Source organism: Solanum dulcamara, chromosome 1 (genome assembly GCF_947179165.1).
Source record: "Solanum dulcamara chromosome 1, daSolDulc1.2, whole genome shotgun sequence".
Lineage (NCBI taxonomy): Eukaryota > Viridiplantae > Streptophyta > Magnoliopsida > Solanales > Solanaceae > Solanum > Solanum dulcamara.
Genome location: NC_077237.1, coordinates 73,285,006 through 73,357,094, shown reverse-complemented (window position 1 = coordinate 73,357,094; position 72,089 = coordinate 73,285,006). Strand labels below are relative to the sequence as shown.

Here is a 72,089-nt window from a genome sequence, read left to right as displayed (position 1 = left end):
AATAAGTCGATTGATTCTGAATCAAACAACTCTAAAACTATTTCTGATAAAACTTTTTCAAAAAGTTATTATTGCGGTAAATTAGGTCACATATCATATGATTGCAGGTTTCAAAATCATAAAACTTCAAAATGAATTTGGAGACCTAAGAACTATGATAACTCTAACCCCAAAGGACCCAAGAAAGCTTGGGTACCAAAAAAGAAAGTAATTATTTATGTATGCAGGAACTCCACAGAAAATCACAAGGAAAATGATACTTAGATAGCACATGTTTAAATCATATGATAGGAGACGAAAATCTATTTAAATATGTTGCTGATTATAAAGAAGGAATCATTCGATTCGGTGACAACTCAAAAATAATTGTTATTGGCATAGACACTATATCGTTTAATGAATCTTGTGGTATTAAAAATATTTATCTTGTGAAAGAACTCCTCGGGGAAAGAGGAAAAAAAAGGTGTGTGGGAAAAATAAAAGTATAATATCTTACACAGCAGTCACCTATGCGACTCAGATTTGGAAATAAGATTCGGAAAGACAGGATGTCTGATAGAGACCTCTATTGAAAAAAATCTTCTACAAGAAAGTAGAGAGAAAAATGCCTGTATTTTAGACTCTGTAAAGAATTCAAGAGAACATCTATGTCTGAAGATACTTGGATATGGCACAAGAAATTGGGACATGCAAGCATGAGATTAATAGAGAAATTGACAAAGAAAGAATTAATCATTCGTCTACCCAAGCTAGACTACACCAAAGATCATATATGTGATGCTTGTCAGACAGGAACACAAACAAGAAACTCTTTCCCTACTAAAGATGTTGTTATTACAAATAAGCCATTACAACTTCTACACATGAATCTTTTTGACCCCACCAGAACAACAAGCATTGGAGGTAAAAGATACGCTTTCGTTATTATTGATAATTATTCTCATTTTACTAGGGTTATGTTTTTTCTCACAAAGATGATACTTTCAAAAAAATTGAGTACTTTTGTGGAAAAAATCAAAGAGATAAAGGTTACTACATCACCTCAATAAAAAGTGATCGTGGAGGGAAATTTGAAAACAAACATTTTGAATACTTCTGCAATGAGAAAGGATTCTCTCATAACTTCTCTGCATCTCGCTATCCTCAGCAAAATAGAGTTGTTGAATAAAAAAATAGAACTCACCAAGATATGGCAAGAACAATGGTTGTTGAACACTCTCTTCCACATAAGTTTTGGACTGAAGTAGTAAGCACTGCTTTCCATATGCTAAATCGTTGTCTAATTCAATCAACTCTTAAGAAGACTCCTTATGAAGTATGAAATGGAAAGAAGTCAAATATTGAATACTTTCATCCATTTGAATGTAAGTGTTTCGTTCACAATATTGAAAAGGACAATATTGATAAGTTTGATGCTCGCAGTGATGAAGGTATATTTCTTGGCTATTCTAACTCTAGTAGATCAAATAGAATTTTCAATAAATGAACTTTGAATATTGAAAAATTTGTTCATATTGTGTTTGATGATATTAATAAATCTATTGAGAAAAGATTTAGTACAGATGATAATAATAGTCAAGGATGACAAAAGTTCACAAAGAAACAACTTCAAAAGATAATAACTCTAAGAAAGAATTGCCTACTGATCGAACAACTGAAGTTGTTTCAAATAAATGGAGAAGTGAACCAAATGATCCAAATAAATCTATCATTGAAAATCCAAATATAGGGATGAAGACTCGACCATCTAGGAGAAGTGAATTAAATATTTATTTTATCTCTCAATTTTAATCAAAGAAGATCGATGAAGCTCTTACTGATGATCATTGGATAAAGGCAATGAAAAAAGAGCTTGACCAGTTTGAGAAAATCAAGCATGGACTCTTGTTCCAAGACCTGAAGAGAAATCTATCATTGAAACAAAATGAGTTTTCAGAAATAAGCTGGATGAAAGCATAAAAGTGATTAGAAACAAAGCTCGACTAGTGGCACAAGATTACTCTCGACAAGAAGGGGTCGATTACGATGAAACTTTTGCACCAATATCAAGGTTAGAATCCATTAGATTTTTACTTGCTATGCTGCTCACAAAGGTTTAAACTTTTTCAAATGGATGTTAAAAGTGCTTTCTTAAATGGTTTTATTGAAGAAGTTTTTTGTTAAACAACCTCCTTGTTTTGAAGATACTAAATTTTCTTATCATGTTTTTAAATTTTCAAAAGGTTTATATGTCTCAAACAAGCACCCCGTGCTTGGTATGATCGACTAAGTACTTTTCTTATAAATCATAATTTTTCAGGAGGAAAAATTGATATTACCTTGTTTATTAATAATTCCGGCTCTGAAAATCTTATAATTCAAATTTATGTTGATAATATAATATTTGGTAGTACTAATATCTCCTTGTGTAAAGAATTTTCTGCTCTTATGCAAAGCGAATTTGAAATGAGTATGATGGGAGAATTAACCTTCTTCCTTGGACTGCAAATTAATCAATCAGATGTAGGTATATTTCTCTGTCGAAGTAAATATTTCAAGGAATTAATTCATAAATTTGGGATGTCAAATTCAAAGTCCCTGGAAACACCAATGAGCTCCACATGCTCATTAGATAAGGATAAAGGTGGTAAATATGTTGATGAAACCAAATATCGAGGTATGATTGGCTCTCTACTTTATCTAACTACAAGTTGATAAGATATTATGTTTAGTGTGTACCGGTGTGCAAGATTTCAGTCAGCTCCAAAAAAATCACATTTAACTATTGTAAAAAGAATTATTAGATACTTAGTTGGCACAAATTCTTTTGGCTTATGGTATCCAAAAGATAATAATTTTTCTCTTAAAGGTTTTTCAGATGCTGCTTATGCAGGTGACAAAGATGATAGAAAAAGCACCAGTGGAACTTGTCAAATTCTAAAAAATTATTTAATATCATGGAATAGAAAAAAATTGTATCCTTGTCCACTACTGAAGATGAATACATTGTTATAGGTCAATGTTGTGCTCAAAACCTATGGATGGTTCATCAACTCAGTGATTATGGATTAAATTTTAAACTTGTCAAACTTATGTGTGATAATTCTAGTGCTATTTGCCTATCTAAAAATTATATGCATCACTCTCGTGTTAAACATATTGATATTAAGCATCATTTTATTCGTGATCATATTTTAAATGGAGATATTAAAATTTCATTTATTAGTACTGATTTTCAACTTGATGATATTTTTACTAAACCTCTTTTGGAAGAAAGATTTTGTACTCTTAGAACTTCCTTAAATATTATTGAAAATCCCTTGAATATCTGAAAAGTCATTATTTGCATTAATTATTCCCTACTTCGAAGAGTTCATCTGTTGTGTCGAATATTGTGTATGTACTTAAATTTGTTTCTTGCCTTATTTGTGGTTGGTTTTTAGTCGTCTCTCTCTTCAAAAGAGGAGTCATCCTGACTTATAGTCATCGCTTCATTCATCGGTTCAATGCCCCTGTCTAAAACTCTTCACCTTATCCACTCCTCTAATTTATATCTTGCACTCCCCATTCTTCTTTTCATATTGCTTCTTGTGTACACGTTTTTTCTCATATTTAAATATTAGAAGCTATCCTCTTATGCGACCAGAAAAAGTACTCGAAACAAAGGAAAAGAGGAGGTCTCATTCTCTGTTTGTGTTGATTCCGATTTCTCTGATGAAATCATCCATCAGATGTCCTCTGCATCATTGCTAGGAAAGCTTTTGTGTGCCTGTAACACCCTAATTTTTTTTAAGTTAAGACCCAAGCCATTTTTCTTATGCATATAGGCCCAAACTCGATAACTCCTAATTATATATAAGTTTTAGGATCAATTCTTAAGTATTTGAAGTGTATTTTAGGTGAATTGGGGTCATGAGAAACCTCTAGTACTAAGTCGAGTTCAAAGATCCTTTACCGATTAAGTTTTCATATAAGATCTTATAAGGGTCAACTATAAATGACTATATCTCTCATGATATTTAAATTTAGGTGCCCCACTACCTATCCAATAAACGATCTATATGTCCTCTTTCCAACGCCACCTAGTTTGCCTCATTTGGAGTTTGGAGTAAAAAGTTATGACTATTTTATTGGAGATGCTACATCATGGCAGAAGTCCGCGATGCGGAGAGGATATGGACTCTACTTCCAAAGACAAACGATGCTCCTTTTATTTTTTTAAGGGTATTTTTGGCCTATAACCTTTGGGCATTATTTTAATATGCCTAAACATGTATAAATCAGTGTTTCCTCATTAAAACCCCTCTTATTCACTCCTAAACTTTAGTGCTCAAGAATTTTCAAGAAAGCATCAAGTTAGGGTTCTTTTTCAAGATTCTTCAACAAGGTAAGTCCTTCTTCATAGATTTCAAGCTTTCCAAACCAAAAATCTTCATCTATTCATGAATCGCTAAGAGAAATCTTAAATCCTAACCATAGGGTTTCCAAGAAAAGGAATTCAAAAATTTCAAGAAAGGATCTCTTGATTGTTCTTCTTCAAGTTAAGATTTTTCATCAAGATCTGAGGAGCTTTTAAGGTATGTAAAGCTAATCATAGTGTTGGATTGAGTTCGTTTATGCGCCCTACATCTAAATTCTACCATTAAATAGTTGAGTTGAGTTCTAGCCCTAGTTTCTTGAATTCTTTAATCAATTATAATCTCCAATGAGTTTTGCATATAACTTCCATTGTGTTCTTGTATATACTACAATATTTTTTGATGATTTCTTGATTTGAGTCTTGTTGAGAGTATGGATTCGTCTTTGCATTCATATTAACCCTAATTGAGATTTTATTTATATTTTATGCATTGATGGAGTTTTTTTTTTAGAATAATTTGTGAACATTTTATATTTATTATTTTATTCACTATTTTGAGTTTAAAGAATGACTATTTTCATCTTTGATTGAGAAAGAGTTTGAGCATGAGTTGAGTTTGAAAAGTCTCTTAATTATTATTTTGAGCATGAGTTTGAGAAATTCCTTAATTATTATCTTGAGAATGAGTATTTTTAAGAATATAAATGAGTTGAGCACTATTACATTAAAACATCTATTTTGAGATTGAGTTGAGAAGTTAAATTATATATCTATTTTAAATGCATTCACTAAGTTGAGATTACTCCTATTTTAAAGGGAAGAGATGAGTTCAAATCAGTTGAGCTTTGAGCTAAGTCCAAGAAAAAAGACTAAATGATGTATTTTGAGTATTTTCTCACTTGACGTATATAAGCATAATAGAATATTTTGCAAGTAGTATTGAGCACTGATATGGGGTGAGCCCATAAACGACGCAGCCAGCATAGGATGAAGGTCATGCCTTCTTACTCCAAAAATGATGGACTTTGAGTATTTTGGATCTAGTGAGTTTGAGCGTCCCTTACCTAGACAAGGTATTGGATGGCTGCGGCAACGACAGTTCTTAAACATTGTATTATCACTAGCTCATAAGTGATGGTTATCGGTTAGAGAAACTCCCCAAAAAAATATATTATATTAAGTTACATCTTCTACTGCATATTATTTAAAGCATTGTTTTATTTTACTTCATGCTTTATTGAGTTGAGTCATTTCAGAGTGAGTCCCTTAAGTTGAGTTGTATGAGGTTGAGTATTGGTCACTGTTTTCCTTTCCAGCTATTTTACATACTCGTATATTTCATGTACTGATACTATTTAGACAACATCAATTTATAATGTAGACACAAGTATTAGAGATCATCAACAGATGCAATGTTTGGGATCTACTTCTCCAATTTTTGTGAGACATTCTTCGTTCAGAGGACTTTGTTTTTATTTCTTTCATTCTTCATTCTTTTGATAGTCATTTGAGGTAGCCTTGGAATTTTCTTGGCACTTTCCTAGTATTGAGTTAGAGGCTTCATAGACAAAGTCGGAGTTGACTTAGAATGGTTCTTTCTGAGTCTACTAACTCAAAATTTCATTATTGAGTTTATGACATTGAGTTACATTATTCTTTGAGTATCTAAATCTATTATCTACTTATTGATGAAGATGTTTTTAAATGCTTACTTGAGTTAATTGCCTATTGAGTCGAGTCTTCCGCTAAGTGATTAAATGAGTGAGCAAGCCAAGTGATTCGCTTGGGACTAGCAATGGTCTTCGAGTGTTAACCACGCCTAGGGTATCCTCTCGGAGTGTGACAAACTTGGTATTAGAGCACTGAGTTCAAGTTTCCTAGGGCCCCACTTCTATAAATGAGGGACTATAGACATTTAAGAAAAGTTTCCCTTCTTTCAAATTCTACATCGTGCGATAGAGTTGCTCTCTAAGAAACTTATTAAGATTTGTGCATTTCTCAGATTCGTTCGACTACCACTCATACTCAAGGTGGTTGGAACAACAAAACTCAGATCCCTATTGATGAGTTACTCTCCAATAAAGTTTTTTGAAGTGTAAATAAACTGCACGAAGCTTGAGAGGAGCCTATTAGTGTACATAAGTTCATTGATTTGAAAGAATGCACTCTCATTCATATGAATCGTGCATTGATCTAGATCAAGATGTATTCCCATAGTCCATTCTCTAAAACCTTACTTTAGATGTTATCCTTGAGAGGAAAGTTATGTCTCTAAATGATTAGTGTCCCCATCAGATGGAATGTGATTTGAGGCATGGTAAGTTATGATTCATAGAATAATCCTAGAGCCAGAAAGATGGAGTTAGAGGAGTAGAAAACAACTACCGATAATGGTGGTTGATTGAGGCATGTAACTAGAGTTATGTATCTATAAAGTAAGTAATGGGGTTATAAGTCAAGTCCCTTTTATTTTGAATAAGATGTAGTAAGTACCTCCTAGCTTTTATGATAGAAGGTAGAGGAAGAGTTGTTGGTTAGAATGAGTTAGAGTATACTTTAACCTTGAGAGGAGTTTTATGTTGAGGTGTCATTATGTTAGTCAAGACCAAGTATAGGTTAAATAAAAGGGAGGAATAGTTATGAGTTGATAGATCTAAGCTAGGCTTATGATCTTAAAGGGAGAGCCCCAGAAAATTCATAGAGTTATGAGCCTAATTAGGCAAGGAGGTATAATGAGTGGTGGATAGTACTTGGGTTATGAAAGAAAAGATGATGATAGATTATAATTAGCCAGTTTATAAGGTAGAGAATAAGTACTTTTCATGAGGTCTTAGTGAGTGGGTGTTTCTTAATTTCACCTAGTAGTTGTAAGTGAATATAATATGCGAGCAGTGTGTGATGTACATGTTAGTACTGGACACTAAGCTTGAACTTTAGAAGAGTATTATGAAAAAGGGATAGCACTATGAGATTGATAGTGTTGATTTTGAGATTTGCTTTTGTAGGCTTGGCCTAGCGTATGTGAGAAATTAAGATATTGACATGTAAGAACTGTGATGCTATGAGTGTGGTGTATGTGACTCTTCGATGAAAATTGTGAAATGTAGCTAAGTCATTAGGTAAGAAAAGGTTTAAGATGTGTATTCGAGATAGTATATTGTTGTATGAGGCTCTAAGTTTATGAGTTGCTATTGGTTCCTAGTTAGTATTTGTTAGTTGCCAATGGGGAGAAGGTTGAGGTAAGAGTTATATCTTGTATAGTATCCATAAGAGTTGGGTTGAAAGGGTTAGATATATAAATGATGATGAGTCTCCTGTTATAGTTCAAGTTTTGTTCAACTAAGTTAGGAAAATGTGAACCTAGAAGATGAGTGTTAGCAGGCTAAAGAGAAGAGGTTAGATCATAAGTGTTAGAGAAAGTGGATGTGTACGCCAATAAAAGTAGCAAGTATAGAAAGATGTTTAAAAGATAGAAGGAAGTTAAGGGAAGTATCTTAGAATGATTCCCTAGTAGCAGTTTGGTATCTTCGGGTATAGTATAACCGAATAGTTTAAGTGTTCTTGTGAATAGTGATACTTGCCATGTGGAGCAGTGTGCTTATAGATAAATGTAGAGAATTAGTCTGCAGGCTCAAGGTAGTGACCTTTGAGCTAAGGGGGAGATGATAAGGTAATGAATCAAAGTGGGTCTTGAGTTTTAAGAAATGATAAGTTGAGCAGGATGAGACATCAGTGTGTTTCCATATCTCACATTCCTAATACTTCAGTCGATGTGATACTGTACTCCTTCCATGTGTATAGCACCATGCTATGTCCTAGACCCATGCACCCCCTATATTGATGCATATCCATGCTGAGTTTGAGGATGAGAATTGATAATTACATTCAGTAATCCTAATTTTGTCTCGTGAATCTAAGAGTTTTTAGCCCTATGTTACACAAGACATGACTTGAGTTTCACAATATGTACAGTTCCATGAACTCATGATAGGCCCTAAAAGACTAAAGAGATCATGTTAGTTATGTATGTCCCAAGATCAGACTTTCATGAATGAATCGTAATTATGACCTTTTGCTCTAAACTTTTTCAGTGATTCTTCTTTTTCAGTCTTGATTGCAATGTTGGTGATAGTAGATGAGTTGTGGAATATGAGAGAGAGTGGGTGTTCCTTATAGTGAGAGTTATGGTGTGTTGATTCGACTTGAGGTTATAGATGTGGAGGAAAAGCAAGATGGGATCTTGTTGTGTGTAATAGAAAGGTAAGAGTATACTAGTATGCCTTTTGGTAGAAGTTACATGCAATTGCGGGTGTAGAGATGCTAAGGTAGACATGAAGAATTCTTAGGGGATGCCTACTTCAAAGAGGCGATTAAGTAAGTAGAATAATAAGCTTAAATATGTGATTGTCGTTACTTGAGTGACTACAGTACGCTATTGATGTCCTCTTGTTAAGGGTTTCAAGTAAGTGTATTGGAATGGTTATAGTACTAGGCTTGAATGTGGTATTGATGGTAGGTCTATGAATCCCCGATGCATTAGGTGGTTCTTGATTTGGACTTGAGGTTGGTTAAATGTAATGGTAAGGAGTGGTACTCTTGAGGTGAGGTTCTCTATAGAGGTATAAAACATGAAGCTTGTGGTGTACATTAGCATGATTATATTATGTGTAGTACCCTATGATTTAGCCTTAGGCTTGAACATAATAAGAGTGTGCAGTTAGACTTGGAGTCCTAGGCCTTGGTGAAGATAGTCATATGTATCCTTATGGGAGTTATTAGTTGCAGCTGAGAAAGAGTCGTATGTAGAAATAAGAGTATTTAAGCTCGAAAGCTATTGGTCATGTCGCTTAATTAATAGTATTCATACTTTTATATCAGGCTCATAAGTCTCTTTCCCGAGGTTATGAGAAATTTTGATGAAAAAGTTGGAGATTATAGCCCTCCTCTCATTTTTACTTCATTGTCGATGTTGAAGGTAATGTTTCTATTCCTATCTCTGAGATAATACCTTCTTGAGTTTGGTAATTGAATGAGTCATTCACGATCTTAAGTCTTTGAGTTCTTGCATTGCATTAGTGCCTTCCAATGATGATATTGATGGTAATATTCCTATTTTCCATCTTAGAGTTGATGTTCATTCCGAGTTTAGTAGATGATGAATATTCTTGAGTCCGAGTAATGATGGATTGATTGTTTGAGTGTTTGAGTATCTGATTTCTTAATTTGCACTCATGCCTTTTGCAATTTGCTAACTTGGTCATCATTCGAGGACGAATGATCCCAAGGGGGAGATATTGTAACACCCGATTTTTTTAAGCTAAGACCCGAGCCATTCTTCTTATGCGTATAGGCCCAAACCCGATTACTCCTAATTGTATATATTTTTTAGGATCAATTCTTAAGTATTTGAAATGTATTTGAGGTGAATTGGGGTCATGAGAATCCTCTAGTACTAAGTCGAGTTCAAAGATCCCTTACCGATTAAGTTTTCATATAAGATCTCATAAGGGTCAAATTTAAATGATCATATCTCTCATAATATTTAAATTTAGGTGGCCCACTACCTATCCAATAAAACATCAACATATCCTCTTTCCAATGCCAAAAGTCCGTGAAGGCTACGCAACGCAGAGAGGATACGAAATCTACTACCTAATCCAAACGACACCCCTTTTATTTTTTAGGGTATTTTTGTCCTATAACCTTTGGTGCATTATTTTAATGTCCCTAAACATATATAAATCAGTTTTTCCTCATTAAAAACCCTCTCATTCACTCCTAAACTTTAACATTCAAGAATTTTCAAGAAAGCATCAAGTTAGGGTTCTTTTTCAAGATTCTTCAACAAGGTGTGTCGTTCTTTATAGATTTCAAACTTTCCAAACCAAAATTCTTCATTTGTAAATGAATCACTAAAAGAAATCTTAAATACTAACCATAGGGTTTTCAAGAAAACGAATCCAAAAATTTTAAGAAAGGGTCTCTTGATTGTTCTTCTTCAAGTTAAGATTTTTCATCAAGATTTGTGGAGCTTTTAAGGTACGTAAGGCTAATCATAGTGTTGGATTGAGTTCGTCCACGCACCTTACATCAAAATTCTACCATTAAATAGTTGAGTTGAGTTCTAACCCTAGTTTCTTGAAACAATTATAATCCCCATTGATTTTTGCATATAACTTCCATTGTGTTCTTGTATGTACTGCAATATTTCTTGATGGGTTTCTTGAGTTGAGTCTTGTTGAGAGTATGAATTTTTATTTACATTCTTATGAACCCTAATTGAGATTTCATTTATATTTTATTCATTGATGGATTATTTTTAGAATAATTTGTGAACATTTAGCATTAATTATTTTATGCACTATTTTGAGTCTAAAGAATGACTATTTTCATCTTTGATTGAGAAAGAGTTTGAGCATTAGTTGAGTTTGACAAGTGTCTTGATTATTATTTTGAGCATGAGTTTGAGAAATCCCTTAATTATTATCTTGAGCATGAGTATTTTTAAGTATATAAACGAGTTGAGCATTATTACATTAAAACATCTATTTTTAAGATTGAGTTGAGAAGTTAAATTATATATTTATTTTAAATGCATTCACTGAGTTGAGATTATGCCTATTTTAAAGAGAAGAGATGAGTTCAGATGAGTTGGATTTTGAGCTAAGTCCCAAAAAAGGACTAAATGATAGATTTTGAGTATTTTCTCACTTGATGTATATGAGCATAATACAATATTTTGTGAGTAGTATTGAGCACCGATATGGGGTGAGCCCATAAACTACATAGCCAGCGTAGGATGAAGGCTATGCCTTCTAAGTCCCAAAATGATGGACTTTGAGTAAATTTTGGATCTAGTGAGTTTGAGTGTCCCTTATCCTGGCAAGGTATTGGACGGGTGCGGCAACAGCAGTTCTTAAGTGTTGTATCATCACTAGATCATAAGTGATGGTTGTCAGTTAGAGAAACTCCCCAAGAGAAAAAAAATATTTTTTTATATATTGAGTTGTATCTTCTACTACATATTATTTAAAGCATTTATTATTTTACTTCATGCTTTATTGAGTTGAGTCATTTCAGAGTGAGTCCCTTGAGTTGAGTTGTATGAGGTTGAGTATTGGTCACTGTTTTCCTTTCCAGCTATTTTACATATTCGTACATTTCATTGACACCATTTGGACTACATCTTTTTATGATGCAGACAAAGGTATTAGAGATCATCATCAGGCACAATGTTTGGGATCTACTTCTCCAGTTTTGGTGAGACCTCCTTGCTTTCGGAGGACTTTATTTTTATTTCTTTCATTCGTCATTCTTTTGATAGTCATTTGAGGTAGCCTTGTACTTGTCTTGGCACCTTCCTAGTATTGAGTTATAGACTTCATAGACAGAGTCGGAGTTGAGTTAAAATGGTTCTTTCTGAGTCTACTAACTCAAAATTTTATTATTGAGTTTATGACATTGAGTTACATTATACTTCGAGTATTTAAATCAATTATTTACTTATTAATGAAGATGTTTTTAAATGACCACTTGAGTTAATTGTGTATTAAGTCGAGTCTTTCGCTAAATGATTGAATGAATAAGCGGATCATGTGGTTCGCTTAGGGCCAGCAATGATCTCCGAGTGCCGATCACGCCTAGGGTATCCTCTCGGGGCATGATAGTGACTTTGACGACTATGGATCTTCAAAAAATAAATTCAACTTCGATTTGGACAACTTGCTTGATGAGAAGGTAGATTTTTGCAACTCTTCTAATTAAAACTTGTTTTACTCGCTCAAGTCCAAAACCCTTGTGAATGGAAGGGTTGTTGATCTTGACTTAATCACCTCTTTAAACTGTCACATTAAGCCCATTTTTGAATTCCAATACTGGGCAAACATCTTCTCTATTCCTAGGGTGGCTTATGGACCCTTTGTTCGTCTCTTTTATGCAAATCTATGTTCTCCCATACCTAGTGAAGTTGAATCTCTTGTTCTTGGTAAGCATATCTTTTTAAATCATGAAAATCTTGATTCCATATTCCAAATTTCTTGCTCTGGCCTCTTGGCCCCCTCTAAAAATAGCTGGTCTTCTGAGTTTGAAGTCTCTTTTGATCAAGCCAAATGCGAATTGTCTTTTGACCCCTCTATTTTTCCTCTTTCTCAACTAGGTCCTAAAGACTTATCGTTTAAATCTTGAGTAATAGCTCATATTTTTGAAACTACTCTCCTTACTCGCGCCGGTTCGCACTCTACTCTTACTCAGCGCGATACATTATTGACCTACTCTCTTGTGTTTCAAAGGAAAATCCACCTATCATCCTTCATTCTCTTAGCTATGGCAGAAGTTATCTCTGAACCCTCTAGCCTTCCCTTTGGTAGACTCATCACTCGCATACTTAAAGAAAATCATCTTTGTTTGGGTGATTATCCCCCATTTTTCATTAAATAGTGCTACAACTCTCGTGTCTTTATCAGCATGGGATATTCTCGCACTGATACTTCTTGGGTGCTCAAAAATGATGTTGATGATCCAGTGGGTCAATCTCTCAAAGGAAAGCCTTCTTCATCTACCTCTTTTTCTACTAAAAAACTAAATGCTAATCTTGAGAAAATTACAGATATTGATGTCAAACTGTATTCTCTGACCATCTTTGTTACTCAGCTCAATGACATCCTCACTCTCATCACTGGTATGAATGAAAGGTTTGATAACTTTAAATATATGTTGCTTGCGATATATTTCAAATTAAATAAATTACAAGAGGTCTCCAAGGAAAAGGGTAGGAAATAGGTGTTGATGTAGCTCGAGTTCGTCTGAGGCTTGAAAATGTTATCAAGGAAGCGGTGAAGATTTCCAATAAGATTCAGGCCAGCTCTACAGCATTAACAACCACCATCTCTAACAAGTTCGAAGCAATGTCTAGTGTTATTGTCAACACCCTTACCTATTTCATGCGTCCTTGTTAGCCTTACAAGTTGTTTTATGTTGTTAAATCTATGTTTGGTTTTGGGCTTTGTTTCCATCAGACTCTGTATTTGTTTTGTTTTATCTTTCCTTTTTGTTGATGTCAAAGGGGGAGATAATTAGTAGTAGTACTTTTTGCTTGATATATGCTTTTGTATGTGCTTGTGCTTTGTTCTTTACTTGATACATGTTTTTACCTATGTGTGTGCTTTGTGTTTTCTTACATCGACATTTTTTGATTAAGGTTCAGGAACAATAAATTTTAGATAAAGAGGAACTCTTACTCGGGGAGGACAGTTATCATGTGTAAAATAATTTTTCAGTAGGTACATCAAAAGACAAAAGTACTCCTATTAAGAGGGAGCCACTATATATTGCATACATTTGTTTTGACGCAAGCATGACAAAAGAAATGGCCTAAAATTAAGGGGGAGCATGACAAAACAAATTGCCCGATATTAAGGGGGGAACATAAACAGTCGACTATCAGGGAAGTACCACTACTCATAATTGTCATCATCAAAAAGGGGGAGATTGATAGTGCATGATTTTAATGATAAACAATTATATTCTTTGCGGGATAATCAACAAAAAGGAAAGCATTAATCACCTGCAGTGTAACATCAATATTAAATGAAGATCAGATGATTGTCCCTAATCTGAAAAGAGATACTGTCACAATTAAAGGAATTAATTGAAGATTAAAGATTAGAGCGGATCAAGTAAGTATCTAAGCAAAGATACTGCCATAAAAAAGAAGCTGATTAAAGAGATGTCTTACAAAATTAAAGGAGTTAATTGAAAATCAAGATTGGAGTAGATCAAGATAATTGAAGATAAATTAGCAAGGAGATCATACAGCTAATAGGTGCCTTAAATAAAGACGCTGATTGAACCATCACATACAACCATATCAAGAAGAAAATTGAAAGACAAAAAATGAAATTTCAGTCAAGAAAAATCCCTCACCTTATTCTTGGAAAAAGGATCAATCACTGCCTTTTTCCAAGGATCATTCTATTGGGTTGCCTTCTCTTCTAAAAGGAAAAGATCAGACTTCCTCACTACAAATACTAGAGTTGCTGAGAAGAACAAATATACAACAAGTCTGAATCCTCTCACCTTCTTTGCTCTACTTTTTATCAAGCATTGTATTACTTAATATTTTACTATGTAATTAAAAAAGAGATGAGAGCAAAATATTGTTGATAAGATTGTGTGTCAAAAGAGAGAAAATATAGAGAGTAGTCATAGGACATTCTCTCAAAACTGTACTTATTCCAAAATACCAAAGGAATAGAAGAGGGTACCTTTAAAACCCAAGGGGATTGGAGTAAGATCAACATTGCATCCCAACCATTATAAAACATCTTGTGTCAAGTTTTACTTTCTGCACTTTCATTATTATTGCTATAAGTTCTGTCGACTGCAATTGACTACTAATCTCATCAATTAACTATTACTCAGGAAAAGATGAAGAAGCAACACATATACTTATACACAGGTTAACAGCCAGAGTCTTAATACATATTCAAGAAGGGTCCTCTCATGGAACCTACTTTCACCTGTTAATGTGTTGGAATATGACACCCGAGCAAGGTTATATCAGAATGTGACATCCGATTCAATTATGTGGTGTAACATGACACCCGTTCCAAGAATACACAATCAATCACAAATACAGTGAATAGTTCAACAGTCATATCTACCAAGAATAGGTTCATTGCAAGCCTTAGACAATACACAGTAATTTTGTATGGTTCATTTCATCTTTCCCTATTCACATGCATATATGTATATAATAAAGCAATTATCAAGCACATATAACACATACGAGAAGATAAACCATCGCCTACTTCGAAACTAAGACTTTGAAACTCTATACTGCTAGAGATTTCCCTTTACGAATTCTATTTGCTTGTTCTTGATCTAAAAATAGCCACATATAATGCAAAGGATCAAAAAAATAACCTACTCTATCTTAATTGTAACAAATTCCCCAACTTTGGCCAAACCCATGATCCTAATGCCCAAATAAGGCTTTTTCAACCATTAATTTCAAGCCAAAATCCTACCCCAATGATGATCAACTAAGATTCTAGGTTCTAAGAATTAAAATACAAGGATTCTAGGTTCTAAGAATTAAAATACAAGTTAAGAGAGTAATTAACTTACCTTTAGCTCAAAATATGGTGGAAAACTGTACGATATCTCCCTTGGTCACTTATGGTCTCTTAAGAACAAAGTGGGATGACTAAAACCTATATTGGGAGTTTTCCCTAATTTTATTCGTGACTGTCCCACCATAGCGGGACCATCCCACTCTAGCGGCCCCACCCTGGCTAGAGTAATCCCATTTTGGCTAGATGCAAGGAGACAGAATCCCAAATAAGGCTTTTTCAACCATTAATTTCAAGCCAAAATCCTACCCCAATGATGATCAACTAAGATTCTAGGTTCTAAGAATTAAAATACAAGGATTCTAGGTTCTAAGAATTAAAATACAAGTTAAAGGAATAATTAACTTACCTTTAGCTCAAAATATGGTGGAAAACTATACGATATCTCCCTTGGTCACTTATGGTCTCTTAAGAACAAAGTGGGATGACTAAAAACTATATTGGGAGTTTTCCCTAATTTTATTCGTGACTGTCCCACCATAGTGGACCATCCCGCTCTAGCGGCTCCACTCTGGCTAGAGTAATCCCGTTTTGGCTGGATGCAAGGAGACATAATCTCTGTGCTGAGTCCCAAGGTCTCTCATTTTGTAACACACCTTCATCCCATGGCATTTTAACATCTTTACTTCATACCAAGTTCAATTTTGGGAGTTCTACTCGCCCTAATACGATTTCGTAAAGCCGTACAGGCTCTGTATCATCTTGGATATCAAATCAACTAATCAAACTAATAATTTGATCCCCTATCCATTTTTGAATTATCCTAGACCTCACCTCACTCATATTTTGTTTAAGTCTAGCCTAGAAATTAAATTTCCAAGTCACTACCTGAAAGTTTTGTGGCCCGATTTCCTTCCCTATTGGCTTATTCCTAATGGTTGGAATAGTTGTTACAATAGATACTAATTTATCCATCACTCATCCTCGAGTGATCAACTCATAAGAACGGGGCTAAGACAGAAATAGAGTATTACCTGATTCGACGAACAATTGATATACTTGTCCCGCATATTCTTTTCAATTTTCCAAGTAGCTTCCTCTTAATGTCCTTGGTCCTCAACTTTCGAATATCACGATCTAGGATTTCCATAGGATCTTCCTCGTACTAAAGATATTTTTCTAGTAAAATTGAGTCTCACTTAATGATATAATCTCCATCTCCATGATACTTCTTCAGCATAGACACATCAAACACTGGATGGACCCCAGACAAGCTAGGTGGTAAAGCCAACTTATAAGCCACTGATCCTACACAGTCAAAAATCTCAAAGGGCCCAATGTAGCGAGGACTGAGCTTTCCCTTCTTACCGAATCTTATTACAATCTTTATGGGTAACAACTTTAGAAGAAAGTCTTCACCAACATAAAACATCATGTCTCTTACCTTATGGTTAGCATACTCTTTTTGATGGCTCTGAGCTGCTGGAAGCTTAGCTTCGATGCTCTTTATCTTATCTTGAGCATCTCTCACCAAGTCAACCCCCAAGTGTTTCACATATCTAGCCTCAAACCACCCTATGGGAGACCTACATCCCTTCCCATAAAGGGATTCAAATGGTGCCATCTCAATGCTGGAGTGATAGTTATTGTTATAGGAGAACTCACACAAGCTCAAGAATTTATCCCAATGTCCTCCAAAATAAATCACGCATACTCTCAACATGTTTTACAACACCTGAATGGTCCTCTATGACTTTCCATCGGTTTGTGGATGAAAAGTTGTGCTAAAAGTGAATTGAGTGCCCAACTCCTCATGCAACTTTCTCCAAAACTTGGAGGTGAAAAGCGTACCACAGTATGAAATGATAGAAAGGGGAATCCCGTGCAGTCTTACTAGCTCCTTCACATAAATCTTTTCTAATTACTGCATATTGTAGTCCACTCTGACTCAAATAAAATGGGCTAACTTCGTCAATTGGTCAACAAACCCAAATAGAATCATACTTTCCTAAGAACTTGGGAAGAGCCACCATAAAATTCATGGCTATCATATCCCACTTCTATTTAGAAATTGGCATTCTCTAAAGTAAACCCACCAGGCCTTTGGTGCTCATATTTTACCTACTGACAATTCTATCACTTAGCCATATACTCGGCTATGTCGTTCTTTATGCGCAGTTACCAATACAGTTGCTTTAGATCTTGGTGCATCTTGGTCACACTTGGATGAATTGAGTACCGCGAACCATGAGATTCAGACAACACATTCTGAATTAAACCATCTACCTGGGGAAAACAAATCCTTCCCCTAACACTTGCCTCAAGGACTGCATTTTGGGCTTTGTCCAACAAGGTCTTCTCTCTGATTTCATTCAAGTTTACATCCTCTAACTATTTGGCCTTAATTTCTTCAATAAAAGTAGGTCTTAGATCAACACTGGCCAGTACCTCACCCTTTTCTGAAATGGTCAGCCTTATCAATTTTTCCTACAAAGCCCGAATCTCTCTAGCCAAAGGTCGCTTGCTGGCTCCCAAATAGGCTAACCTGCCTATGCTAATCGGGTTCTGGCTTAATATGTCTGCCACCACATTGGCCTTACCTAGATGATACTGGATGGTGACATCATAATCCTTGAGCAACTCTATCTATCTTCGCTGCCTCAGGTTCAAGTCTTTTTGAGTGAACACATGTTGTAGACTACGGTGGTCAGTAAACACTTCACATTTGACGCTATAGATATAATGCCTCAAAATTTTTAGAGCAAACACTATCTCTACCAATCTAAGTCATGAGTTGGGTAGTTTCTCTCATGTGCCTTCAACTTCCATGAGGCATGAGTTATAACATTCTTATCCTGCATCAATACAACATCCAAACTTAAATGTGTAGCATCACAATAAATAATGAAATCTTTACCTTCAACTGACAGGGTCAGGATATATGTTTTAGTTAGAAGAGTCTTGAGCTTTTGGAAGCTCTCCTCACATTTATCAGTCTATTCAAGTGGTACCTTCTTCTGAGTCAGCCTTGTTAAATAGGTAGAGATAGAAGCAAAGTTCCCCATGAACCGGCAATAAAAAACTGGCAAGTTCTACAAAGCTCTCAACTTGAATCATAGAGCTAGGCCGACCCCAATTCTTAGTCGCTTCAATCTTTTATAGATCTACCATTACCCCTTAATTCAAAACAGTATGCCCCAAAAAGGCAACCAAAGACAGCCAGAATTCATACTTAGAGAATTTTGCACACAGTTTATATTTCCCCAAGACACCCAAAATAAAACAAAGATGGTATTAATGTTCTTCCTTACTCTTCGAGTACACCAGAATATCGTCTATAAACACGATCACGAATGAATCTAGGAATGGCTTGAACACCCCATTAATCAAACTCATAACGATTGCAGGTGCATTGGTCAGCCCAAATGACATCACCAAAAACTCATAATACCCATACCTGGTTCTAAAAGTTTTTTTGGGCACATCCTCAGGTATAATCTTCAATTGATGGCACCTAGAGCTTACATCAATTTTTAAAAAGATCGATGCACCTTGCAACTTATCAAAAAGGTCATTTATGCGAGGCAATGGGTACTTATTTTAAATGGTAGTCCTATTCAGTTTCCAATAGTCTATACACATTATCTTACTACCATCTTTTTTCTTAATAAATAAGACTGGAGCACCCCACGGGGACGCACTAGGACAGATGAAACTCTTATTAAGAAGATCTTGACTTTGAGATTTAGGCTCTCTCAACTCTGCTGGAGCCATGCGGTTGGGATGAATAGAGATTGGGTGAGTGACCAACTCTAAGTAAATATAGAAACCTATGTCTCTATCAGAAGGCATACCAGGCAAGTCGATAGAAAATACTTTTTGAACTCAAACACTACCGAAATAGACTCAATAGAAGGAGACTCAACATCAATATCCTAAATATGAGCCAAATATGCCAAACAATCTTGCCCTACCATTTTTCTAGTGTGGAGAAAGGATATGACCTTAGTTGACTTAGGCTTGTACACCCCTTCCCACTTTAACATTTTCCTACCCGGAATCTCTAGAGTCATAGTCTTAGCATTACAGTTAAGTACAACATAAAAGGGGGAAATCAAGTCATGCCTAAGATCACATCAAAATAAGTTATGTCTAGAATTACTAAGTCAGCCCAAGTCTGAAAATTCATAAACATAATAGGAAAAGCACGATATACAGAGGTGACTATAACAGTCTCTCCAATAGGGGTAGAAACATGGATGGGGCATCAAGTACATCACAAATCGCATCAAAACCCAAGGCAAATTGTACTAACATATATGAATAAGTAGAATTCGGATCAAATAACACCATAGCCATCCAGTTACAGATAAGAATAGTACCTTTGATCACCCATCAGATGCCTCAGCCTCAGTCTTGTCCAGAAAACATAAAATTGAGCCCTATCGTCCTAACGGACTATCTCTCTGCCTGGATGTTCTACTTCTCGACTTCATTACCATTACCTCAGCCTCCATGACCTCTCGAATTTCCTCTTCTCCTACCTTGAGGATATCTTTTATCATTACAACTCTGCCCATCGGTACCACTTCTTTAGTCTGCTATGATGCTAAATCAGTCCTGCACGGATGGGATCACTCTCTCCATATATGTTCTGTCTCTCAATAATTAAAATAGACACGCTCAAAAATGGCTTTCTGCTTGACATAAAAGAACCTCTTTGACCCTCCTAGGTAGGGTTTTTCTGTGGAGTACCTGAAAAACTACCCGTAGAAGTGGGCATTTTTTACGGGATTGGCTAAGCAGCAATCGCCGGCATACCTGACCCTCTAAAATAGGATCCCTGGAAGTTATCTGCATTTATGGGCTTCTTAGTTAAATCCTTGGCCTACCCATCCCGTCATGCTTCTTCTACTTTTTTTACAAAGTCTGTCACTTCATTAAAAAATTTACCCGAAGAGGTTATATGGACAGATAATACCTTCAATTTGAGATTCAATCCCTTCACAAACAACTGAATTCTCTCTTCTTCTATAATCACCATCTGAGTAGCATACTTGGACAATGCATGGAACTTGGCCTCATATGCAACCACTGTCATATCACCCTATTCTAAGTCCATAAACTCATCCTTCTTGCGATATCTTAAGGTCTGGGGCACATACTTTTCCAGAAATAGAGTATGGAACTATATCCAAGTAAGTGGGGAAAATTTGGTGAGCAACACTCCACATAGGCCCTCCACTACTGCTTGGCTTCACCCTGCAATAGGAAACTCACAAACTCAACCCTGTGCTGGTGAACTATCCCCAACTTGTGCAACCTTTCATAAACGTCAAGGATGAACTCATACCTATCCTCACTCTCAGAATCATAGAAGACCGAAAACTGAAGCTTAAAAAACTTGGTCAGCATATCATGCTCAGTGTCGGTCATCACTAGTCCCATAAGTGGATGAAACAAGGCATCAGTGCCTAACACTCCATCTATCTAAAGAGTTGTAGCAAAAAATAAGCAAGCAACTAGAGTTGGTGTTTTGGGCATCGTGGGAATGACTTTAGTACCAGCCAACCCACTCCAAAAGGTCATAATCTACTGAGCTAATAATGGATCTAGAGAGGTAAGACTTGCAACCCCATCTTGGGTGTCCTCCACATGTTCAGTAGTCTCATCTTCCTCAACCTCTACACTTCTGTCTACCTCATCCTGAGGTGCGGGAGGGGCTTCTTCTTTCAGAATCTCCTCAATTGGAGCTTCACCCCTAGAGGGGGCTGATCTTCCCCAGCCTCTAACGCGTCCCCTTCTCCAAACCCTACCTTATCCACATTTTCTTGCGACTGGCTCCTCTTCTTGCTCAACGAGAGATATGAGTCGAACACCATTGTAGAAAGTACTAACCATCTATGGACAAAGAGTGAAAGATGTTAGATACCAACTTGGATCACCAGATACCAATTGGAATCAAGTTATTGCACGAAGGAAAAAAGATAAAGGATTTTTTTCTAAAGACCTATAGGCTCTCGAAGAAAAGCACAAATGTCTCCGTACCATTCCATAAGACTCTACTAGGCCCGTTTTGGAATAATGAGATCAATGAACTTACAGATCTGATACCAACTTTGTCATGACTTTGACCCGCCATAATTGACACCCACACTAACCCTCCGATGGGAGAATCGATGCTACACCCAAATCTCAACATATTTATAAGAGATAAGGCATTTAAAATTAAGTAAGCAGGTTTAAATAATGAAATAAGAACTGAATTCCCATAAACTCAGAAATACTAATCAATCATCCCAAAATATACAAAAATTTAACACCTAGGACCTGAAAGTCAATGTACCAAAATTTCTAACTAATAATAAGTCTAAAGAAAGAGAATGCAACCCCAAAAGTCATAAAAATAACAATATTTAAAAGTCTAAGTCCTGAAGGAAGGACCAAGATAGAGATAAGCCCATGGTAGCTTGAAAGAACTGGCTCACCCTTGAACTCTAGTAAATTAACAATCTTCTATGCGAAGTCTCTCAACAGCCGGCTGAAGATTCTCTGTACTCAATAAAACAAAAAAGTGTAGTATCAGTACACAAAATAATTATGTACTGGTAAGATCACGCGGCTATTCCAATAAATGAGATATGGTCAAGTAACAACAACACAGTAACACACATATACATAGAACACCTTACTAGTTATCATTTCATGAACAGTACATATACGTATACAGAGGTTAACAGTCTCAGTCTCAATACATATTCAAGAAGGGTCCTCTCATGGAACCTACATTCACCTATTAGTGTGTCGGAACGTGACACCCGATCCAAAATTATGTCAGAACGTGACACCCGATCTAATTATATATTGGAACGTGACACCCGATCTAATTATGTGGCGGAACATGACACCCGGTCCAAGCATACACAATCAATCACAAATATAGTGAATAGTGAAACAGTCATAGCTACTAAGAATAGGTTCATTACAAGCCTTAGACAGTACACAGTCATTTTGCATGATTCATTTTATCTTTCCCTATTCACACACATATATGCATATAATGAAGCAATTATCAAGCACATATAATACATACAGGAAGACAAATCATCATATACCTCGAAACCAAGACTTTGGAACTCTAAACTACTGGTAGCTTTCTTGGTCTAAAAAATAGCCACACATAATGCAATGGATCAATAAAATAGCCTACTCTATCTAAATTATAACAAATTCCCCAACTTTAGCCAAACCATGATCCTAATACCGAACTAAGGCTTTTTCCACCATTAATTTCAAGCCAACCCCCCAACCCCAAAATGATGATCAACTAAGATTCTAGGTTCTAAGGATCAAAATACAAGTTACGAGAGTGATTAACTTACCTTTAGCACAAAATCTGATGGAAAACAACAAGAAATCGCCCTAGGTCTCTTCTAGTCTCTTAAGAACCGAAATGGGATGACGAAAACATGTTTTGGGACTTTTCCTTAATTTTATTCGCGACTGTCCCGCCATAGCGGGACCATCCCGCTCTAGTGGCCCAACCCTGGCGAGATTAATCCCGCTCTGGCAAAATGCATGGAAATAGAATCCCCGTGTTGAGTGCCAAGGTCTCCCATTTTTCAACACACCCTCATTCCATGATGTTTTAAAATCTTTACTTCGCGTCAAGTTCAATTTCGGGAGTTCTACTCGTCTGAATATGATTTGTAAAGATGTAGAGGCTCTGTATCATATTGGCTATCAACTCAACTAATCAAACTAACAATTCGATCTCCCATCCATTTTTAGATTACCCTAGACCTCACATGACTCAAATTTCGTCCAAGTCACTACCCAAAAATTGTTTAGCTCGATTTTCTTTCCCATTGGCTTATTCATAACTACGGAAATAGGTTGTTACAATTACCCTATTTCTATGGAATTAACTGGCTGAAAAACGCATAGCGTGAAATAAATTTTTATTAAAACACTAAAAAGTTTCCTATTTTTTCCATATGAAAACAAAATCATTTTTTCTTTTCTCACTAATTCAAATAAAATATTTATAAAAATAGTCACTGAATATTTTTCAGTTAATAGTTATTTTTTAGAGTAGATTGAGACTGCTAAATAAACCTTGAACTTAATTTACACCCAAAAAATTATCCAAGTCATACAAGAAGTGGGAAAAAAATTCCACTTCAACAATGGCAATTATTGAAATTGTGAAATAATGTTAGATGCATGAGCTAATTAATTTTGCCAATTATATAAATCATAGGAACTAGGGATAATGCATAAGTATCATCCTCAACTATGACCGAAATCTCATCGACATATCTTAACTCTACTATGGTCCTATTACCCCCCTGAACTATTTTAAAATGGAATAAATACACTCTAAAAGTTGACGTGACACAGAGAGTGTGCACACTCTCTTAAATGCAAGTGATGGATGAAATAATTGGACACATGTCCTTTTTAAATTGGCATCTTTATAATTAGTTAGTACACATAATTATTGATATTAAAACTTACATATATATTTAATTATTATTATTTCTTTCTATGTAAAATATTTATTTTAATTTCTTCCTTACTTTAAATTTTTATTTTTTTTCTTTCATTAATTTCTTATCTTTTCACTTTTAATTATTTTTTAAAAATTGTGTGGATTCTTTTAAAAAGAAATTAAAAAGTGTTCTTTATTTTTAACTTTTTAATTTTTTTATATTTTATTTGATTTTTTTCAATTATTTTTATATCCATTCGAAATTAACTAATTTTAAATACAAGCATATGGAATTAAATTTGAAATCATATCAAAAAGAAAAGAAAAAGAAAATAAAAAGAGTAAATAAAATTAATAGAAAAATAAAAGAGAAAAGACAATGATAAGTAAAACAAATTTAAAAAATTTAAATACAAGAATTTTTTTAAAAATAAAAATGGCGTGTATTAACTTAATTTAAATACAAGATAAAGAAAATAAAAAAAATTAAAATTTAATTATTTAAAAAAAGTTAATTACTGACGTGGCGGCGAGTATGTATAAACACAACCAACTTACTTGGTTGAATGTGTCACATCAGCAAAAAAGGTGTACGAAATGCAAAATAAAATGAGTTCGGGGGTAATAGGACCCTAGCTAAGTTAAGGTGTGTCGCTGAAATTTCGATCATAGTTCAGGGGGGTTACTCATGCATTATCCCTAGAAGCTAAGGTATATCTTTCTCTTTCATTGTAGTTTATCTTATTCGTGTGAACATATTTTAAAATATTGTAGATTTTTTTGAATGAGTTAAAGGATCAAAAACACACCTAAACGATTTTATTTTATTGAGTTTTATACCTATTTATCACCCAATGGTTAGCAAAATACAATTAGACATTGATTAGACCAAATGTTTGTCTAGAAATGCTTCTAGGCGCGTGTATCCATAAAATATTCGTTCACCTGACATATATAATGATTCTATTTGTTGATACATTAATTTTTAAATATATTTTTATATGACTTCGTTAAAACCCTAAATTCTCTCCTTTCAAGTCAAAGATATCAATGCCACGGTAGAGACAAGGCCACAACTAAAGTGGTAAAGAAGAAGATACAAGGTGGATGTCACAATTGAAATAAATTAACTTATATTGTGATAGTTTTAACATTTAACCTTAACTTTTTACCTAATATTAATTTATTTAAATTTTCAACGACGGAATTATTTTTTCACGTCGAGTGCCACGTGGTATGTTTGCTAACTATTGAGTGATAGTTCAGATAGAAAACTCGCATTCGCAATAGTTCACATATGAAACTAAGAAAACTGAGATAATTTTTTTTTAAGGGAACAGACCCCACACGAGGCTCCCACCTCTCATGCACAGTCAGGGGTTGAGCAGCACCCCCAAGCCTTAACATAAATAAACAAAATAAAAATACAAGGAGGGGGACATAAACCTTACCTCTGATCCTATGTTGGTTCATAAGTCGGCTAACCTATTAAGGTCAGCTAACTCATCCCCGATACAAAAGAGAGGCTAACTATAACTAGAAAGCAGTAAACCTATGAGAGGACTCCTCCCGGTACAAATCGACTAGGAAAGCATAAATGAGGGAGACTCTACCCTTCCATGAGAAAAAAGAGAGTAACCTACACTATTCCTATTCAACTATGTTACGTATCAGATATAGCTAAATTAAAGAAGAAAACAGTATATGAAACTTCTATCTCGCATGGAATGGGAAAATTCTTTTCATCTTTGCCCTTTTTAGTCTTGTCATACCAAGTAAGTCCAAGGAAATATGCAACAACATCAATATAAGGATGAGTAGTTAAAGAGGATGAAAGGATAGGAAGTAAATGGAGCTATAGCAGCCAGTAACAAACCACACAACCAAACAAATCTGCAAACTACTGTAACTAGTACTATTAACTAGTAGTTGTTTCTTATGTGCCTGCACATAATAAGTAAAGGAGCAAGGAGCTTCAGGAGTTTTGCGATGCAAAGGGTCTACTTCAGGTGTTGCAGTGGGGGAATTGGCTTGAGTGGAGAGCTGATGTGTTGGTGAAGTCCTAGCTTGTAAGGTTGATGTCTCTATGTTGATGCCTTTTATTTGCCAAGGGGCCCCATCAAGTGTTGTACTTACACAAAAACAATCAAAGAAAAACGAACAGCCAACCAGACAGAAAAACCAGGATGGGCCTTGTGTAGCAGTCTTGGAGTTTCTATTTGATTTGGTGGTTGTATATTTGATGTCCTCCATGTAGTTTTTGTTAATGCATGTTGATGTAGCACTCCAGCAACCTGCAATACTACAACAAACAAACAAAAGCAAGAAAGAACTTGCACAAGCTAGCAATAAGGAAAGGACCTCTAATAGTGTTTTGGAGACTATTTGTTTTTTCAAGGTCGCTCGCCTAACGTCTCCAATTATCCGATTGAGCTGAAACTCCTTGAGACTTGTACAAACATGCTTTACTTTTGTCCTGCAAGATTTTGAGGCATTTTGCACAGGTTGGAACTTCCAAATAGCAAAATGCTCCCTCTTTAGGCTTAAGACAGCTGACTTTTTCAAGGACGCTCGCCTAACGTCTCCAATTATCCGTTTGAGATGAGACTTCTTGGGTCTTTCTCCTATAGTATTTGCTACAGTCCTTCAAATTTTGGAGACCTTGGTGCAGGTCCACATGGTCCAAATCACCCTGTACATCATACCCTGCTGCATTTTGGTCATAGTCTGTTGTAGGTCCTTGGGTATCTCCATGTTACTTCCATAGTAGAGGGGGTTAAGATGCTTGTTGTTGCAAGCTACTCCAAAGAAGAGACCCTTCCTTATGATCAGGATCAGCTCTTCAGAGTACCTGCACAAGATAGACAAACAAAAGGAGAAATCCCATTGCTGATTCCTATGTTGCATCTCTACAGCATTCTTATGTTGTTGTTGCTGCATCTCTGTAATGTAGTTGCTGCTGCTGTAGCATCTACATATGATGTTATTGATATGTTGGTGCAAGAACTTCAAACTCAACTGCTGCAACTCCAACTCCAGGCTCAAAGTAGCATTAAACCTGCACAATGAGACACACAACAGAAAACAATAATAGAACCAGAGTTTCCTTTTTGATTGCTGTTGAATGGAGTTCCATGTGGTGGATGTTGTGTTGCTGGTTTTGACAGTTGTTTTTGTGGATTGTTGTATGCTGTTGTATTGCTGGTTGACATTTTCCATGTCTGCAACTACCTGCATAAACAAAAGGACAAGAGAAGAGAAGATAGATACTCTATCCCTTATCTCTAGTGGTATGGTAATTATTCTAGGAAAGCAGTAAACTAGGGAGACTCTCCCTTTTACAATGGTCCTAGATATCATTATATATATCAGCTAGTATTAAAAAAGTGTGAATAAATGTACTTGAATGGAAACTAACACTAGAGCATGATTAGTGATATGCTTCAAGGTGGTTGGTGGATCTTCTTCATCTTTGTTCTCCTAAAGCTAGCCATGCCAGCTTTGTCCATTTTGTAATATCCCTTGGTCTCTCTTGGAAGTTGTTGAAAACTGTAGTAGTGTTGTGTATGGTCCTTTATGTGGCTTTCTTTTGAGAGTGTATCTGCAGGGAAATTAGCTTTTCTAAAGATATGTCTGCAGTGGAAGCTTTCCATCTTGCTAATCAATAACTGCAGCTCAGTGAGATAGGTGTGAATATTCCATGGTGGTTTCATCTCTTGTTTGAGCCACTTGATCAGTAGCTTAGAGTCTACTTCCAGGGCTACCCTACTGTGGTCATGTTGTAGACACCATTGAATACCAATAAGAGCTGCTTGTACTTCAGCTTGGTTATTAGAACCAAAGCCTAGTGGAGATGCAAAGGCATATATCAGCACTCCATTATGGTCCCTAAGAATGCCTCCTGCCCCTATCTTTTCTGGATTGTTAAGGGCACTCCCATCTGTGTTGAGCTTGATCATTGTAGGTTGTGGTTTAGTCCAACATACTTTGGTTAAAATTGAGATAATTTAAATATACTTTTGACCCTTTAACTCTTTTTAGAATATATATTTTTCATATGATCCTAGATTTACCTAACCACTTTTAAGATCATCCCTTATCGTGATTCCATGTATCTACAGGCCAATACATTTGCTTAGAGAATGATAAGTATATTCTTTCTAAATTAATTTGCTAAGTTTGAATACAATAATTATACATAACTTTCGCCTCGTCTTACACATTCAAAAAGATTCTGTGTATCTAAACAATGAGTCTAACTAGGCTATTAGGCATTCCCAATCCAAACATCAAATTTTACATCAAATTTGGTGTCAGCACTATTTTAGTGTAAATCAACTCCAATTCACTGCACCAAATTTTACACCAAAAGAAATATTTTTTTCTCTTCATTATTATATTATTATTTCTTGTTTTATTTATATATTTTTATTTCATAAAATAAATTCTTTCTAAAACATTCACCATATTCATATTATTTTCTTTCATAGTCGTTTAATATAAAAATTATTTTATATCATAATTCTTTAAATAATATAAATTTCTAGCAAATATTATACATCATACATAATAATGGATAATAAAAATAAAAGTGAAATATTTAATGAAATATAATTAAATAAACATTAAGTAATTGAAAAAATTATTGTAAATTCTACATGAATATTCAACTTTCAAAATCACTACAGCGCTCCCATAAATGCTCTATTAATGCATTATGTAGTTCAAAAAAGTCATATATAAGAAAATTAATTCATAAAAAAGCTAACTTTTATATCTAAAATTAATATTATAAAAATATTACATAAAAAATAATTAAATGTACAACAGATTTAATTAAAACATACAATTTAGATAATGTTAAATTAAAAGTTTTGTATAATGAAATAATATTAAAATATTCAATGAAGTGAATTGGTGTGATGAATAGTGTTACGCTAAATTTAGTGTAACACTATTCACACACAAAATGGTGTAAAATTTGGTGTTGTGTTGGAGCTCCAATTTAATGTAAAATTTGATGTTGGATTGGAGATGGTCTTAGTCACTTTTGGTCTAGACTTCCTTAGGCCTGTTCAGAAATCTGAAGCTCCATTTACAGAAGGTTTAATTCTGAGTTGAAGTTTTATTTATTGAGCTTTCGTATTTGATTGACCATAGAGGCCTCCATACTTTCATTTCTTCTTATGTAAAGAGATTCTCCCCTTTTTAATTTTGCCCAACTCTTACATAGGTTGATTTCGACAAATGTCAGAGTGAATTCGATTCTTCGATTCAATTACTTTTTCAACTTTAACCCCGCATGTAGATGTAGAAAAGTGTGTGAATGACATATAAAAAATCGCGGATGCGCAATAGAAATTCATTTAGTATAGTTGCTAGGAAGCACTAGTTAGGCAATTCATACAGGAAATATTGTTCCACACATTGGACATTCTATCGTTGTCGAGTCATAGACTGATTTTTCATTCCTTTTTTTATGTGTTGGTGTTTTATATGGCATAAATAAGACTTGACTAGTTATATATTACGAAGATTTAGTGAGCACCATGTCGAATCTCTCTATCATTTTTTTTTCACTTTGGCCAATATGAGTTCACCGGGTACTAGCAATTTTAATTTATCGAAGAATTTCTCGTTCTAGTTTTCCACAGAAATAGCTTAGTAACCCTATTAATTAGCAGCATTTAGTACTTCAAGTGCATACTAGATGAGATTATGACTGAGTCAAGTAGACACTCACTAATTCACACTTTCATTCACGACTTAAAGCCAAGCCATTGACGAGCCTCGAAAAAATTTAATTTTTTTAAAATTGGATTTTTTTTATATTAAAACCAAACAAAATTTAGTTTGATTTGGACTTTTAAGTAAAAACAAGAACTACTATACAAAACTATTTAAGAATTATAACTTCTCTCTCACACACATCCTTACACTTATTATTTTGGACGTAAGTTAATAAAATTAAATAAGTAAAGAAAAGTGTTCAACTGCAATATCTAAGTGAGTAGAGGCGTATATTTTTCCAAGGATTACACAAATCTCATAGTGTTAAGAGCTAATTATATTTTATTTTTATTTTTTTTAAATTACAAAAATTTCTTAAATTTGATGGAATCCGGATACATTCCAAAGAGTCCTGATACATCACGTAAAGTGATGTATCCGATCGATACACCGCGTAAAGTTGTCACGACTCTGAACCGTCGCGACTGACACCCACACTAACCCTCCAGTGGGAGAACCATTCTTACAGCCCAAGTTATTAAACTTAAGAGATAAAACAGTTAAAGACTTGCGGAAGCAGGAATAAAACTAGAAATAATACTGAGTCCCCATAAACTCAGCAAAACAATCTAAACAACAAACTGAAATGCGGAACATCCTAGAAACTGAAAGTCATCTGTACCAAAACTCTAACAAAATATCAGTATAAGTAAAGGGAAGCACTCCCAAAATGTAATCATAAAACTAAAATAGTGTTTGAAGTCTTAGTCTTGGAAAAAGGATTAGAATAAAGGAGAGTCCACGGCAGCTTGAAATAAACAACTCACCTTTGAATTCAAACAAGTCTCACTCTTCTAAATGAGGTCTCTCCGCAATCGGCTGAATATGCCCTGTATTCAACAAAAGGTAGAGCAAGTGTAGTATAAGTACACAAAAATAATAATGTACTAGTAGAATCACGCGGTTAGCTAGTAAGCGGATCATAGACAAGTAAACTCAACACAATAAGCACAGACATATATAGAATAAGTTAACAATTCCAACCCAATCCAATACTCAACATGATCACAGTTCATCCAAATCCATATCATGCAATTTCACATAAAGGTCCTCTCATGGGACCTATAAACACTCAAGTTGTGTCGGAACGTGACATCTAGTTCAAGATTTGTGTAGGAATGTGACACCCAATTAAATTTATGTGTCGGAAAGTGACACCCGATCCCAACATACCAACAAACAAAATTTCATTCATTAATCACTATTATATCGCAAAGAACAAGTTCATCATAAAACAGGCCAACAAGTGATCATTTCACATGTAATATAGCATGTTTACCTACTCATATACACATATGCATATCATGAAATAATTTAACAAGTATATAAAACATATACGGGAAATAAAACCATCACTTACCTCAAATTCGAGATTCAACAACCTTAAAGTGCAAGAGCTTTTCCTTTTAGGGTTTTTTCTGCTAGTTCTTGGTCCAAAATAAGTCACATATATACATGGATCAATAAAATAGCCTAACTCACAAGAATTATAACTAAATTCTTATCCAAGGCGAAAATCCATGATCCTAACCCCACCCTAGAGCTATTTCCCACCATTATTTTCAGTTTAAACCTTCATTCAATGATTACCAACCATAGTTTCTAGGTTCTAGGAATCAAAAGATGAATTTAGGGAGTAAAATCCTTATTTTAAGCATTGAAATCCATGGAAAATCGATAAAAATTGCCCTAGGTCGCCTCCTGTCGTTCTAGAAACTGTTTTTTTGCATAAAAAGACCATTTCTGGGGTTTTTTCTGACTTAAGTCACGACTGTCTCACTCTGGCGGGATATTCAAAAACAATGAGCTTGGAGTTTGAGATATAAGCCCCCATTTCACAACACATCCCTTCTCAAGGACGTATTAAAATATACCCTTCACGCCAAATTTAATTTCAAAAGTTTTACTTGCCCGAATGCGATTCCACAAAGTCGTAAATGCTCTGTATCCTCTTGGCTATCAGCTTATCCATATAAATCAGAGATTCAATATCCCACCATTCAAAGGATCACCCTAGACCTCACCTGACTCAATATTTGTCCAAGTTTGGCCTAGGCTAAATGTCACGACCCAAGCTTAGGGCCTAGACGTGACATGGCGAATGAGGAACCCGAAAGTACCTCAAACAAGCCTCTTAGCATTCTTTTAGACTTTCGTAGGTAATGACAATAAATAAACAAGCAGAAATCATAATAGTAAATCTTCAACTTACATATGTCCAACAATACCTCTAACTTTTAGATTTAACGGGGCTAAGACAAGTCCCTAGCTCACCCTCAATCATAATAGAAAGAAATGTCATAGTAAGTGTCTAAAAATCTCAACATATCATAAGCTATAAATATAAAGGAGTATTGTTCCCGAAACATGGGAACTAACCAAAAGTATTTTTCAAATGAAATCTCAACTAGCCAAGTGGAGGAGAACGAGGAAGACCACCGGTCCCTACATGGTGATATCATGTAGGCAAAAGAGTATGCGTTAGTTCTTTGAATGTACTAAGTATGTAAGCATGCATGAACATTGAGAAAAATTAAAATATTTATGTTATATGAAACATAATGCAATGCATGCATAATCAATCATATAAATATCCTTTAAAACATTCATTTTGTGGGAAAATGACCATAACCGACATTTAAGACCATGCGAGCTATTACATGGAATCCAACAAAACCCCATACGTTGGCCGATGAGACTACTTGTCGGGTAGAACTCCGCCAACTTCATTCATCTCTTTAACTTTAACTTTAAGGGCTATTTGTGGATCCATTAGCCTAAGCCTACAAAGGCTCCTATGTTGGCACATAGTTAATGAGACAAAGGGTTGCTACTATGATTCCCTTACCGAATGCCACCTCAATGACCCATTCGGTGCTAAGTCAATCCCACGGAATAATTTAAACTTCAAAATAGTCATAATATATAGCTTGAGAATTCAAAACATCATATTTAGTAGAATAACTCATTAAAACCTTTGGTAATTCAAATATGCAAGAATTTTTCTTATTGCATAAAGAATCCATCATTCATATCATTTCATCATTCTTTCATTTCATAAGACTCTCTTTTGATCGTAGACATTGCTTTCATAAACATTCATTTGGAGTCCAAGCTTTCAAATCAAACTTCATTGAAAACATAGTAAAACTAGGTGGGTTCAAATCACTTCAACTTTCAACCATGAATGTAAATGAAATTATACATAAGTACTTTGAAATCCATCAATTAAAAATCATATTTTAAATAGCTCACCATGAATTTCAAGAACCTTTAAAGAGCTAAATGGAGAAAATAATTGCAAACCATCAATTCATACATATGAAATTATTTTGCATCAAAATAGATCAATAATCATTAGTTTAACCATGATTCATGCTATTAAGTAGAAATAAGAATTACCCATAAGAAAATCTTATTTGAAATCAAGAAATTTAGTTGAAAGAGTTTGAGACTCCATGGGTGGAAGAACCTTTGAATAAACACCCTCATACCTTAGAGTAAAGCTTAAAGAAAATAAACATAATTTATTATATAATAAAAATACTTTAGGTATGAGAGTGGAAGGAATACTCTCATTGAAGCCTTACATACCTGGAATTCAAAGCGTTACTCAGAATTGAAGGACTTAATAAACACTCATGAATCCTAGCATTTTCTCCTTGTGTACTACCCGGAGTATATGAATCATCGGAATAGTATTTCTACACTACTAAGAACTAAAATTATATTTTGAGAATGAGTAAAGGAGTGTATAGAGAGAAGAGTTGCTTGAGAAAGCTTGATGAACAAAATAATGAAATAAGGTGGGTATTTATAGGTGTGAAGGAGGGACCTAACAATAATTAAAATAATTATTAAAAAAATCTAAAAACTTAATGGAAGATTGTAATATCAAATGGAGGACTATTGATGTCATGAGTGATGTCAAATGGATTTAGATCTTTCCATGGTTGGTGAGATAAACCTTCTTTTAACAGAATACCCTTTTTTGGAGCTGCATTTGAAAAAGATAGCTTTCTCATTAGAATTTGGTGTCTTCATATGAATTGTTTCTCTAGAAGTCTACTTTCATGTCGTTCAAGAATCAACCAATTTGGAGCATACTACAGTGAGATATGATTTTTCTTCTACAAATGCTCTATTTCATCACAACACCATGTCTTGCAATAATTAATTTATTTAATCCTACTTAACCTCTGAAACTTAAATATGGTCTTTAATAAAGTTGTAGGTAATGATGTTCGGGTTATTTAGAAATTTGAATCACCTAATTTGGACCATCCTATTAAAAGTTATGCCCAAAATACAGAAGCGATATCATTTTAATAGAGAATTGGAATATCATATACAACGTTTTTAGGGGGTGTTACACTAAAAAAAATTGAAGTTACTACCCGAAGTTTTCTGACCCAAAATCCTTCTCCATTGGCCTATTCCAAACGATAGGGACAGGTCGTTACAAAAGTGTTGTATTCAACATCCCGATGCATTACTCTAAAGTGATGTATCCGACGTCCCGATGCATCACCCTAAAGTGATGTATCCGACGTCCCGATGCATCACCCTAAAGTGATGTATCTGATTGATACATAGTGTTAAGTGATGTATTCGACCGATACATCACGTAAAGTAATGTATCCTACGTCTAGATACATCACATAAAGTGATGTATCCGATGATACATCGCATAAACTGATATATCCGAGAATAGGGGAGAGTAGGAATTTTTGTAAATTTTTCGAATGATAAAAAGTTTTAGAAAATATGATAAAATAAGTTGTGTATTTAAATAATTTTTTCAATATTTGTTTTCCGATTATCATTAGCAAGGAATTGTTCAACTGCAACATCTAGCTAGCTTGTAAGTAGCAACATATATTGAGGTCGATTCATTGCAAATTTGATGACTCCATTTGTTTATGTTATTTAGCAATGAAATAAATAAATAAAATTTCTTTGATTCTTTACTTTGACTTGTGGGTTCTTTTATTTGTCGAATCCTTTTCATTCTCTAAGTTACTGATCTTAGATCACCTCCACAAGCAATTTGTTACATTAAATTGTATTGTTATTTAAGAAATTAATCAATGTTATTTTTAAAAATTGATAAAGATCAAAATAATCAATAAAATTGATTTAATTTATTTGATATGATTCTTTGTATTTAAAAAATTAACTTAATTGATTTAGTCATCTTTTAGGTAAAAATCAACTCAAGTAGAACCATGAACACTCCTAAGCATAGGGGTGTCAAATATCGCCCAAAATTTTATGGTCTGTCCAATCAGCCCAAAATCTTATGGGTTGAGCATAAAATAATTTTGTATTGAATTGATTTTAGCCGCGCAACATAACTCATTTTTAAAAGAGGTAAAAACATAAATAACGTATTTAAGAGTGAATATTACAAGTTTTAACAGGACTTTCTAATTTTCAATACATAATTTCTATCAATACACAACAATTTAACAATGAAAAAAATGAAAAATATATCTAATAATTTTCTAACATAATTAATTAACAATATTCTTTTCATAAGCATAGTGTTTTGAAACTGCCAGGAAATAGAATTAACCAATATTCTCTGAATCAGTTGGTCATGTTTTTTTGGTGTTGTCAATCAACAATATTTTTTCAACAATTTTGTTGATGTTCTTCTCAATACCCTTTTTTTTTATCTTATTACTTTAAATCACTATTAAAATACACTATTTTCCTTCTAATTTGAAATGCAGGATATTTCTAGTTGCTGAAGAAACTTTTAATTTTCATCATGAAAGGTATTAATCTTTAGTTAGTGTATGAAATCGGTATATATCAAGATTTCAATTTGTATGTTTTAGTAAATACATATTAATATATTAGTGTATGTAATGGGTATACAAAATGATTTTAAAAAATTAGACTAAACTTATGCTAAGAAAGACAAATTTTATTTAGTTACTATACATTGATAAGTAATTAACATTGGGGACTCAAACATGTAGTGTGTAGAATGGGTATAAAAATACGTTTCAACAAATCAAAATTTCATGAAAGAAAAAGTTTGACACCTATCATAATACCTAGTTTATACATTAATTTGTGTATAAATATATTTTAATGTATATAATTTATATATAAACTGATTTTAAATGATTAGACTAAACTTAAGCCAAAGAGCAAATTTATACGCTTTTTATACATCGACAAAAATTTAACATTCAAGACCAAAACATGTGTATAGAATGGCTTTATAAACATATTTCAACAAATCAAAATCCCATGAAAAAGATATTATATCTATTTAGTGCCATGTTCATACATCAAGAATCCAAACATGTATAAATTTTAATGTATGTAACGTGTATATAAACTGATTTCAAAAGACTATACTAAACTAAAGCTAATGAAATCATAATTTTAACAGTTTGAATACATTAGTAAAAATTTAAATATTCATGATTCAAAATATTTAGTGTATAGATTGGGTATACATCGATCCTGAATTTTTAACTTTTTGGACATGATTTTGAATTGAAATATAGAATAGAGAAAATTCAGAAAAAGAATTAAAGAAAACCCTCCAAAAATATAAAATCAGTAATTGAGAGTCGTGGATGAAAGAATTTTGCACGATATATAGTTCAAACACACACGATTAAATTGATAACAACTGTGGGAAGAGAATAGAAAAAATTGAAAGAGATGGGGATGAGTATCATATTTTTGGGAGAATAACAGGTAAAGAGAATTAGGAATTTCTTTTCCTTTTTTGAAAATTGGAAGATATGCTCTCAAAAATTCCCTAAATGTAGTAAGATAATAATTAGTTGTATCAATTGTAAAAAAAATTCGGAAATGTAAATTAAAACATACCCTCTTTTTTACTCTCTAAATATGATAAATATAAGATAAAATAAATAAATATTAATTTAGTATAAAATAATTCTAATATGATAGGACTTGTAATTAAAATTTATTTTATTAATAATTAAAGAATATATTCATGACATGTAATATACAGTCTTAAAGACACATGTGGTGTGATTTTCTTTTGGAAAAATTACCCTTTTACACATATTCTAATATCATATTTACTTGAATTCCCTATTATACCAAAAAATATTCAAAATTCCTCTTTTTCCTTTAACTCTCTCTCTCTCTCCCTCACTGATACATCACTCTTCCTCCCTAAATCCTCGCCTAAATTCGCTCCTCTTCATCAGTTTTTGAGATTTTGAATTTCTGATTACATCTGTTATTCAATTTCAAGGTTCTAACTAAGATATATTTAAGTTTTTCCTTATCTGGAATCTCACTTCATCCTCATTCAATCTGATTTCTCTTAAAATTTATATCGTTTGATTTTTTCTGTAAATCTTTGAAACATCTTCTAAAATTGGTATCCTTTGCTTTCTTCTGTAAATTTTTCTATTTTTTTAACTCATATCTTCAAGGATACATATGGAATTCGTTCATGGTCTCACACAGTTGAATAAAAATCAAACAATTCTTGTTTCACCTGGTTCTGATTTATCTTGGGAAGGTTACGACGAGGTTACATCCAAACATCATAACGATCCAGCAGTGATGGTGTCACGTCCCGGGAGGGTACCCTAGACGTAACCGGCACTCGAAGGCCATTTCTGACCTCCGAGCGAACCACCTGGTCCAGTCACACATTCATTTAATCACATTCTCTTAGCGGAAACTCAATTAATGAAATACTATTCGCAATATGTGGGGCCGAAGGCCAAGCATTCATCAACTCAACAACAAATATATTAAGACTCCTCGAATTAACTGTTCAACCTCCCCACACTCCAGTCTATGAAGCCTCTATCCAAGTCTAAAAGGTGCCAATGACAAGTCCATGGCTACCAACAATCAAGATAAAAGAAATGATAACAAAACTGTACAAGAAGGCTCAATATCCTCCGGAAACTAGGAGGACTCACCAACTAGCTGGAAGTGTATGTGGATCTTCAACGGAGCGCCGGTTGATGATCTCTAGTAAAATGGGAAACATCCGACTTTAACGGTTCGATCCCATGGGAAGCATCCGACTTTAATGGTTCCATCCCTACCTACGTTGGCGGCGTAGTTTCTGGGGTTCGAGTATGGACTATACTCTTACCCGCTTCGGTGCTCGATACTCCTCCCATGACTCTATGCTCATAAGACTCCCTCCAATCATCTCAAACAAGCCCTCACGGCTAGTTTCATGTGGAACATTTCCCACTCATCAACTCTATCCTCATTCTTAACTCAATTTAAGTCATAATGGCAAGTCTCATTTAGGACCTTGTCTACTCGTCAATTAACTCAATCAAGCCTCATTTAGGTAAGCATTTATGACATCTCCTCAAGACTCATCACAACTCTATGACTTTAGCTCAACAATTTAAGTAGAATAACACGTTTAAGGAAAAAATGACTTAAGCAACATAATCACTTGGCTAAAGAGATCAACAAAACATAATAACAAATCATCTCCACCAACTCCTACTAACATAAAGGTTTTAGGAATTCCTTAGCTCAACAACATTAACACATATGGCATTAAATAAATAGGGGACAAAACTCATTCAAACATGAATCATACCAAGAAACTACATTTTTCATAGATATCTAACCTCAAAGTAAGAGTAGCGCACATGGGTGGACTTAGCCCATGTTTTGGATAGCCTTACATACCTTAGGGAAGACTTAAAGAAAACCTTGGTGTTGGGTCTTCAATGGAGGACTCAAATCTTGAAGCTCTTGGACTCTTTTTGTTGAAAATGGAGAAGAAAAAGAAGAGAGAGAGAGAGAGAGAAAAACTCCTAGGGCTTTTTAGAGAGAGAGTGAGGCTGCAAAAATATGTTCCCAAAAGACCAAGGGTAACATATATATAATTTGGGTAAGTTCCCAAATTGCCCTTCCTCAAAAGTTCTAAAAATAGGCTAAAAATGCACCTGGCGCGATAGTGGCGCGTCGCGCCATTGCAGCGCCAGGCTGAATACGCCTAAAACCTGCACACCTTGTAATGGCGCGCCGCGCCAGAGACCAAACTACTTAGGCATGTTTCTGGCGCGATAGTGGCGCGTCGCGCCCCTACAGCGCCAAGGCCATTGTTTTGAGTTCTGGGAATTTGGCCTGAAAAACCCTGCACAACTCTTAGTGGCGCGCCGCGCCAGAGCCCAAACTACTGAGGCATGTTTCTGGCGCGATAGTGGCGCATCGCGCCCTTATAGCGCCAGGGCCATTTCCCCAGCAGTTGCAACCCAGGCCAAAAATGAAATTCCTGCCGTGCTAGCTCGTCTTAAGATCGTCATATCTTTCAACTCCGAACTCCAAAATTCACATTCATGGTGGCGTTGGAAAGAAGACTCGACGACATTTAATTTAATAAGTCCTGGTCCACCTAGATTTCCGTCTTTCAAAAGATAGGGTCATTAGAAGTCGACCCCATGCACGAACTCATCCTAACTTAGCCACGACGAACCTTTTTGGGACTTAGCTCGGTCCTAGGGGTCCTCTATGACCCCACATCACCTCCAACGCTCTTTAATTTCTCAGGGACTCATCTTAACTCAAGTACATACTTCGAATTAAATACGATAGTCCCCACATATGTACAAGGAAGGCCCGAATCTTAGGGGAAAATTTTTGAGGGGTGTTACATTATCTCCCTTTTAGGATCATTCGTCCTCGAATGACGAGAACCAAGAATGGTCTCGGGGTACAAATCAAAATCGAAATTTCAGTCATTTAACCAATCACATTCTCAAACAAATATCCATCAAAACTCAAAAAGGCATAAATGAATTCAAGTCAAGGAAATGGACATTACCTCCAACATTATCCTCGGTAGGCACGAATAGATGTGGATATTTAGATTTCATGGCTTCCTCCGCTTCCCATGTGGCTTCCTCAACAAGTTGATTCCTCCACAGGACTTTGACCGAGGTGATCTCTTTGTTCCTCAGTTTGCGAATTTGGTGATCAAGAATTTGGACCGGGACCTCCTCATAAGACAAGCTATCCTTAATTCCAACGCTGTCAATGGGGACTACCAATGAGGGATCACCCAAGCATTTCTTCAACATCGAAACGTGGAATACCGGATGAATAGAAGCTAACTCTGAGGGTAACTCCAACTCATAAGCAACACTCTCAATCCGCCTCAAAATATGGTAAGGATCAATATATCGAGGACTGAGCTTCCCTTTCCTTCCAAACCTCATGACACCCTTCATGGGTGATACTTTCAAGTACACCCAATCACCCACCTCAAACTCCAAGTCTCTCCTCCTCACATCGGTGTAAGATTTTTTGCGGCTTTGGGCTGTCTTTAGCCTATCTTGGATAACTCTTACCTTCTCCATGGCTTGGTGAACAAGGTCAGGCCCAATCAGCTCGGCTTCACCAACTTCAAACCACCCAATAGGAGATCTACACCTCCTCCCATACAAAGCTTCATAAGGAGCCATTTGAATGCTTGCATGATAGCTATTGTTGTATGCAAACTCTATGAGACGTAAGTATTCGTCCCAATTTCCCTTGAAGTCGAGCACACATGCCCTCAACATATCTTCCAATGTCTAGATGGTGCGCTCTGCTTGGCCATCTGTCTGGGGATAGAAAGTTGTACTCAAGTTCACCCTCGAACCTAATCCCTTCTGAAAGGATTTCCAAAATTGGGAAGTAAATTAAGCTCCTCTATCTGAGATGATAGACAAAGAGACCCCATGCAATCTGACGATCTCTTGTATATACAACTTTGCATAATCTTCTGCGGTGTCAGTAGTCTTAACCGCCAAGAAGTGAGTTGATTTCGTCATTCTATCTACAATCACCCAAATGGAATCATGTTGCTTTCGGGACTTCGGAAAGCCTGTAATAAAGTCCATGTTGATCATCTCCCACTTCCATTCTGGAATTCCTATGTTTTGGGCTAAACCACATGGCCTTTGATGCTCAACCTTCACCTGTTGGCAATTCGGGCACTTGGAAACAAATTCTGCAATATCCCTCTTCATCCCACTCCACCAATAGATTTCCCTCAAGTCATGGTACATTTTTGTGGAGCCTGGATGAATAGAGTATCTGGAGCTATGCGCTTCGGCCATAATCCTTTCTCGAACATCAGCGACATTAGGTACACACAATCTACTTCGGTACCTCAACACACCATCTCCCTCTTTGGTAAAAACCATCGCCCCTTATTTGTGAACAACTTCCTTCAGCCGGAGGAGGATGGGATCCTGATCTTGTTTCTCCTTTACCTCTGCTATAAGTGAGGACGTAGCCCCATCTCGAACGTTTACTCCACCTTCATTGTTCTCTTCGAGTCGAACTCCCAATTGGGCTAATCGATGTACCTCCTTCGCCAGTTCCCTCCTTCCTTTTTCCACATGGGCAGTGCTACCCATGGACAACCTGCTAAGAGCATCAGCAACAACATTAGCTTTACCTGGATGGTAAAGGATGCTCATGTCGTAGTCCTTGAGTAGCTCAAGCCATCTTCTTTGCCTCAGGTTGAGTACCTTCTGGCTGAAGACGTATTGCAAGCTCTTATGATCAGTGAACACGTCAATATGCACTCCATACAAGTAGTGGCGCCAAATTTTAAGCGCAAACACCACAGCTGCCATCTCAAGGTCATGAGTTGGGTAATTCCTCTCATGAACCTTAAGTTGTCTCGAAGCATAGGCTATCACCTTCCCCCTTTGCATCAACACACAACCCAAACCAATTATGAATGCATCACAATAGATCACAAAACCCTCTGTACCATCGGGCAAGGTTAGAACAGGAGCAGTAGTTAGCTTGGTCTTCAATTCCTGAAAACTCTCCTCACAAGCATCGGACCATTGGAACTTAGCCTTCTTTTGAGTCAGCTTAGTCAATGGTGATGATATGGATGAGAATCCCTCTACAAACCTTCGATAATAGCCGACCAAACCTAAGAAGCTTCTTATCTCCGTCGGGGATGTGGGTCTGGGCCAACTCTTCACTGCCTCAATTTTCTAAGCATCAACCTGAATACCATCTCCAGATATAATGTGGCCTAGGAAGGCCACTGATGCAAGCCAAAATTCACATTTGGAGAACTTTGCATACAATACGTAGTATCTCAAAGTTTGCAAGACGACTCTAAGATGATGGGCATGCTCCTCCTCATTCTTGGAGTAAACCAGAATATCATCTATGAATACAATCACAAATATATCAAGATATGGTTTGAATACTCGGTTCATGAGATCCATAAAAGCGGCGGGGGCATTAGTCAACCCAAAGGACATGACCAAAAACTCTAAGTGGTCATAACGAGTCCGGAAAGCAGTCTTCAGAATATCACATTCTCTCACCTTCAACTGGTGGTAGCCGGATCTCAAGTCTATCTTTGAGAAACAAGTGGCACCCTGAAGTTGATCGAATAAGTCATCTATTCTGGGGAGAGGGTATTTTTTCTTTACGGTGACCTTATCCAGCTGCCTGTAGTTGATAAACATTCTAAGGTACCCATCCTTCTTCCGCATAAATAGGACCGAAGCACCCCATGGTGAGACACTCGGCCTAATGAATCCCTTATCTAACAAGTCTTTCAGCTGCTCCTTCAACTCAGCCGAAGCCATTCTATAGGGAGGGATCAATATAGGTTGGGTATCAGGAAGAATATCGATCCCGAAATCGATCTCCCTATCAGGAGGGACTCCAGGCAGATCTTCAAGAAAGACATCCGGAAACTCATTGACAATCAAAACTTACTCCAGGGATGGAGACTCAATATCGTCATCTTTCACTCGGACAAGGTGATAAATTCACCCTTTTGAGATTAGCTTCCTGGCCCTAAGGTAAGAAATAAACTTACCCTTAGGCATAACAGGACTGCCTCTCCACTCTATGACAGCTTCGTTCGGGAATTTGAACTTGACAACCTGAGTTCTACAATCAATAGAGGCATAGCAGACATAAAGTCAGTCCATGCCGAGGATCACATCAAAATCAACCATGTCCAACTCAACTAAGTCGGCCAAGGTATCCCTGTGATGAATTGACACAGTGCAGTCTCTATAGACTCTCTCAGCTAAGACAGAATCACCAATAAGAGTAGCTACACTGAAAGGCTCAAGAAGACATTCGGGAATTTTATTAAACTTACTAGCCACATATGGAGTCACAAAAGATAGGGTGGCACCCGGATCCATCAAAATATAGCAATCAAGAGAAGAGACTCAAATCATACCCGTCACGACGTTTGGGGAGTCCTCTTGATCTTGGCGACTACCCATGGCATATAAATGGTTTGTACCTCCAGTGGTGCCTGAAGTAGTGCCCCTCTGATTACCTCTAGCCGGCGGTGCGGTGGCAGAATATTGGACTATATTTCCCCCTGTTGGACACTCCCTCTGGTTACCATTCTGGGCAGCCATTAATTGAGTGAGCATGGCAATCGCCCCTCGGAATTCTGCCTCTGACGTGGGTGCAGGCGGAGTAGCAGGCACTTGGGATGCCTCTGCATACCTCGCGGGTCGGTCTCTAGCCCATGCTGGGTGTACCTCCGATTGGGGCATCTCGGCGTTGTCAACGTTTCTCTGGCTAGCCGTACGTTTAGTAGGCATTATCTGTAACGTACAAACGCACGAATTAGAAATAAGTTTTATAGAGTTTAACTCTATCGCATGAAGTCAGAGTATGAAAGAGGTGAAACAATTCCTAATGTCCTATAGCCTCCTGCTTATAAGTATGGTGCACAACACACCCATAAGTAAGATTCTACTAGACACGGCTTCATAGACTCCCTAGGACACTTGAACTCTGTGCTTTGATACCATGTTTGTCACGCCCCGGGAGGGTACCCTAGACGTAACCGGCACTTGAAGGCCATTTCTGACCTCCGAGCGAACCACCTGGTCCAGTCACACATTCATTCAATCACATTCTCTTAGCAGAAACTCAATTAATGAAATACTATTCGCAATATGGGGGCCGAAGGCCAAGCATTCATCAACTCAACAACAAATATAATAAGACTCCTTAAATTAACTGTTCAACCTCCCCACACTCCAGTCTATGAAGTCTCTATCCAAGTCTAAAAGGTGCCAATGACAAGTCCATGGCTACCAACAATCAAGATAAAAGAAATGACAACAAAATTGTACAAGAAGGCTCAATATCCTCCGGGAACTAGGAGGACTCACCAACTAGCTGGAAGTGTATGTGGATCTTCAACGGAGCGCCGGTTGATGATCTCTAGTACCTGTCTCTGCATCATGAAATGATGCTGGCCAAATGGCATCAGTACATGGAATGTACGAGTATGTAAAATGGCCGGATGAAACCACATTAAGAAAAACATCAATATCAACTCAGGATCTCAACTCATACATATATACATGCCAACTCACTCAAATGTCCTAAGTCTAACAAAAATAGTTTAGACAGGACTAACACATAAGCCACTTAACTCAACTAACTCGGAGCACTATCAAGGCCTAAATGGGAGTTTCTCTTAACCGACAACCATCACCTATGAGCCGGTGATAGTACAATAATCAGACGTTGTTGCCACGTCCGTCCATACCTTGCCAGGGCATGAACGCCTCCCTAATCATGGATACCATCGATTATTCAAGTCCTATCATTTCAGGACTGTAAAATGGGAAACATCCGACTTTAATGATTCGATCCCATGGGAAGCATCCGACTTTAACAGTTCCATCCCTACCTACGTTGGCGGCGTAGTTTCTGGGGTTCGAGTATGGACTATACTCTTACCCGCTTCGGTGCTCGATACTCCTCCCATGACTCTATGCTCATAAGACTCCCTCCAATCATCTCAAACAAGCCCTCACGGCTAGTTTCATGTGGAACATTTCCCACTCATCAACTCTATCCTCATTCTTAACTCAATTTAAGTCATAATGGCAAGTCTCATTTAGGACCTTGTCTACTCGTCAATTAACTCAATCAAGCCTCATTTAGGTAAGCATTTATGACATCTCCTCAAGACTCATCACAACTCTATGACTTTAGCTCAACAATTTAAGTAGAATAACACGTTTAAGGAAAAAATGACTTAAGCAACATAATCACTTGGCTAAAGAGATCAACAAAACATAATAACAAATCATCTCCACCAACTCCTACTAACATAAAGGTTTTAGGAATTCCTTAGCTCAACAACATTAACACATATGGCATTAAATAAATAGGGGACAAAACTCATTCAAACATGAATCATACCAAGAAACTACATTTTTCATAGATATCTAACCTCAAAGTAAGAGTAGCGCACATGGGTGGACTTAGCCCATGTTTTGGATAGCCTTACATACCTTAGGGAAGACTTAAAGAAAACCTTGGTGTTGGGTCTTCAATGGAGGACTCAAATCTTGAAGCTCTTGGACTCTTTTTGTTGAAAATGGAGAAGAAGAAGAAGAGAGAGAGAGAAGCTCCTAGGGCTTTTTAGAGAGAGAGTGAGGCTGCAAAAATGTGTTCCCAAAACACCAAGGGTAACATATATATAATTTGGGTAAGTTCCCAAATTGCCCTTCCTCAAAAGTTCTAAAAATAGGCTAAAAATGCACCTGGCGCGATAGTGGCGCGTCGCGCCATTGCAGCGCCAGGCTAAATATGCCTAAAACCTGCACACCTCGTAATGGCGCACCGCGCCAGAGACCAAACTACTGAGGCATGTTTCTGGCGCGATAGTGGCGCGTCGCGCCCCTACAGCGCCAAAGCCATTTTTCTGAGTTCTGGGAATTTGGCCTGAAAAACCCTGCACAACTCTTAGTGGCGCGTCGCGCCAGAGCCCAAACTACTAAGGCATGTTTCTGGCGCGATAGTGGCGCATCGCGCCCTTATAGCGCCAGGGCCATTTCCCCAGCAGTTGCAACCCAGGCCAAAAATGAAATTCCTGCCGTGCTAGCTCGTCTTAGGATCGTCATATATTTCAACTCTGAACTCCAAAATTCACATTCTTGGTGGCGTTAGAAAGAAGACTCGACGACCTTTAATTTAATAAGTCCTGGTCCACCTAGATTTCCGTCTTTCAAAAGATAGGGCCATTAGAAGTCGACCCCATGCACGAACTCATCCTAACTTAGCCACGACGAACCTTTTTGGGACTTAGCTCGGTCCTAAAGGTCCTCTATGACCCCACATCACCTCCAACGCTCTTTAATTTCTCAGGGACTCATCTTAACTCAAGCACATACTTCGAACTAAATACGATGTGCCCCACACGTGTACAAGGAAGGCCCGAATCTTAGGGGAAAATTTTTGAGGGGTGTTACAGATGGATAAGTTACGTGAGAAATTGAAGTCGAAAGCTCCAGTTAAACATGCACCCAAGGAACTAGACAACAAAATTGAATTACAACACACCCTAATCTCTCAAAGGTATGGGTTCAATTAAATTTATTTTTTTAATATCTTTTTTATGAAGGTTTTTTGATTCTGATACATATTGTTTATGTATCAGATTCTCATGTATAAAGCGTTAACGCCTCTGATACATAGTGTTTTTTTTAAATGTCATTTTTTTGGAGATTTACTACTTCTGATATATCATGTTTAAGTGTCAGTTTCTATTGTATCAAGTTTTAATGATTCGGGTACATCTACATTTATGTATCAGATTATAATTTATAAAGCATTACTGCTTCTGATACATCTTCTGTATATATCAGATTCTCATGTATCAAATATTTTAATGCGTCTGATACATCGTATTTATGTATAAAGTTCAAGTTTAATTTAACCATTTTTCATGTCAATGTAGGGAATAAAGTACGTCATCAAGAAAATTATAACCATTTTTTTGTAATAGTAAACCTTTTAGATGTATCTGCTGTTTTAATGTATCTGATACATTAACTGTAATGTATCAGAATCAGTAAGCAACTGAAATGTAATAATCTTTCCATATATCAATTGAAAAGATTTGTATGTTTTTCTCATCTGTCAAACTCGAATATAAAATCAAAGTTTGTGTATCATATTCTAATGTATCAAACTTGACTGCCCGGGGCATCTTGCTTATGTATCACAATAACGTTTACCATTTTTTAATGAATCTGATACATATACTTTTGTATCACATATATGTAATAATTAGACTTTACATATATGTATCAGTACTTATGTATCAACTACACAACTAATGTATCTATACTGATGTATCAATATATAATTAGAACATGTTATACCTAACTAATTAATCAACAACCTGCAGGAAATAAACTTCACATATATGTATCAGAACTTATGTATCAACTGTAGAACTGATGTATCATAACTGATGTATCAGTATTTAATTAGCACATGTTATACCTAACTAATGAATCAACAACCCGCTGGAAATAAATTTCACATATATGTATCAGAACGTAAGTATCAACTACAGAACTGATGTATCAGTATTTAATTAGCACAGGTTATACCTAACTGATGTATCAAAAAACTGCAGGAAATAAACTTCACACATATGTATCACAACTGATATATCAACTATAGATCTGATGTATTAAAATTGATGTATCAGTATTTAATTAGCACATGTTATACCTAACTAATTAATCAACAACCCGCAGGAAATAAAATTCACACATATGTATCACAACTAATGTATCAACTACAGAACTGATGTATCAGTATTTAATTAGTACAGGTTATACCTAATTGATGTGTCAAAAAACTGCAGGAAATAAACTTCACACATATATATCACAACTAATGTATCAACTACAGATCTGATGTATCATAACTGATGTATCAGTATTTAATTAGCACATGTTATACCTAACTAATGAATCAACAACCCGCTGGAAATAAATTTCACATATATGTATCAGAACGTAAGTATCAACTACAGAACTGATGTATCAGTATTTAATTAGAACAGGTTATACCTAACTGATGTATCAAAAAACTGCAGGAAATAAACTTCACACATATGTATCACAACTGATATATCAACTATAGATCTGATGTATTAAAATTGATGTATCAGTATTTAATTAGCACATGTTATACCTAACTAATTAATCAACAACCCGCAGGAAATAAAATTCACACATATGTATCACAACTAATGTATCAACTACAGAACTGATGTATCAGTATTTAATTAGTACAGGTTATACCTAATTGATGTGTCAAAAAACTGCAGGAAATAAACTTCACACATATATATCACAACTAATGTATCAACTACAGATCTGATGTATCATAACTGATGTATCAGTATTTAATTAGCACATGTTATACCTAACTAATGAATCAACAACCCGCTGGAAATAAATTTCACATATATGTATCAGAACGTAAGTATCAACTACAGAACTGATGTATCAGTATTTAATTAGAACAGGTTATACCTAACTGATGTATCAAAAAACTGCAGGAAATAAACTTCACACATATGTATCACAACTGATATATCAACTATAGATCTGATGTATTAAAATTGATGTATCAGTATTTAATTAGCACATGTTATACCTAACTAATTAATCAACAACCCGCAGGAAATAAAATTCACACATATGTATCACAACTAATGTATCAACTACAGAACTGATGTATCAGTATTTAATTAGCACAGGTTATACCTAATTGATGTGTCAAAAAACTGCAGGAAATAAACTTCACACATATATATCACAACTAATGTATCAACTACAGATCTGATGTATCAGAATTGATGTATCAGTATTTAATTAGCACATGTTATACCTAACTAATGAATCAACAACCCGCAGGAAATAAAATTCACACATATGTATCACAACTAATGTATCAACTACAGAACTGATGTATCAGTATTTAATTAGCACAGGTTATACCTAATTGATGTGTCAAAAAATTAGAGAAAATAAACTTCACACATATGTATCACAACTGATGTATCAACTACAGATCTGATGTATCAGAATTGATGTATCAGTCTTTAATTAGCACAGTTTATACATAACTGATGTATCAAAAACCTGCAGTACATAATTGATGCTCTGTTTTTTTGCTTGAAACTTCATGTACATAACTGTTGCCTTTTAAAACCAATTAATCTCATTAATTAGATCAGTAATTGATTTAAAGAGCTAATCATACCTTATCTCAATCTACTATCCATAGATAGCTGATATGCATTAACTATTCTACAGCTAAAGTTGATGTATCAGATACATAACTTATGTATCAGCAAAATTATAAAAAAAGTCGAAATCGACTTTGGTTTGAATTGATGCTCTGTTTTTTCCATTCGAGACGATGCTCTGTCTTTTGGCTTGAATCTTCATGAACATAACCGTTGCTTTTTTTAACAAATTAATCTCATTAATTAGATCAGTAATTAATTTAAAGAACCAATCATACCTTATATTAAGATACTATCCATAATAGCTGATATGCATTAACTATTCTACAGCTAAAGATGATGTATCAGCAAAACTGGAAAAAAAATTAAAATCGACTTTGGTTTGAATTGATGCTCTGTTTTTTGGCTTGAATCTTCACGTACACAACCATTGCTTTTTTTAACCAATTAATCTCATTAATTAGATCAGTAATTAATTTAAAGAATCAATCATACCTTATATTAAGTTACTATCCATAAATAGATGATCTGCATTAACTATTCTACAGCTAAAGTTGATGTATCAGTTACATAACTAATGTATCAGCAAAACTGAAAAAAAAGGAAAAATCGGATAATTTTGGTACGATAAGGGATGTATAGTAATTAGACTTTTCCATTATGGGATTTAGGTAAAGTTTACTTTTCTTTTATGAAAATAATCTTCATGTTAGCCCAACATCAGCTTAATTCTAAACCATTTCTAAAATTACTTTAGTTTGAAATTACTGCTTGAGATTTATTTTAATTTATTCTATTTATTCACACTTTTGTACCATGTATTTTATAAGTTTGATGTTGTAAAATTTTCACTATATTAGCTTAAAACATTTGTCAAATAATGCAAATAATAATTTATTACATAATAAGTTTTCAAAACTCCACAGAGCTTCAAAAATAGAAAAAAAAATGAATGAGATGTAATAGATGATAATTTTAAAACAAAAATAAAAATACATCGGGAAAGTTGAATCTCTTTTTCAAATATATTTGGATTTGTAATATTCATCGTGTTGGTATTTTGATAGAGCTAATAGCCTCCAATTTCATACCGGAGTTTTGTTAGAATTAAGAATTATTATGATATGATATGCTAAAAACAAAAATACTTGTGATCCATAAATATAACTGGGTATAATTTATATTGTTTTCAATATAAAAAAAATATTTAATCATTTTCTTGTTTATAAAAATATTCATATTTTTCATATTGCTTTATTCAAAATGATATTATACAAAATTGAGTAAGATGATTACTTTAAAACTTATCTTACTAGAAGCGATATTTTAATGAGTGCATTCTTATTGATTAGTGTTCAAAACCTCTTCCAAAAATTTGAGTCAAGTTAGATGGGTCATGACTCAATTCATTTTTAGTCTTTTTCAATTTATGTAACTTTTGTATCAATTTTAATTCAACTTATTTATCAATTCGATTTATTTTAACTTGTCCAAATACAACCCAACATATCCTTTTGACAGCTCCTAGTCCAAGATTTCAATTAGTTAAGTGATTTAAGTTTTGAAAGACATTTACTTAAAGCTTACTTTTTGTTTGATTAAGAATCACGCAAAAGAAATGAAGTTTAGATAAGCCTCTAATGAGTAATGATTAAGCATTTGTTTAAACTTTAAAGAGAGTGTGTGGATAGATAAAAAATTGGATAAACGTCTAAGAAATAGAAGAGAGATAATACTACTTGAGTCAGGAATATGATTTGATGAAATTAAGATTTGGGCGAGAAAAAATGATTCGGCATATCTTTTATCGAAAAATTATGTGCTATACAAAAATTAAATAAATATTTAATTTTATACATTTTTAATATAATTGAAATTAATATTTTTCATCAAATTTTGGACTCCACTTATTATGGGGTTGTAAATTCTAATCATTGACCCCATTCTTTGATTGACATGTAAAAATGAAAAATCTAAAGGTGCAATTATTATACTTTCTGAAGAAGCCAAGTGGCAAGCCTTGTCAAGACCCCATTGGTTATTTTTCAAGTTCAATAATTTCATCATGTTATGTCCTTTTCAAAAAGTTGAAAAGTCTGCTACTATTACTAGTAATACGTTTCGTTTACTCGTTCAAAGTTTTAACATTTTTTTGTCTATAATACTTGGAATTATCTGAATATTATTCGAAAAAAATTATAGTGGTGAACTCTTATAGGCTAAGTTATCCATTATAGTCCACAAGACAAATGATGAGCGCCTTTATGCTAAATAATCACAAATTAAAACATTCAGTATGTTATCTCATTATATATGTTAACACCTCACAATATCCTTAATTTGTTCCTTTTTTAAAATTTTTAAAAAAAATGCACTAGCAAATCTTTGGTCAATTATCCACCAGATTTAATGGCAGCTTTGGCACTAGGAATTTTTTTTGCTAAGTTCATATTTTTATCGTTGAAATAAGGAACAAAGATACATCTAAACTATTAAGTTTTCATGAATTTTACATTCTAACTAATTGTTTTGTCTACTTAGACTATTATCATCTATGTAATGGTACACATCTATTTGAGTTGATGTAGATAGTTTAAATAAGAAAAAGGAACAATTAATAGTTGGTTTAGTCAACTTCAATGTATATTTTAATACATAAATGGTGATAGTTCAAATAGAAAAAATAGATTAGAAAAAGAAAAGAATTGATAATTAAGGCATGAAAACATGATAGTTTATGAAGAATTTTTACAATTAACCCTTGATAAGGAACATACTTTCCCCGTTCACTTTTTACTTGTCCATTCTAGAGTATTTTACACGTTCCTTGAAAAATGATGATTAAAATAAGTATTTTATCATATTCGTATAAATTGATGTATAATTTTAAATTTTGAAAAATGATTCGCAAATTAATAAGTAATTAGTGTTAAAAATAAAATATAAAAAAAATATTATGTTTTCTCTTAATATGTTAAATAGTGATAAATAAATAAAAAATATATGTTTATATAATAGATAAATAAAAATGAACACAGGGAGTAGATATAATATCCTTCTGGGCATAGTGGAATACTAAATGAGATAGCTAATTTAATTTGCAGATCTTGTCGGAAATATTATTAAAGAAATGGGGTACTCCATTAATATCCATTCAGCAGATAAATTAGTTTACAAAATTTCATATTGTGGATTAAAATAATCTAATTAATTATTTTTATATATTATAATACAGACATAAAATTAAACATAGTCACTCTTAGTGGGGAATATGATTAAAAGAATTAAATTATGATTATTTCCGCACGTAATTACAGGTGTGTTCCTTGTGGCCTACAAAGTTTTTCTTGAAAAACAAATTGTAAGACTTTTATCAATCTGCTAGAACAGGAAAAAAAATGTATTTTGCGTATTAAAATTTGTGGAGAATATTTGTTTTCTTACCTAATTTGTAGCGTATTTTTCAAAACTTATGCAGTTAACTATGATTTAATATAATCTTAACTTTTAAAAACTAAATAAAACAAATAACTCTTATCTAAATATGTATTTGACAAAATGGAGAGGAGGTTATTAATAATCGATTCTATAGTTTGCATTTATAGATCACATAAAATACATAGTAATAACTTTTTGGTTGCTCCACCATTCTCTTCATCAATTGCTAGGATACCCCCACCCCCTCCTCCCTCCTCCAAAAAAAAAAAAAGCAACTCTCCAAAAAAAAAAAATGAGTTTGCAGGCCACGTGGGGCTTGGGTGTTTAATAACAACGGAGACAGAAATTTTATCAAGGAATTCAAAATATCTAAGAAGTAAACATGTAAAATTAAAAAAAAAAAAATAGAGCGAAGTAACAAAGGTCAAGACTAATTTTAACCCACTAAATTTTAACTGTCATTTAATACATTGTTTAACATTTCTTTTTATTTTCTCCCCGCTCCATCACACCATTCTTAAAAGATGTAATGCCTTTTTTTTCCCTTTCATCACTATCACTATGAAGTGTTCTATTTTAAATTTTTTTATTTTTTTTCTTATGAATTAGAATACCTTCAATTAAGTGTTACTTTAAAAATCATCAAAATTCTTAAAGAGATGTAGGAATTGAATTATTAATTTTATATTAATACATATTCAATGCTCAAGAAATTAAAAAAATATATACAAAAAAATTGCTCAAAAACATCAATTTCAATATTTGAATAATTTGAAATAGGTACAATTTCGATTATTATTATATTTTTGGTACAATTTCTGAAATAAATATTCACGGTATAAATTATTATGTCGTAAGTATTATATTTCTATTCAAAAAAATAATTATTAAATATGAATATATTTCTAGTATATAAATGGTATAAATATTTTACATCTAAAATATACCATATATTATGGTATAATTATAATTTGTGGCAAAGTATTCCTATGTTATCCTTCTATATGTTATTGTTTCCTATTTTTAGAAATATCCTCAAAATTAAGGAACATATATTGAGAAGAATGGGAAGATTAGTTAGTATCCCTATTTTAATGAAACTAATCTCTAGTTTTCTCCGTTTTAAATTGCTACAGGCTATAAATACAAATAATTTATTGTTATGTTTTGATATCTTGATAATATTGCTATGTATTTGTAATAATTTTTTAAAAGTTGGCTAGTTATGTTTTTTTCTCAAAAATTATCTCCAAAATCCTTAATACCAAACGAGCCTTATTCTTTCAAAGCTTAATTATTTTTTACAATTAGTCTTGATTTTATTAAAGGATGATCCATCTCATAGAATATTCTTCTTATTCACCAATGACATGAGGAAGCCTAATAGGGGTGGTAATGTTGTCATCAATCTAGATATGGCTAAGAGTATTCTAGACCTACCTATGCATGATACTAAGGAAAATGAAATTTTGTGAGATTTGAATTGACTTAATTTTCAGGTACATCTCTAATAATTGGTACTCCATTATAGTGAATGGGGTAGACATGATTTTTTTTTCAAATCAGGTTAAAGGTATCAGACAAGGTGATCCTTCTGAACTTGTCTCACAAATGCTGAATAATCTAAATGGAAGGAGAGGGTACATAGGCTTCTATGTGAACACAAATGGTTCAGTACATGTGAAACATCTTTCTTTTGCGGATGATACAATTATTCTAATGGGAGTAAAGGTTGTCTGAAGATGTTCTTGAGAACTTTGCATATCTATGAGACATGAATGAAAAAGAGATTAAATGGATTCTGGGCAATGAAGAAGTAAATTTTTGATATGATAATTGATCCATTTTAGAACCCTTGTACAAAGTTATGCATGCTAAAATCACAACTTCTGATGTACTGGTCAAACATGTGCTATTGAATGGTAGGTGGAATTAGAATGCTATCCAGAATCAGACAGTTGAGAATCAGTAATATGTACTTAATTATAAACAAGATTTGCCATTTGGTCTCCTACTAACACTGGTAAATTTATTAGTGCTTCTGCCTCAAGTATATGTAGGCAAAAAGATAATACTAATACTGCTTTCTTAAAATTTGGCATTCTGATTTTCCTTTCAAAAATATCATTCTTAACATGGAGAGCTATTATTAATAGATTGCCAACAGATAACAAAGTTGCATGACTTGGTATTCCCTTATTTCCTACATGCTATTGTTATAATAGTCTTAATAGTGCATCTTGCCTAGAGTGTGCAGAACATATTTTTTATGCAGGTGATCGATCATGCAAAGCATATATGGAGATACTTCACCAGACCAATAGTAGTGGAACACAATAATTTCAATCTGAAAAATCTGATACAAAAGTGGTGGACAAAAAATGTTTTCAACTTGGTAGCAAGCACCATACATCATCAGAGTGCTCCCCCCCTCTAATCTGTTATCACAAAATTGCTAATCGAATTATGTGGATGAGAACACACACACACACACACACCCCGCCCCATGCTTTTTAAACTTAATACTGATGGTTCGTGTTTGAATGACAGGTGTGGTGGAGGTGGTGTACTAAGAGACTTGATAGGGAGAATTATTATTTATCACAGGTGTGGTGGAGGAGGTGTACTAACAGACTCGATGCTCCTAGCCAAATCTGTTACAGATAACTAGAGCATCCCATGGAGAATACATATTCCTGTAAAAAAGATTCATAGGCTAGTTGAAGAGCATGGTTTTATCATCAATCATTTCATGAGAGAAGCAAACCAACCAGTGGATTAACTTGCTTCTATCAGCGCAACACTACTGATGTACACCATGTCTTCAACTCCATTTCTAACCTCCCTAGACAAATTAGAGGTCTTGTAAATCTTGATATAATGGATATGGCTTCCTTTAGATCAAAAAGAATCAAGGATGATATCCTTATTTTTGAGCCCCCATAGGCTTTCAGACATTAGGACTACACTGGCTTTTGTATAGACATACTCTTTTGCTAGTGCTTCTTAAGCACCAAATATAAGTTTGGCATGCCAAACTTCAAATCCTGTACTCTACGCACATCAATGAAATGCCAGTTCGTTTGAAAAAAAAGAATAACTTTAATGTCAAACAGGCATTCTTGTTCTCCCATTGTCCATCTTGTAACATCACATTCCAAACGATTTCATGTCACATTGAGTAACAACAAAAGCACAAAAAGTAAGTTAATCCGAACTAGTTCGAAATGATTTGTAGATATGTAGCTTGAGTTTACTGACACCTCCCTCCATAACAAATTTAGACAAACGACCAATTCACGAACATAAAGCTGATACAATGAGCAGTATCTTCTTCATTCAGAACCTTCCATGCCACAGCTTTCTCATAAGAAACAGGCCTACCCATGCTCGACAAACAGATTCCGCCTTGGAGACATGCAAAACCCTGTCATCAATCACCATATGAGAGTTAACATAGTTATTACATGCTTGAATGCTCCTGCACTCTAAGAAAAGATGGAGAATCACTGTATTTCATTTCAAGCACGATTGAAATTTCATTTCAACTGTGCTGGCTAAGTTTTGACAAGTGTATAATAGCACAATGTAATAGCATATGGTAGCTACAAGACTACCCAGTCACTGCCTCACTAATTGAATAGATTCCTCACAAGGAGTTACTAACCTGCTGCATTATCTGTGGGAACTCAGAGCAGAGGTTTTTCCTTCCGTGTTCATCAAATATTTTCTCCAAAGAAATATCTTGAAGTGCAACCAAGGTTGTCTCGAGCATGTCAAGACCGCCCTGGTTTGCAAATGTGAAAACTGGCAAAGCCTGCATAAATATTGAACTTCAGCACCCAAATGCCAAAAGATTTAAAAACCGATAGCAGATGAGACAATTACAAACAACACCAATGATGTCAAAAGACAAACTCACAAGCCATTTTGCTTCTAACACATATTCCTGCTGAATATTTTCTAGAACTAGATATACTCCCTATGTCCAAGCTTATGTGATACATTTTCCATTTTAGTATGTTCCAAAAAGAAAGATGCCTTCAACAACAACATAATGATACCTTCAACAAACAACAACATACCTAGTGTAATCCCACAGGAGTACGCAGACTTTACCCCTACCTCGTGGTAGATCTTACCCCTACCTCAAGAAGTTGTTTGCGATAGACCCTCGACTTCAAGAAAAGTAATTCAAAGGAGTTTGAAAAAGGAAAAACGGAAATTTAAAATGATACCTTCCTATTTTTAAAAACAAGTGAACTTTTCAACTCAAAATTTTACCTTTGGATATTTGTAGCTACAAAAATATTTATGACTTCTTACAGAACACAAGTGTTTGAAGTCTTTCTTCCTTAAACTCCATGCCCAACAAAAGTGCATCACATAAATTGGGACGGGGGAGTACTTGAATTCTGAGATTTTGCTGAAGAATCTGTTTAAGAAAGTAAACCTTTGCAGAACAGCAGATAATAGCATCTGAGTGATGCCATAGGCCATCAAGGATTGATTCACTTCCTTCACTACTCAATTTCGGAAGCTCCACACCCAGAAAACGCCTTGTACAAAGGGAAGAACAGAGTCAAACACTTAATCAGAGATGCAGTATCCTCCTGATACTAATCCCCTATTCAAGATAACTTTTAAATGGAAACAAGTAGACATCATTTGCACATCAGCACTTACAGAAATAAAAAATGAAAGACAAATCAAACTTAAAACAAAGAGGAATCAAATCCCTCTTGTTTTAGAGGCAAGCAACACATCTCAGCAATAGCAGAAGATAAATACAATTGACTGGAAATAGATTGAATGGTTAATTGACTGCAGAAAGATGAAACATGTGGCATGAACATTATACAACAGAACCAATTTAGGTTGCCAACAAATCATGATACATCCAATGGAAACAGGCTGCACAGTTTATTGAACTCGGAAGACAAGATATATCATGATATGAACATTATACATCTAAACCAACATAGGCTGTGTAGTGTGTACAAACCATGTGCTTCATTTAGAATTGGAATTAGAAAATCAAATGCTTATATTTTATGCGACATGCAAGTATATGCCACACCTGTAACTTTGGCAGATCCACCGAGCCAGTGTATGAGCTTCAGGAGTCCCCAGCGGCAGACGAAGACCTCCCAGGGAGCCGAAGTGAGATGAAGAAAGTGCTAATGCGACCCTTTGAACAGATGAAATGAAGCTTCGTACATACTTTCTAGCCATTGATGCAACATTCTCTTGCATGTGGCTTTCAAATGCAAACTGAAAAGCAATTGTCATAATAGATTTTGATGTGCCACCAGTAGACTTAAGGTCATTAGCCACCTTACTTCCTACTGGCCCAGTTTCAAGAGCAGAAGTAAGATCAAGGGTGCGATTTGGACTGGAGGCTTCCTGCATGAAATTGAACATTCTCAAAGTACTCAGTGGATAACAAGGAAACAGCAGAATAAGAAGTGATCAAGTGATGAACATGCTAACCTTGGCAGAGTCTAAAGGAATAATGCGAAACCCAGAAGGAAGGATTGGTGCATCATCAGCAAATGAGGCATCAATAGGAGCAAAAATGAGTTCAGCACAGGTACCAACAGCATTTTCATCCATTCCACTGCACAACTGCCAAAAGCACAGAAGACAAAGCGTTGTAAACTACATTTAGAGTCAAAACAGCAATTTTAACACTGCATACTCAGATTTTTATACAGGATTGACCAATATTTTGACTCTGTCAAATCTTGTGGCATCTTAACAGAGGTATCAAGAATCTGGATGCTCACTATTTGGTTATACAGCAGCCTGGTGATACTAAAGATGAACATGCATGATAACTTTCGTGTTTTAGTAGATCAGGAGAACATAGGAGCATGTGTTATCTATAACAAATTTTCTTGTGGATCTGGATGGTAGTCCAAAAGCAGAGTTAACTGAAGTTTCTCAAACAATTACATAGCCCACCATCTAGTATTAAGTCTGCTTATATAAAGCTACGAGTTTTGTTAGAACCAGTAAAATTTCTCTACATAGGACCAATATTCACGTGTTCAGGAATAGAACTTACTTGCAATAGAAACATATCTCTTGGCATTATAACATCTTCTGGGGAATGGCAAACTCCTTCCAACTTGATGACCTCCAGCAACTACTGAGCACAAAGGATTTTGTGATCAACATTAATGACAAGGGATCAACAAAAGTATTTGTCATATAATAAAAATAGATAAAATTACATAGAAATTTCAAGAAAAATATAAAATAAATGGAAATGAACATAGAACTTCTTCATCTTAAAACGTTAATCAAAATCAACAATTGACTAAAAAAATAATCAGAACTGTTCATTGAAAAAAAATAATCAAAAAAAATGAGTAGAAATTTATAAATAACCTTTAAAAAACAAAGAAGAAACTAACCATCAAAAGCATCAAACTAGCAAGTAATGACAAATGATGTGTTTTTGTTTTGTAGTTTGCACATTGATCTTTTTTTTCTTTAACCAAAAAGACGAAGATAAAGAACAAAAAATAGGGCCAAGAATAAAAAATGTTTTGATTTTTAAGTTTTTTAACATCTTAAAATTAAATAACAAGTTGAATTTTGTATTTTTTGGTATTAATATGAGGACTTGTTTAGCAAATTTAATTTTAATTAGGAGAGGTTTTTTGGGCCCCAAAACAAAAACTCACCGAACACGTAAGTGTGTGCGTTTTTACTACACCCCTGCTTGGAGGCTCGCCCCAAAAACGCCTTTTAAAACATTGATAAGGATTTCCAAAGATCATATAAGGAGACAATTCCCATACGACTGATGTGGCACACATGGACCTTACTCAATCCCAAAAGTTAGCTCACGAGGAGAGGATTGTCCAAGTCCAAATAAGCAAACCACCGGGCCATTCACCCATCAATGTGGGACTCTAACCCACTCTAACAATATCCAAAGAAGATAGAAAGATAGGCATGCCATGTAGTTGATTAAATAAGATCTAAACACTTGCCTCTTCATGTTCAACAGTGTGTGCCAGTGGAAGTATCACTTGACCCCCAAAATTAGAGACTCGGACCCCAGGTAGGCTGCAAGGACCAACTTTAACAGCTGCAGCTGAGTAAGCATCAATATTGTTGTCTACCCATTCTGATCGATGCTCACGCAAAAACCTGAGAAGTATTGCAGGAGTCACACTCTGAACAACAAAAAAGAAGACGTCAAAAAAAGCAAGAAAAGAATATGGTCAAGTCAGGATAAAGTACATGAATTTCCCAACAAAGAAGACATTTCGTGTAAAGAAGTTGACTAGGAAAAGTAAGTGATCACGGGTAATAACAGAGTATACAAACTTTGACAACATGACCTCCATTTAACCATTTTATGATTTTCAAGCAATAAAATATCCAGCATTTGGGCAAGATATAATCCATCCACTATACAAGACTATTATTATCAGTATATGCCATCAGAAAACCTAGCTTCAATTTTCCAAGGGGTTAAAAGCAGCTAAATGTATTTATCTACCTTGCATAGAGGAACACCTTAAAGGAAATTTGACATAGCCAAGCCAATCTAGCTATTATCAATGTATTCAAATGGTATTTTTGCCTTTAATTTGGTTGTTTGTATCCCTGCCACGAAAATAAGTCTTTCTGCAGCCCAAGTACAGAGACTTGGAAGCTAAGAGAACGACCAAGTAAGCCAACAACAACAACAACATACCCAATGAAATCTCACTAAGTGGAAGAACTACCAAGTAAGCCAATTTATTTAATGATTCTCACCAGTATTCTTAATCATCTTGGCATTGAAGTCATAGTATAGAATTCAAACAGTCATTTGACCAGTTAGAGAATAAAGTGAGCTTGAGAAACATGGAAAATTAACTATTTGTCCATTTTTACAAACAAGAAAGCTCGTAAATTGTATAATTTCAGCACGAACATATTGATTCTGCTGACCTGTAGAAGCATAGATGCTTTTGCACACAAAACTGCATTGCTTAGAGGTGTAAATCCATCAGAAAAAGAAAGGTTTAAACCCATCAATTTGTCGGGAGAGGAGTTAACAAGGATGGTGACATCATCCATTCCATCATTATCCAGCATAGACCAGCCTTCACTGGAGAAACCATTGAGAGCCTCATTGAACCCTCTGCCAAAATTGTGTGATGAATAGTGAATAGCAAGTAACTTAAACAAAACAGAAAGAGCATTCATCAACAGCTAGTACTCAGACCTGCTCAGCCTCTTGCTTAATGCCCGTAGAGCTGCTGGTCTTCTGCCCCAATTAGTGACATTAGGCTGTGAAACTTCCAAGGTTAACTGCCTCAGTTGGCGTAGTGCCTGCATGGAAAGGAACACAATGATATCGAGCGTCTGAAGTACAAATAGTATTCTTGTCTTACATGACATGTTGCACCAGATTCGATAGAAGTTCTTACTGCCATTGTTGTCTTCTGAGCAAGCACTGCAGATGACTCATACAGTGGACGCAACACTTCTGGCACACTCCATGCCTGGCAATAATAATAATGATACATCATCTGTAACATGGCATAAGTAGCTACTGAAAAACAATACATTATCAGATATTATAGATGCCACCTTTACCTCTAAATTCAAATGATCTACAATATGGACAGTAGAGCCGCCTCCCTCACAAGGCCGAATCAGGTATCCACTAGGCAGCATTTCCGCTCTCACAAAGTTCTGAACTTGCGGCATACTTGGACCATTTTGAGTATTTCCCAATGACCTTTCACAAACCTGTGTATTTATTAAATGAAATATTGATTCATGAGGAATACCAAAATCTAGTTGCAGGTATAGACACATCAAGAAAAATGTATATGTCCACCAAACAGAATACTGTTTGGATTATATTGGAGACATAGTCAAGCATTTTAAGGAGAAAATCAATACTTCTGCGGGCACATTGTGGGTGATACTCATAACATCATGAAAGTGATACTGCAAATTTTCTGGGGATGGCAGAAAGTAAATTTCTTGATTAAACAAACCAACTGGAAAAGACAAATCTCATACCACAAAGCTACCATCATCCGTAACAGTGGTATAGCGTAATAGCCAGAAGTCACGAGGAGGCGCCAAAGTTGTTGGAGCATAAAGCTAAACAGTAAGAAGCTTCCATAAGAGCATCAGCCATGCATAAAAGAACTGAAGGCGCAAGTAGTAAGAATTAGAGATAATAGTGACCTACCTGCATGTAAAGAAGTTCAATGGTTCCACCATTGGCAGTGGGCAGCATATTTAGAACTTCAACAGCCCGGCAGTCACGATACCAGGAAGGGCGATCCTTAAGGATCTCAGCAACCTAGAGGGAGCTCAGCCAATTAATTTTCAAATTATAATCCCAAAGAAGACCTAAGAATAGATAACCAACTTACCCTCGTTGGATCTAAACCAACCAGGCCACAAGCTCTTGCTGCCATGCCAGTGCAACCATGAGAAATAGCAATGATTCCAATGGAATCCGGACCAGGCTAGTCATAATAGCATGAGCAATGATTAGGAACAGTTCCTCCCGCGTGGAAAAACATACTCGTGATATAGCTACAATTAAAGTGAGGGAAAAGGTAGCTGGACAGTAATATGGTCCTTGCAAGCAGAGAGGTCTACAAGGGTGAATATCAATCGCATGAAAGGCGTAGTTATGGATATACATTTTAAACCATAAGATTATAACACAATATAAACGTATACTCCCTCTGTTCCAATTTATGTAACAACATTTCTTTTTTAGTTCGTTGCACAAAGATCGGAATATTCTAAATTTGGAAACAATTTAACTCAAACTCCTCATATTACCATTAAATTTAATGACTAACTTTATACCACACAAATATTATGGACCACAAATTCCAAAACTCGGTGTGCAGTCGAACTACGCCGCATAGATTGTAACGGAGGGATTATATGTTTATTGTAACGGAGGGATTATATATTTAAGCTTATGATTCGGGAAACAGTGTCCTTGATAATACTAGCCAAGGGAATTCTCCATTGATCCACAATTCATTGAAGATACTTGTACAGAAAAAGAAGCATCCCATTTCTTGCACTCGATGCGAGGACATTACAGTTTGTGGAATTCAACATAATATTGATTAGAACAGATTAGCTACGTGAACTTTTTAATCATGTGATAGTAGGCTAAAGAGTCCTAAAGAAGGAGACCATAGCCAACACACAGCACTTCCTTCACATCTCCCCCACCCCCTCCGCAACACCGTAAAAAACACGACACTTGACTATAAGGAATAACTAAATTTATTTGTCCATTATTTTATTTATGATATACCTTCATTCCAGGCATTTGGACCCACTCAACAGCAGTTCCAGTAGCCTTCGAAAGAAACTCTGTTAAAGTCTCTTCTGCAATGGACAAAAGCCTGGAAAAAAACACAAAAAGTTGAAAAAATTGCCACAAGTCACCCACAAAAACCAAAAACAAGATAAGAAAAAGACCCAACAACCATAATCCCACTGACCCTGCAGGACTAGCATCTCTTGGAGGATGCTGAGGTGTCAAGTGGTGTTGACCACTCGTTACCACTGATTCACAACTGGTGTCTTTTGAAGCAAGCTTTGTCTGCAAAACAAGAATCACACTTTAATCCTCAGTAACCTAAAAACAATAGTTATTTGATGTAATGAAAGAAGAAGTTTCACTTCAATAATTGGAAGGAAAATCTTACAGTCTGAGTTTGCTTGCGAAAGTAGCCATTTTCATATACCAGTTGAGAAACTTGCTTCTGCAATCTATCATTCTCTTCCATTAATAGCTTGTTCATTGCTGACAGCTTCCTATTCACACCTTGAAGCCTTGATGACTCTTTCCTCTGTTTTTCCCTGCATCTATATAACTCAAGAAACAATCAATTATACTTCATTTTAATGCCAAATTAATTGGGGGCGCTATATGAATCCTTTACCTGGACTAACAACATCCTACAGTCCTTACCCCTACCCCGTGCTCACGGAGGCAGGGAGGTTGTTTCAAAAAATCCTCAAACTCAAGTGCAATGAATCAAAGTAGTTATGAAAAAGGAAATACATGTTTATCCGGATTAAGCAAAGAATAATAATAAAAAGTTTGAGTAGTTAGGAATACCTTCTATTCTGAAACCAAACTTTGATTTGCCTAGGCTCAATATGGGATAGAATAGGGCATTCACGAATAAGCTGCTGGCGACGCATTGAACTGGGCTTTGGACACTCATGATATAGCCTTTCAAGAGCTTCAACCTGCTCAGGTGTATAACGGACATACTTTCCGTTATCTTCAAGTGATTTACCATCCTTGCAGGACATTGACATTATGATTTCTTAGAATCCAAACACCCCCTTGTTTATACAGCAAAACAAGATTCACAGCTTCCCCAAGTCTTCAACAACAATTCAAAAACCAGCACTTTCAGCTAATTATCTTTCTATGAACAAAACCACAACATTTCCATTTTCTTGGTAATATTAAAAGGGGAAGTCCTAAAATCAAGATTCTTGATGTAGAAACAACCAATTACCAAAACGAAACGGCGTTTATCCTCAACCTCAAGCACTAGAAAACATGTATCTTTCGATTTCAGAGCTCCCAAGAACTAAAGATGCAATTTTCACAATTACCAACATCAACTAAACATACATTATTAACCATTACGAATATCAACTAAATACACCATTATTTCACAAAAGATCACTTTTTTTCTACCCCCACTACTATAAAGACTTGTAAGCTTCATATCCTCTGCCATCCACTTGCCAAAACAGTAAAGTACCAACCTTTGAATTCTGAAACAAGATTAGACATGGGTATCTACCAAAACTAAAAAAGATCCAAACTTTAAGCCTTGGAAAGCATAATAAGCAAAACCCAGAAACCAATCTTCCAACCTTTTCACTTCTTTCCACTTTTCAGCATCTTCAAGGGTTTCACAGAAGAAATCATTTTCTACCCAAGAAAGAAGACAGTAGAGTAGGGAAGATTGTTATAGGAATGAAATTTCATCAAATGGACAGATCTTGAATGATGAATACAATGGGCGGATTTGGGGTATATGTTAGAAAAAGGTAACTGAAACTTGGGAAAAATGCTGTATTTGACAAGTAACAGGTGGGGTGGGGGGGGATAATGTGATGGTTTTTGTTTGGATTGGGAAAGTGTTTTTGAGCTGTCAAAGTTGTGGTTCGTTGCCTTTTCTTTTGCTTTTTTACTCTACTAGTCTACTACAGTGTGTCTCTGTGACATTTTGCTGACTGCAGAGCTGCACCAGATATGGAATATCTCTGATAGAGACGTCGCTGTGCCCCTTCAAATGATTCACTATATCTATGCATTTCAATTATTAACTATTCCCCGTGCTAATATTTAATTTATTAAAATGGGAAAAAAATTAAAATTTGTGAAATATAATTTATGTGGTTATAAATTATTTCAATTAAAAGTAAAAAAATAAAAAAAAATTCTATTTCAATTTATTTATTTGATGATGATTCAGTATGAAGATTAAAAAAATAAAAAAAAACTTTTAAATTTTATAATTCTAAAATAAAAATATATTAAAATATTATTTAATCTTGTGAGGTTAAAAAAAGTAAAAATTTATAATTAAAGAGTTCTAAAAAAATAAATTTTTTGTTTAAAATCGATTAGAAATGAAAGATCGTAATATTTATTGTACAGAATAATACAAAATGTGCTGTTTAATTTGGTCTAAATTGATATTTATATTCGTCAATTTTTAATGTGCATAAACAGATATTTAAATTTGTATAAAATTAAGTGGATGCACATATCTTATATCACGTACTAATACAAATTAATTTGTGTATACCTCATGAAAGTTGTTATTTGTCTGGACTTTTTATTATTATTACAGAAAATATATAATATATAATATAACATAAAGAATTAATTAAAAAGAAAATTTTGTCAATTGCATACGATAAACAAATAATATAAGATTTTAAAATTTTGAAAAACAATAAAAAGATATTTTCATTTTTTTACTTCAAATACTTATAAAAAGTTAAAACAACTCAAATTGTATTTATATCTAAACATAACTTTAATTTAAAATATTATATATTCACTTTAAAAATTAAAATATATTTTTTAAAATTCATAAATGTCCCTGAAAGTCTTGTATGATGGAACTCGTCTTTGAATATGTTATTTCCTATGTCATAGTATCATATGTAAAAATGGAGAATAGTCTAGCAGAAGTATTATCTACATAGACTCTTAATAATAAAGTTTTTTTCCTTAAAATAAAGTATATGTAAATTAATAAAGTTGTCTTATACTACCAACCATTAATATCCTTTGTCTATTTCTCTTTTATCATAAAAATATGAAAGATGATTATTATATTTTTATGAAAAGAGGTTCCAACGAGGGGAACGCATGTACTGACAACCAGAAGAGTAAAAAAAAACAAAGAAAATGTGATACTCAAAAAGCAGTGCATATTAATAGGTTAATTAAATTAAAGGCAAAGAGTAATTAATTGGAAGGCTGGAAAAGGGAGAAAGTGTGGGGTCACACAAGACATCATGATGAGGTTTTTGCATGTGCCTCGATTCCTTCTATTTCTGCCCTCCTCTTATTTGTTCTTTCTATTTTTATTTTTTTGGCTATCCTCGTTGAAATTAATTTTCACTTAATCACTTCGATTAAATTTTATTCATTTTAAATATCTTATGTTATAATTTATTATGTTATTTTAACCTTTTTTGCAAAAGTTCTTTAAAGTCTCAAGTGCATAATTACAATCACTTCCAACATGAATTAAATGACAAATTAAATTCTGTCAATTGCCACATCATCATACACACATACAAAAATTAAAAGAGAAAATAATGACCTAAAAAAATGACAAAGTGTCCAATAAATCAATGACACATGGACTTTTTTTACTTAAATAATTATAAAAAAAGGTTTTGATCAATTTTTAAAAAACAAATTCTATTTTGCGGCTCCCCCACCTCATTGCAGTCATCATCCGAGCTTTAACTCCATTAATGGAGTTTGAGTTTTTCGATTTAAGTTTGTTCTTCAATCGACTTTTTAGTTGTAGTAACCAAATTAAAAGAAAATGGGTCATTTCATTGTTAATTTCACATATAAAAAAATTAAAAATCTTAAAAGAGATAAATCAATAGTTGAGATTGGATGGTTTAAAGGAGAAAAATCAAAAAAATTATGTCCATGATTTTTGTGGCATAAAATGTGTTCTTGATGAACTTTTTCTTCTTTAAGAATTAATAATTCCATTGATACGATTATTTACTCCATATAATGAACTCAAAATGTATTTATTTTTATATTCTTGTACATGTATTTTGAGACAAAAATTTAGTCACTTTTTGGGTTATTGTTAAAAGTGACATGAAAAAAAATAATCTCAAAGAGATGGAAAAAGTTTGAGAGTGTCATTGAAGGAATTTAAGTTTTGAAAAATGGTGGAAGGTAATGGATGAATAAATGGGGAAGAAGAAGAGAAAAATAAAATAAAACATTGATTAAATAACCCTTCACGTGCTGATTTCGAGTGTATTACACTCATCATGCCATGTCAGCAAAAAGTGTTAAAATAACATAACAGACTCTGACATGATGTATTCTAAATGAACAAAGTCTAGTTGAGGTGCTTAAGTAAAAGTCGGTGTCAACTTTAGAAGCATCAATGGATTCAGTCTTTTTTTTAAATCTCAAAACAATCCATTGTTGTTATAATCTCTGTCACTATTTTTATCTTTAGAATGAATATTTTATGATAAGAATTTTGTGTGCACTAAATTAAATTAACTCTCATTATGTTATAACCTGCAAATTATATAGGGAATATCAATCGCACGAGGCAAGTGAGACGTTTGACTCATAAGGCATTGAGAGAGAATAGATTCGAATGTGGATAACCATCCTCCAAACCAACTGAGTCATTTCAAAAAACCCTCCTCTTATTTAATCCCTTCAGTCAACTTAAATTAATTGAAGAATTTCGGGTAAATCATGAAAGGGAAAAAATCTTAAACTAAAAGGAAGATTATCAAAGTTGGTGGCCATTATTTATCAGTTCATGTATACAAAATTTAGGAAATAAATAAAGTTCTAAACTCAATTTTAAGCAATACTAAATCCAAGTAAGGACATCTCAAAGTCTAAATATAGAACAAGCAGATCCTTTTAATTTGGCATTGTAAGTACAATTCTTCGAAGAAGAATCATCATATTTAGCAATATGGATCGAAATGTTATGACCCGCCACTTGATCTTAAAGAAGGGGGAAGAACCTAGAGTTTTGAAGAGGTTTGTAGAAGACTCTAGATTCTTGTAGAATATTGTAAAGAAGTCTTGAAAGACATAGAGTTCTCTAGAATTCTCTAGAGTGTGTAGAGAATTCTAGAGTAGGAACTTCTTTGTAAATATGGAAGGATTTGTATAACAATTTTTATTTACACTTATACCCCTTAGGAGTAGTATAAATAGAGGGGGCATTCATTTGTAACAAACCATCGAGAAAGCAAGCATTCTTCTAAGTAATATAAAGCCTTCTTCATAAAAGTTCTCTTGTCTTTCTTACAATCTAGTGTTCCCTTAGCGATCTAGTCTTAAAGGACTACTTGAGCTTGCAAGATCGTGAAAGATTCGTGAGTAAGTTGTCAAATGCCGCACGGAGGTATTAGTTGAAGTCTAAGTCCATGACAGAAAGCTCTTAATTACTAGGGTACCGTTGTAATAATTCATTCACTCAATTAACATCATCATGTTTAACTTCTTCGCCCTTTAATTAAGATCACTAGTATACGTACTCGCGTGATGTACGGTAGTATTAAAATATTAATTCTAAGCATTTTAGCTTGCGATGTCTTATTTGAGCATGTTAAATGATATTATCTTTAAAAAATCATCATATTGTCCATCAATGAAATGTGTTGAGAATAACACGGACAAATACAAAAATATATTTGATCAAAATAATGGAAATAAAATGGAAAAATAATGACACCAAAAATTTATGTGGAAACCCTTTTAAATAAGAAAAAAAGCACGGGCCAAGAGGAGCAACTAATATCCATATAGTAAGGAATTTTACATTGGACAAAAAACTTAACTAGACAAACTAAGAACCTAATTAACCAATACATAACAATATTTTTAGTTTACACCAACATGGCAATAGTTTTTTTTTCAAACACACAATAATTTTTAAAAAAAAGAAAAAAATGGTAAAAAAATGGGTAATAAAATACTGCTCGCATTTTTTGCAGTTAAATATATCCTAAAACCTTAAATTCCTCCCCATTAGTTATTTACCTTCCACATTTATCTCAATCATTTGTTAATGCTTTCTCTCACATAAACTAAAAAGAAGTATTATAACCAAAATAAAATTCTTTACCTTCTCTTTTTTAAAAACTATTTCATGGCGGATGTGAATTATTTGTCAATTTTAATTCATCATGACGGAAGATGGAATTCAAAAGGTATGTATTATGATATACGTTTCGATTCTTGATAATGTTATAGTATCTTTTTGGTTATATTTCTTGATTAAGGTTCTTAAATTAATATCAATTGATAAGGATAAAAATAAGTACCAATTATAAAGTGCAGAAAATTATAAGAAAATGCAGTTTCAGAGCCTTATGCCAGTTTTTATGTTATGAATATTGGTTAAGGTACTAGTTAACTATTATTTAAATTCAAAAACATATTTACTTAGTTGGTGCTTTGTTAGTTTGAATATTGTATATGTAATGATTTTAATTTTTTTAACAACAACATACAAATACAAATGAAATGCGAGCAACAATAGGCATTTTTTAATTATAATTTGGTTGATATTATGAATTTTTGGTGTTTTCGTGATTTATTTGTGATCACAAATTTATGTATACTTAATTAAAATAGTTAAATTAATGGTTTTTAGTCTGAAGGTCATTTTTGATATTTTTGATAAAATTATCGTTTTACCCCTCACATCAGTTGCCTCGAGTCATTTTAGATTGAGTTTGAAAGTTGATTTTTGGAAATCTTGTGAAAAGTTGAATTTTTGCTAGAAAATGTGTTTTAAAGGCTTAAGTTGTCAAATTTTGAGTTTCGGAATCATTTAGAATTGAGTCTCGGAATGGAATTTCATTGATTTCATCAGTTCTGGAATGTGGAAATTGGCCTAGGAGAGTTGTCGGAATCATATTTGGAGTTGAAACGTGAAATTTAGGTCCGAAGTTGAAAATTGAGATAAAGTTTGATCCAAGTTTGACTTTGATCAACATTTGGGGATCGGATGCTCGGATTGAATTTCTGATGGTTCCCATGATTTCGGGAGGTGATTCTAACGCTATAAAAGGTTTTGTTGTAAATTTTGAAACTCCCGAGCTCGCTTTGGTATTTTGGAGGCTTAATTAGTTTAGTTGCGACTTTTCGAGTTTCGGGTCAAGGAGACCTCAAATTCAAATTTCGTCGGTTCCATTGAGTCCAAAATATTATTTCCAAGCTAGTATCATATATGTGTTCGGGAATTTACGGATGAACTTTTAAGTTTCTTGGGTGGTTTGGGACTGTTTCAGCAAATTGTGGCGACTAAAAGGTTCATTATTAGTTTTAAAGATCAAAAAATTATTTGAAAACTTTTAAAATTTTAAGCATGAATTATAGGACTTATTTGCAAGGTATGGTGCATTTTTGCTAAGCCGAGATTAGACTTTTATCGCAAAATAAGAAATAATTATTTATCGAGCAGAAATGATATTTGACTGGGCAAATGAGTTCAAAATTGAGTTTCGATTGAAGAAGCAAGTCTGTATCATTATTTAAAACATTTACAAAAAAGAATCGGGTTATTTCGCTATCGTATAAGGGATTTACGGCTCTTTTAGTGAAAATATAAATTGTAGATTTTCTGATACAAATAGGGTTGTACAGGTACATAAATTTTAGATTATGTTCATTTGGTATTTTGAGCATATCGGGAGTTCTAGAGCTCGGAATGGGGTGATTCTTACTGATTTCATCTCGATATAATATGGGGGTTAGTATCCAATCCTTAATTCAATATTTTCTCATGATTTCTTCATGTAATTTTCTTTTCTTATCCGTAAATTTCTTGGAAAATTAGGGTTTTACAGATTTGGACTCCGTTTTTGATGAAAAGGTATATTTAGGATTCTTGTATTATGGGTAAACTAATTTTGATATAAACTTGTTGATTAATCAATTATTTTTATCATATTAACCACGTATAATTTGAATTTTTCCGATAAAGGTAAAATTTGCTAAATTGAGGATTTCAGAGTTGATTTTAACTTCATTTTTGATGAAATTTCATATTTACACTTTCCTAAACATTGGTAAGATACTTTTCAAAATATACTTCAGAGTTGAGTCGGGGGTTCAAATTTGGATATCGGAGGTTTTCTTAAGAACATGATTTTTAGTAAAATTAGTATTTGAGGGTTAATTTCAACTCCAAATTCAAATTATTTTTCAACATTAGTTTTTAAATACTTCAAGGATCATTTTCATGTAATTTTTTTTGAATTTTCTATTTGTTTACGAAATTGGGTTTTTTGAGTGTTTTGGGGTCAGATTCAGCCCGATTTTCAAAAATATTGATTTGGATATCGTTAGACTCGTGTTGTTCTTAGGATTGCATATTTGAACAGATTATCTTGATTCGAAGCGCCAACATAAGTGCAAGGCTCAAGTTTTGGACTAGTGGGATCGGATTGGAGGCAAATGAATTTCTAAACCTATTATAAAGCTTGTAGGATCATGTATTATGTGTTGAGGATTGATAGAAAGTGGTGTTAATAACTATTACTATTCAAATGAACTTGATGATAAATAGTGGGGTAATAAATGGAAAAATTAAGATGAGATGACATGTGGTGTTCGATGTGATAGAACATTGGGCTTATTTTAAATATTTGGATATATTTATATGTTGTTGATATGATATTGATTAATTGGGTAATTGTGGACTATATGGCGTTATATATGAATATTCATTCTATTTTCACTCATTACTTGTGGATACACTTATCTGTGATGGTTGAAGAACTGATATGAGTGAAGATAGTGGATATTGGTACCAAGGTTTCTACCGGTCAAGGTGATTTGCCGAGGTCTATTTCGGCGATCGAGGTCTTTTTCGACAAATACTATGGCTTAGGTCTTTTCTGGCGGATATTATAGCCGAGGTCTCTTCCGGCAGATACATGGTCTATGTATAATGCCCTTGAAGGTCTTTTTTGGAATTTTTATAAAATGACAATTTTACCCCTCTCTTTAGTTGCCTTGAGTTGTTTTTGTTTCGTATTGGGTGTTGGTTTTTAGAAAATCCCATAAAAAGTTGAGTTGGAAATTTTGAGTTTTCATAAGCTTCAAGTATTCAAAATTGGTATTTAGGGTCAATCGGGGTTATGGATCTCGAAACGGAATTCCATCGATTCCAGCAGCTCCGGAATGTGAAAATTGGCCTCAGAGAGTTTATGGAATTAGTTTTGGAGTGCTAACAAAGTTTTGGATTTGGGGGATGGTTTTTGGTCTAGAAAAAGTGGTGATTGAATTTTTAGAGGTCCCGAGCCCATTTTGATATTTTGAAGGTCTAAGTTGGTTTAGTTGCGACTTTTCGACTTTTAGATCAAGGAGAATTCGAATTCGAATTCTGATGGCTCCATCAGCTTTGAAATGGCCAAATTAGGCTAGTAGCATAGTTGTCATAACTATCGAGGCAATCGATACGAGTTTGGGGCCATTTGACACTTTTGACTTTGAAAGATAGCATATGGTTGACTTTGGTCAACATTCTTGGAAAACGCACTTGGATGAAAATTCTGATAGTGCGGTTAGTT

General features: G+C 34.5%; 1 protein-coding gene and 1 long non-coding RNA gene across 3 annotated transcripts; one reads left to right on the top strand and one right to left on the bottom strand.

The window, feature by feature from the left end:
• Positions 1 to 55,271: 55,271 nt before the first annotated feature.
• On the bottom strand, positions 55,272 to 64,472 carry LOC129899936 (homeobox-leucine zipper protein ATHB-15-like). Of its 2 annotated transcripts, XM_055974956.1 has the most exons (18): positions 63,343 to 64,458; positions 62,927 to 63,086; positions 62,720 to 62,820; positions 62,530 to 62,620; positions 61,616 to 61,711; positions 61,429 to 61,542; positions 61,254 to 61,337; positions 60,819 to 60,974; positions 60,650 to 60,724; positions 60,445 to 60,551; positions 60,168 to 60,360; positions 59,216 to 59,401; positions 58,279 to 58,359; positions 57,702 to 57,836; positions 57,289 to 57,614; positions 56,662 to 56,767; positions 55,876 to 56,025; positions 55,272 to 55,635 (listed from the first exon to the last, which is right to left on the bottom strand). In XM_055974956.1, the coding sequence occupies exons 1-18, from the start codon at positions 63,546 to 63,548 to the stop codon at positions 55,489 to 55,491; spliced, it is 2,514 nt and encodes an 837-aa protein (XP_055830931.1). In that variant the 5' UTR covers positions 63,549 to 64,458; the 3' UTR covers positions 55,272 to 55,488. The 2 variants fall into 2 exon arrangements, with proteins under 2 accessions (XP_055830931.1, XP_055830965.1); XM_055974990.1 differs by lacking the exon at positions 56,662 to 56,767 and having other exon boundaries at positions 55,412 to 55,635; positions 63,343 to 64,472.
• A 4,836-nt stretch (positions 64,473 to 69,308) lies between these two features.
• Positions 69,309 to 71,209, top strand: LOC129900044 (uncharacterized). The gene is made up of 2 exons (XR_008769581.1): positions 69,309 to 70,264; positions 70,899 to 71,209. It is a non-coding gene; the product is annotated as an uncharacterized LOC129900044 (long non-coding RNA).
• Positions 71,210 to 72,089: the final 880 nt, after the last annotated feature.

What these genes read in the sequence shown, in the direction of transcription:
- LOC129899936 (XM_055974956.1), bottom strand. Translation starts at nt 63,548, where the DNA reads ATGTCAATGTCCTGCAAGGATGGTAAATCACTTGAAGATAACGGAAAG. An exon ending in CGGATGATGGTAGCTTTGTG is followed by an intron (nt 60,975 to 61,253) that starts GTATGAGATTTG and finishes ATAAATACACAG; the next exon opens with GTTTGTGAAAGGTCATTGGG. An exon ending in ACACTGTTGAACATGAAGAG is followed by an intron (nt 58,360 to 59,215) that starts GCAAGTGTTTAG and finishes TGTGCTCAGTAG; the next exon opens with TTGCTGGAGGTCATCAAGTT.